Consider the following 65611-nt stretch of genomic DNA (forward strand, 5'->3'; position numbering starts at 1 on the left):
AGCATGTCACGCCCAATGCAGTCGCTGCCCACAGCCTTTGACGATATCGACATAATAGTTTTCCTTACATCACTGACTGACAGTTGACTAAAAGTGAACGGTGGAAAACTAGGCGTAGCTAAAGAAGAAAGAGTTTTAAGGGTTTGAGCTTTCCTCTGGGTATCAAATTTATGGGGGGAGCTAGCAAAGTGATGATTTAAATTTTCTAAGTGTACATCAGAGGAAATATTTTTTGGCTCCTTCCCAATACCCAACGACTTCAGAAATTTCCACACTTTAGCCGAGTCTTTGACTTCCACTGATGATTTGATGTATTGCATTTGTGCATCCCTACAGAGCGTGTTGCAGTGGTTCCGGAGTTTATTATATGTATCTTTGTTAGAATCAGAGTAGATCTTCTTTAATTTTGTTTTGGCACGATTCTTTTTGTTTATGAGTGATTTAATTTCAGCAGTTAACCAGGGAGCAGGAAGATGTTTAATTTTAACGGGATGAAGAGGGGCATGTTTATTTTATAGATCCAATATTGTTTTGTTAAAGATATTTATCTTTTCGTCAACTGTCGTGACTTCCCTAATTGCTGTCCAGTCTATATTATTTGCATCATCACGAAGAAGATCAATATCCATATTTTTAAAACTACGTTGAAATATTATTTTTGGTTTAGTTTTGGTTGTACGCATTTTGTACGAAAGGAATACGCAGTCATGGTACGAGAAACCATCTGCAGGATGCTGGCCATATGATTGCACATAGTTAGGAGATGATACAATCATAAGGTCAAGAAGAGAAGGTGAAGAATTAGGATAGAAATGCGTAGCGTTAAGAGCAAGAATGCTTAGGTTGTAGGAGTCGACAATAGAATTTAATTTCTTGGACCTGTTATCATTTTTTATACGGCAGGTATTGAAGTCACCCATAAAGATAATATGCTCATATATGGGAGAAAGTTCATCGACAAGTTTTTCAAATGAATTAAAATAATTAACGGAGAGATTTGGACTATAAAAAACGCCTAGAAGAAGTTTTGTAGTGCAATTTGTTATTTCAAGAATTAGATGCTCGGCTTCATCCGCCGGGGGGGCTGCGTTTATGATTTTAAGATTTTGTAACTAATGTTTGATCTGAGATATATTGCCACGCCACCGCCAGGCCTACCAGTGCGATCATTCCTTATGAGTTTGTAACCAGGCAAGGAGTAGGAGGTTGAGGAAAGACAAGGTTTGAGCCAGGATTCGGAAACTAGGATAGCGTGAATGAAAGATTGTGAGTCGAAATAATTAAGGAGATCAGGATAATGCGCCGGAATACTCTGGGTATTGATGTGAATGACATTGAGGTTTTTAGGTTTATTACTGAAGTGGGAAGAGAACGTAGAAAGTAATGGAGCAGAGGTAGAGCTATGTAAGCTATCATCACTGTTACTTAAATCAGAGCTTGTTATAGAAAAAAACTGTCGTTGAAACTCAAGTTTGGAGTAGACATATTAAGTTATATAAGTATAAAATACTTTTAAATACAATAATATAATATAAATATTTTGATAAACAGATAAAATGAGTATAAATATACTATGCTAAGTAAATAATAAATATATAATAAGTATAAGAGTATAAAAGGTATATAAAAAGTTATATAAGTATAAAATAGTTTTAAATACAATAATATAATATAAATATTTTGATAAACAGATAAAATGAGTATAAATATACTATGCTAAGTAAATAATAAATATATAATAAGTATAAGAGTATAAAAGGTATATAAAAAGTTTTAAAAAAGAAAAAAACAATAAAAATAAAATAAAAACATATCATACCAACCGACTTCTAAATTATAAAATTTTATGTAACAATTAACAACTTAGACAAAAACAAAATCAATTCTAATTTTTAAACAATCAACACATGACGGTCTCATTGACATAAGAAACTATCTTTGGACGGTCTAGTGCAAGTTGCCATGACAATAAACAAAGAAGGAGAAGAAGTATAATGTCAGTTTTCGGTTTTCCTAGTTCGTAGAAGACGAAGAAGAAGAGTATAAAAGTGACATACATGACCATTGACATTTGACGTTTTTGCCATTGACCAAGAGTCCTTTATGCCACTCTGACATTGGCAACTCACCGAGGCGGCCATTTTTAAAAGAAGAAGAAGACTTATACAAAACAAATAAAAATCAAAGAGAATGTCATATACTACGTAACAAAAGGTCGGACTTATAAGAAAAAAAATTAACATTTATTATTTTTTTAAATTGAAACTAAAGTTAAAATTTTTAAGTGCAAAACCTTCCACTCTAAACATACCAAAAATTAAAAAAAAAAGAAATGAGCTCAAGTAAATGTTTTATTTCAATAAAAAATATTGTACATAGCTAAATAAACACAAAACAATAAAACAGATTTAATCCACAAGGTTTAGGCAACAAATCCGTCCGCTGCTTACGCTCCGATTCCGATCCAATGGACGCGCATCTTTATACATACACACATAAGTATTATTACTTTGTTTTGTTACAACCTGTACATACGACAGCTGAAATATATCGCGTGGGCTCAGGCCAGCTGTATACCACCTCACTTGATCAGAGGATTTTCCCTTAATGGCCGCACCTCTCATAATCCCATACCTTCCTTCTCCTCCTCCTTAAATCTTCTTAACAACCATTGCCTGCAGACTAAAATGTTGCAAACTAGTACAGGGACCTAAAAATCTGAAATTAATGAAAAGTTTTTCATTTACTACATTTCCATACATAAATTATTATAGTTCATAACCTTAACGTGCAATTAATTACTACAATAAATCAATAGACACATTTCAACATTTTCGAAATTAACTGCATACATACTGATACATTATAATATTTTCTTTTCTTTTTCATATTTTCATATCATTCATATTATTATAGTTTAAGTTGTAAATTATTATACAAATATGCAAATAATCACTATGACATAAATACTTTGTATTAGAACACAGTATGACATAGTTATGTTTTGCTTCAATTTATCAATTTACGGTTATATTTACATTTTACAATGGCTTACCTTTTGTTTTTCAATAATTAATCCACTAATTTACAATTTTTGAAAGAGTTGCTACAAAATAATTTTCACTAACTGAAAATCGAACTTTGAGTTTTAAACTTCTTCTTCGTCTTTTTTATCAACCAATCACAGTCGATCTTGCTTAAAAATTGCGCAGATTATCCAACTTAATTTAGTTGCTAGTTGCTACGTTTAAATTTGGAACCCAATTTTTTTTTGTTCGAAAGTTTCACCCACCTGATAAAAATATTCAAGCAATGCATGCAATGGTAGAAAAACAGTTTACGATTTAGAATTATAAATCATTATGTGATATTAGAAACTAGTAGCAACAATTGCTTAAAAAGTATCACAAAAACGTTGACCGCTCAAACGAAAATAAATGTACTAACTTATAAACTAACCTCAAACATAAAACAATATCTTTACAACTTATAATTTTGCAATGTGCTTTTATTTTAAATGATAGGAACACAATAATTACATGTATTTTTGCAGGATCACTAAGTAATAATATTATATACAGCATTACAAAACGTGTTACATAGCAGAGAGCGTCCGTGGCCTAATGGGCAGACCTTCAGTTCGCACTCCTAGAGGGTGCAGGTTCGAACCCGGGTGGAGGCGTGTACCTATGAGATAATTTCTGATCTCAAGTACATAATACGGACGCTCGTACGGTGAAGGAAAACATCGTGAGGAAACCCGCACATAGTTGGTCCCAGACGTATTGACTAGTTCCTTTCCTCTGGACTAGGCCGACTATGATGCGAGAATGCCGTATGCGCTTGGGCAACCATACGGACATTTAAAAATCTTGTCCCCGGCACTACATTATTTGAGGAGTGGTTACTTCGCTCTGAAAAATACTGTATAAATCATCCACAACGGATGTAAAGGCCTAGTTTTTACATAGCAGACAAGAACTTAGTTACATAGTATTTAAATGATTATTTTAAAGTATTTTTGAATGAAAACACTAAGACTGTGCCTAACATAATATTTTTAAGTTAAAACACAATGAAATAGTTGCACTTAATAGCAATAATATGTTGTATAAAAATATTTGCTTTTTAAACTTATAAGAATCTATAGTTTACAGTTAATCACATTGCTTTTGTTTTATAATTATTTTAGGTCTCTTATTGTCTTGGGCTGGAGCAGGTGGAGGAACATTGGAGGCGCTGTCAGGTTGTTGCTGGTAATTTTTTCCTTTTGGAATAGCTTGCAGTTCCTCTAGGGTTGTGATTTTATGACGTGTGCCATCTGGAGCAGATATGAAGATGATACCATTTCTGGTCCAGCAGTTAGAAACGCCAAATAAATTCCTTGCAGTAATAAAGGCTTCGTGCCTGCCTTTGTTAAGGAACTCGGACATAATTATTCCCGAGCCTTTTAATTGTGTTTTTGCAAACCAGATGGACTCTCTTGTTTGGATATCATGGAGTTTAAAGAGAATTGGTCTGGGCACACCATCCTTAATTTTTCCAATCCTGTGACTACGTTTGATGCATGAGGAGTCCAGAGCTCTGATGTTCAACTTTGAGGAGATATTTGCCAATACAACTGATGAAGAATCCTCCTTGCTGTCCTCTGGAATCCCATGAAGCAGGAGCATTTTCCTTCTACTTCGCATTTGCTCCTTTATGAAGTCTACTCAATAGTGCCACTTGGGATGGTAGCTTTTGCAGTGCACTCATAATAAAAGACCTGAAGCACTGGAATTCTATGGCTATGCGAGGTGCAGACTGCAGAGCTGGTGTCAGGTACTGTGGTCGTTACCTGGGCCAAATCTCTCTGGAAACCGTCCATGCTTGTTTTAAATGCTGTAGCCAAGTTGTCGATAGTATTTTGGAGATTTTCCATCTTGAAAATAGTAGGGGTTGAGTTTATTGTTGAAATTGTGGAAAAATTGTTAGGAGTTTAAAGTCGGCGGTATCAGGTATTTATGCAATCATTGTTAATATTTATATATGTCTTGATATTTTTATCACTATAATAATCACTTTTTATAGTAGTCAGTTTTATAGTAATTAGCACTTATTCAAAATGGCGCGTTGCGCGTTGTTTACAGTAGGCACTAGGCGTCCTTTTCACTTTCACTATAAGACACTGAAATTAATTCAGTGAATTTGTGCACTGTAATTTAGTAAAAAATTAAATAATTACTAATTGTAACACGATACTATGGTTCATAAGCTATTGTTTATATGTAAAATTATTTTAATTTCGGGAGCGCACGAAATGCGTGTTGCGCGTCCGTGGTAAGAATGTCCGTGGTAGTAGTTTACGTAGTTAATATTTTATTAGCAGTTGTGAAATTACAGATTAATATTTTGTTGCTTTTTTGCATGCTTTTAAGAATAGGTACTTGTGCATAGATCATTATTGTCATAATATTTATGATATTTACCGATTAGCTAAAAATCGAATCTTTATACTTTTTGTTATCTGTGCACGATGACATCATGCATTCCACTGTCAATTTAGGGCAACACTAAAAAAAAAGTTAAGGCCTGCCCCTCCATTATAGCGTAGCCAATTTTTGTTTTGAATTGAAATTAAATACAATTTAATTCTATTTATCGTTATTAAATAGTTTTATTTCAAAATAAAATAATAAATTTCATTTAAAATGACATGGGGTTTTGTTACTTGCGGGCCAAATGAGGCGCTTGTTGTATCAGGTAAGTTGCTCTTATTTATTTATTTAAAAACGCTGTTTTTGTAATAATATAGGTTTTCCCGTGATGTAATCTATTATTTTATTCTTGCTAAGCATTTTATTGTCTTTGCTTGATTTTGTTCTAAAAGATTTTTCACACAAGGCCTTGCGAATCTATATTTTTTGCACATTTAATGTTAGCAAGCCAAGCTGCTCATAAAATTGTTTTATCTTGATGATGTTTCAGTGATTGTAGAGGTTTTGCAGTTTTAAAAATAATGTTTTAATGTATCTAATGAGTATATTATAAAGACTTTGGTATTATTATTTTACAAACATACCTACTATAGTACTTACTTACCTACTACTGTAGAAGGCAATTATTTGGATCTTATAGTTTTCAATGAATTTAAAATCAACCTTGTGCTTATATGTAATGATGTGGTGACAATAGCTTATTAACTGTGATTTTTAGTTTTTAGTCATATTTAAATATCTTATACTTTTCCTGTGACTTATATGTGCTAGAAAAGTCTTGCAGGAGCAAAGACATGACACAATTCATATAGAGCAGCCTATGCCCTACATGCTTCTTTATAATGTAATCTGTGCCAAATTTCATCAAACTTGGTCAGCAGTCTCATCAGTATGGTCCAAATGTAAAAAAACATGTAACAAACAATGCTTTGTAAACAAAAGAAAACAAAAGAAAAGTTTAAGATTAATGCTTAGCGAAGTAGGACATGTAATACATAATATGTCTTACATAAAAAAAACAACTATTGCGTGTTTGTCTTTCTGCGTATTATTGTAAGTGTTTACTTACTCTCTTGTAATTTTTGAAATTGAGGGTTTTTCATTGCTCCATTCTGGTCTAGCGAAATTTTATTACAAAAACAAATAAATATAATACTCAAAATTTTAGTGCAATATCATATTGAAACTTGTACAAAATTAATATTTGTAAGAAATGGTGTATTATAAAGCAATTGTTAAAAATTTTCAGTATGTCAGGTACAGTACCTACTTTATTATTATTATTATTATTATGAGTCTAAACTGTCCCATTGCTGGGCAAAGGCCTACCTACTACCTATATGCCCGTATATTCTTTGTTCCATTTATAACAAACTAGCTGACCCGGCAAACATTGTTTTGCCATATATAAATGATTTCTAGTATCAAACTATTTTATTATGCCTGACCTAACAAATGTACATACGAAATCTCATTATAATCGGATGAGCCATTTTGGAGGAGTTCTCACATAAACATTGTGACAAGAATTTTATATTAGAAAATAAAATTTAAATGTCAAATTGCAATTTTGCTACACCATTGTTTTTAATGTTAATAACATGACAAAATACATTTGAAGACAAGCGTGGATGAATTGGGTAATTAACAATTTGAAAACTGACGATTTTTGTGTACCTGGAGGCTTTACAACTCAGAAAATTATTTGAAATCAAGAAGATCCAGATTCTATGTATAGCTTGATATATAAGCTAGATCAGGGATTCCCAATATGTGCGCTGCTTCGCCCTGGTGCGCCATGAGTCGATCTTTCCATGAGTTCCATCATTATCCAAAACCCGCAATATTGTAAAATAAAATTATAATACCTATTGCTTATGCAAAGCAGGCAGATGATATTTGTTTATTATCATTTACCTGCTTAACCCATCGATGTAAATCAGGTAGAGCGGGGCACCGTGACAGAATTTTGTGAGTTGTGACGTGTAACTGTGCCGCATGCAGACAAAGTTTGGGAACCCCTAAGCTAGACGAAGTAGATTACAAAGTTTGTTCAAATTATATGGGAAAAAATGACTGATTGCTATTATGTTGCAAAATATTAGTTGCCCACTTATTCCACTCATGTCTTCATTTGTAAATTAATTGCCAACTCATACATAATAAGTTTGATGTCTCATGGATACAATAATACTTCCAGGATGCTGCTACTCAAAGCCACTACTCGTGCCAGGAGGACGGGCATTTGTGTGGCCGGCAGTGCAGCGGGTTCAGAGAATATCGCTAAACACCATGACCTTGCAAGTGGAGTCACCCACTGTGTACACAAGTCAGGGTGTACCAATCTCTGTCACTGGAATAGCGCAGGTGATTTTTAAACATTATTCTTTTTTTACCACTTTGCATAGGGCCAGCCACATTTGCCAAAAAGGCTTTTAAAGTATTCACTTAACATACCAGCCACAGTGTAAGCACTGCATTCCACTAAGTAAAACATAGAAAGGCCCTTATTAATAAATTAGTATTTTAAAAGATAAAACCGACTTCAAAATTGTATGTGATTGAGAATTAAAATTCCCTATCTCTAAAACTACTAAACTGATTTTGATGTAATTAGCAGCATTCAATAAGTTGAACACATTTGTTCTGACGCTGATATAGACTAACATAATACAAGAAAACTGGGCAGTTCTGGAAATATTACATACATACACGTCGAATTGATAACCTCCTTTTTTTAAGTCGGTTAAAAATATTCACTCCACGCTTATGAATAATACATATTTTTGTCTGTCTAGTAAATTTCCCAACATAACAGTAAAAGATTGTCTTTGGATGAGCATATTATAGCCAGGTGTAAATATTTTTGGGTGTGTAATGTGTATGTAAGGTGTGTCCATTGGATTAACATAAAATATTGTAATTTGCCTTACTATATTTACTAGCATTATCTTTGCTTAACTGTCTATCTTATTGTAAATGTGCATTAAAAATTTTAGGTCAAAATACAAGGTCAGAATGCAGAAATGTTGTTGTCGGCCTGTGAACAGTTTCTGGGCAAGTCGGAGCAGGAGATACAGCACATAGCCCTTGTTACCCTTGAAGGTCATCAACGAGCAATAATGGGCTCTATGACTGTAGAAGAGATTTACAAAGACAGAAAAATCTTCTCCAAAAAGGTACAGCATTTTTCACTTTACCTGTTTTTGTTTTTATTATTGTGCCAATGTTTTATAACTATATTTACTAAGAATAAGTGATCTATTTTCAGGTATTTGAAGTTGCTTCAAGTGACTTGATCAATATGGGCATTACAGTTGTGTCATACACACTGAAAGACATAAGAGATGATGAGGTACGTAATCTTAAAGCTATATTTACATACTAGGTGCACAATAGACTACCAGTACTTCGACTGCTAAGATACAGAGGAAGAGAAGAAATGGCAGGTATTATTACACAATAATACCTGCCATTTCTTTCGGGTTTCGCCAGGATAAGTTAAGGGCTGGAGCGCTGGCTGATATAATTTATTTTTAAAATGAACATTTTGAAATTGAAATCTGACAGTTTTCTTTGCATGTGCCAAAATATAAACAACAACTAAATTTGTAGGTTACGACCCTAGCGACGACTTTTGTCATGATACGTCAAACTTAAAAATTTCAACCTCAGTTCTAATGGCCGTTCCCAATATTTGATCTATCTCTGGTTTTGCCCTACTAGAGATAGGAATAGCTCAGATTAGACATTAGAGACATATTTTATGTCAATTGTGAGCTATTCCTATCTCTAGTAGGGCAAAACCAGAGATAGAACAAAATATATTGGGAACGGCCGTAAGTCGGTATACTCTATAATTCTGTCTACTGTGCTAGGTGACTACGCCCGCAGCTCCGTTGCGCAAAAATTCTTTTATCTCGCGATCGCCGAACATATTTCCGGGATGAAAAGTAAATTTCAGCGAAATCGGTTTAGTGGTTTAGGCGTGAAGAGGCAATAGATAGACAGACACACATTCGCATTTATAATACTAGTATGGGTTCTGTTAAATGGTGCAAGTAGTCCTTAAGAATGCACCTGACCCTAACTTGACTACATACTTAAACATAGATCTCAAAATCTGTAAGGTCTAGAAAACAGATTTTTTTACACAAGTAACTTCAGTTCATGAAGATTAAATGCTCAAGACGAAAACACGATTACTGAAAACATTTTTTTTTTTTACAAAAAACCTTGTTTTAGATACATTTTTGCTTGGATCTTGGAAGTTTGCTGTCTTTTCTTTAATATTTTTTAATATCTAAAAAGGCATTGATAAAACCTAAATTTGCTCAAAATACTTTTTTCATAATCATTATAGCTCGTACGTAATACGTTTTTATTTCAATAGTTTCTTATCTCTATGCAGTGTACTTCATTGAAGAGCTCTCAAACAAGATCTCTGTGAGCTGCGTTATCATTTTCTTTTTAAAGTTTTCTTACATAATACTAACGTAAATTGAAAGTAGTAAAACAGAGTCAGAACATCTTGCAAATAATCGGCCAAGTGCGAGTCGGACTCGCAAACCAAGGGTTCCGTACCGTTATAGGGGAAAATTAGGCGAAAAATTGTGTCTTTGTATGGGAGCACCCCTTAATTTTTTATTTTAATATTATTCTTAAATATTGAAGTAGACATAATATAATTAAGGCCTTTGTGAAAACATCAAGTGCCCACCTGTTGCCATTATTGATATCGAGCAAAAAAGGCCAAAAAAATCCCGTTTGTTGTATTTTATTTTGATTTTAGTATTTGTTGTTATAGCGGCAACAGATATACACAATCTGTGAAAATTTCAGAACTCTAGCTATAGCCGTTCTTGAGATACAGCCTGGAGACAGACAAACAGGCAGACAGACGGACAGACAGACATCGAAGTCTCATGAACAGGGTCCCGTTTTCACCCTTTGGGTACGGCACCCTAAAAAACTTATTTTGTAAAACCCTTAGAAAATATAAACAAAGTATTAGCAAGTACTTACCTATGTTTATTGTTATAATGAACTTAAACTAGGTGCTAGCCGGGACTTCGCCGGCGTATAACACTGTATAGTAAAAGAAATGAACAATTTCCCCGTTTTTTCCGCATTTTCGAATGATTCTTCGCTTGGTCTTGGGCTTCGCATTAGTCGCAGCGTGATGTTATACCTAAGCCTAGCCTTCCTCGATACATTTATCGAGAAAGACTATGAATAATTTTATTTTATTTTAACCAGTATTTGCTGAAATTAGCACCAAACTCTTCAGCTTCATAATATAAGTGTACAATATATATAAGCACGTCTAAGAGTATATTTCATTTCAGGGTTACCTCAAAGCCCTCGGTATGGCTCGAACGGCAGAAGTGAAACGAGACGCGAGAATTGGAGAGGCTGAGGCACAAGCGGAGGCGCGGATCAAGGAGGCGATGGCAGAGGAACAGAGAATGGCAGCCAAGTTCCTCAACGACACCGAAATATCCAAAGCCCAACGGGACTTCGAATTGAAAAAGGCCGCTTACGATGTCGAGGTGCAAACGAAAAAGGTAAGTTTTTGTTTTAAAGGTCTTGATCACACCGACCGAGTCGAGCGAGACAGTGCTCTCTACTTGGTAGGTGTAATCAGGCCCCTAGTCAATTGAAAACATATTATATTATGGTTTCCATCCAGGGGTAAACGAATATTTCACAACACAATGTTGCAGGCAACATTCACAAATAATTATATCGTATACATTAACCAAAACAAAATATACTTCCATGTATTTAATAAACAGAAAGACAAAATATGAAGATGTATATGTAGATAAAGATAACTAACAATTTGAAAATTTTCGTTGGTAAATGGAGGTTTTAAGACCGGGAAAATTAATTTAAAATAAAAATAAAAGGATTTTATGTATAGCCAGATGATTAATTACAAGGTTTGTTCAAATTAAAGAGAAATAATCGGCCAAGTGCGAGTCAGACTCGCGCACGAAGGGTTCCGTACCATTATATATACCGTACAATATACCAGCCAAAATTGTGTTTTTTGTATAGGGCTCCTATACCAAAAACACAATTTTGGCCTAATTTTTTATTTTATTTTAATATTATAGTACACATATAACTAAGTACTTTGAGAAAATTCAAGTACCTACCTACCAAAAAAATCACGTTTGTTGTAAGGGAGCCCCCTTAAATATTAATTTTATTTTGTTTTTAGTATTTGTTGTTATAGCGGCAACAGATATATCTGTTGCCGCTATAACAACAAATACTAAAAACAAAATAAAATTATTATGTATACATAATCTATGAAAATTTCCACTCTCTAGCTATTACCGTTACAGCCTGGAGACAGACAGACAGACGGACAGACAACGAAGTCTTAGTAATAGGGTCCTGTTTTTACCCTTTGGGTACGGAACCCTAAAAATGAGTAAAAACCTTTATGTTATAAAATGATAGTTATCCAGTTCATTCAACTTCGTTCACTTACGTCTACAAATTAGGTCGTCCAAAACAATAAAAGTTAAATGGTATTACATCATCACTTGGGGCTCGTAGTCTCTGACCTTTTGTTTGAGTGGATTGCAGTCGCTCTAAAGTGTATTTAGAGCTAACTGCCAAAATACGTTTATATAAACTGGTTTCATCTCTAAATATTCTACATTTTAATAGTGTTACAGACACAAAACTCAAGTTTTTCCTTCGGTCACTGAAGACGTGAATGAAGTGAATAACTAATATTTTATAACATAAAAAAATTAAGAACTCCTTTTTTAGGGTTCCGTAGCCAAATGGCAAAAAATGGAACCCTTATAGATTCGTCATGTCTGTCTGTCTGTCCGTCCGTATGTCACAGCCACTTTTCTCCGAAACTATAAGAGCTATACTATTGAAACTTGGTGAGTAGATGTAGTCTGTGAACCGCATTAACATTTTGATACAAAAATGGAAAAATTATTAAAAATTTTACGGGTCCCCATCTAACGGCCGTTCCCAATATTCAATCTATCATTGGTTTGACATACGACCGATCGCAGCTAACATTGAATTGTCATAAAATATATATCTCTAATGTCTGATGAGAGCTATTCCTATCTATAGTAGGGCAAAACCAGAGATAGATCAAATATTGGGAACGGCCGTAAGTATAGTATATATATGTTACAACTTACAACTGAAACAAAAAAAAATCATCTGACCTATGCGTGTGGGGTGTCTATGGATAGGTCTTCAAAAATCATATTAAGGTTGCTAACATCATATGCTAATATCATTTTTTCTAATCTGAATAGTTTTCGAGAGAGGGAGACTCTTCCAAAGTGGTAAAATGTGTCCCCCCCCCCTCTAACTTCTACAGTAGGGGCTGCCGTGTCCGTTGGTAGAATGTAATATTATGTCATATTTGTTTATGAAATTATGCTTTCTCGTTTTTTAATTCGAAGAACGAGAGTTAAACAAGTAATTTTTACAAGATAACGCCGCCGTAACTCCGTTGCGTCAAAATTCATTTTTAACATTTAATATTATGTAGTATCGACTTACGTGGTTTCCCTCATAGGCATATATCCTTATTAATATAATAAATGCGGAAGTGTATGTCTGTCAGTTACTGCGTGAAGAATAACAGACAGACAAACACTAAACCACTGAACCGACTTAGATTAAATAGTATGATTACACTTTTGAAGACGGGAAAAGACGTAGGATACTGGAAAGGACACGATAAATGAATTTCGGGTCATCTAGCTACAAATATATTATCATTATAATAATTTCCAGGCCGAAGCCGAGATGGCGTACGAGTTGCAAGCGGCCAAAACGAAGCAGCGCATCAAGGAGGAACAGATGCAAATAGCCGTAGTGGAGCGGACACAGGAGATCAACGTACAGAAGTGGGAGGTGCAACGCAAAGAGAAGGAACTTGAAGCTACAGTACGCAGGTAAATACTCTGCTTAAATGTTACCAGGGATGAAAAACCTTTTCGTATCAACGTGCCCTTTTCTGAAGAAATATTTTTGAAGAAAGTCATAAACATGCTATAAATTTTTTTTTTGTAATTAAGTGCGTATTTAAAAATTTCACTAATTTGGTGCTCACTATGCAGAGGTGAATCTATAACCTTTATTGTCGAAAAATAATTTTGATACTAGTCTGTGCTCTGTAGCGTGCTTTATAACACGTGCCACTGGTGGCACGCGTGCCATTTTTTTTTAAATTCAGAATAAGTTTTTTTCAAACACTTTCCGAACGTTGATGCTATTGTTCGCTATGCATTGGTTCGCCATCCCTGTACTACTGTATTTTATTACTTACAAAACAATGCCACTCTATTTTTAGTGCAAAATCCGTGATAAATTACTTAATTAATGTTTGAGAACCACTGCATCATTGTACTGTAAAGTTCTTGACTATATTCATACCTTATGGATGGTCTGAGAACGTTATTATTGTCTTTTGAGACGAATATTATTTGAAATTTTGAAATTCTTGTATATATATATATATATATATATATATATATATATATATATATATATATATATATATATATATATATTTCCACCCCGGAGTTGATATTGCGTCCTACATGGCGGTTTTTACCGATGATATTGCGTCCGACTGACTTGTTGCATCCTGTATACGGACGCAAGATTGACCATCTCTCAAATTCAGCCAGAAGTAGTGTTAAGGTTAGTACAATGGCTGGGTGAAATATTGGCATGGACGTTGTTTTGTCACCGGAGTGCTTTTCGGCGTATTTCTTAGTTCCGCTATTTGGCGCGCGAATTTTGGAGGTCGCTACTGTGCGCCGTATATCGGTGGCGTATATTCGATACTTTGTTTACGTATAACACGCCGATAATGTGGATTCCTGTATATAATAAAGTTTTTATCAATTCTAATGTGTGATTTAATTACGTCCCACAAACCGACATCGTCCCAGAGGAGACGCGGGGGTGACAGAGGCGAGGGGGCGGAGTTCGCACGCGACATGCAAGGGCATGTTTTTGTTTATATTTTTTGCCGGCCAGCGCGGACGTAATGACGCTTGTGGTATAAATATTGTGTAGTGGGGCGAATATTTGAGAGAGACTAAATTCATGTCTTCAAAGTTGGGTTCACAACGCCTTCGTAAATTCGATGTAACATTACACATTTCAATGTCTAATTAACTTACAAAAATGCTGCTAAAACTATTTGAAAGTAGAGTTAATATTTCAAAAGTTATTATAAAAAAAAGTACCAAATTATGAAATTTTTGCGTGTCGTTTCGATACTGCCGCTTACAATTTATTATTTATAAAAAAAATGAGCTAGAAAGGATTAAAAATTTAATGTTAATTTGAAGATAAAGAAGAGAAGAATCCGATACCAACAAATAACACATCAACTTACATTAAATAACTAAAAATTATATTTTTAAAATGTTCATAAAATTCGCGTCATTGTCCTGCGCATTGTTTGTTTTGAATGCCTTGCCGATATACTCAACGTGACGGGTTGAAACCTATTTTGCGATAAAATCTGCTGGCTCACTTTATTTGATCGCAGTGCTTTGGTGTGGATAGATGTCTTCGTTTTATGCTCGCTCTCTCTCTTTGAAATACGTTCTACAAAAATTTCCAAATAAGACGTCATTTACATTTCTCGACTGTGCCAACATTTGTCTGTTTTTCACTACTTTTTTTATACCAAGTTATAAAGGCCCGCAACATTTATAAGTTCTTAATAATTTTCTTTATATCAATACTTAATTATAAACGAATTTAGTGAATTCCTCATTTTCCTGAACGTCTTTTTCCTGAATAGCCCTAAAAACATAATGACGATCATTCAGAATAATGATCAAATCTGTAACTGTATTTCAGGAAAACAGGAACAAATATATCGAATCGATGCAATGTCGATATTACAATTAGGTAGTTATTTGACACATTTTCGAAAAATAGTAGTAGAATAGTAAGAAAAGTAGTAAAAATGTTATCTACACTTCAATATTATAAAGCAGGAGAGGTTGTTTGTTTGTTTGAACGCGTTAATCTCAGGAACTACTAGTCCGATTTGAAAAATTCTTTCAGTGTTAGATAGCCCATTTATCGAGGAAGGCTATAAGCAAGATTTTATCACGCTAAGAATAATAGAAGCGAAGAAATAGAGGAAAATGTGGAAAAAACGGAGGGAAATTATTTGAAAGGGCTTATTTGAACGCGCTTATCTCAGGAACTACTGGTCCGATTTGAAAAATTCTTTCAGTGTTAGATTGTCGTGTCAATGGTTGTCGTGATTGATGTAGATCGTTTTTTTTAAAAGAAGTGATTTTAAAAACTATTTTAAAGACAAAATAAAATGGCCTTGGCCGTCGACCCATTTTGTAATACAAAAAAAATGTTTTAATTGTGGTGCAACGACCAAGAATAATATCAATATTATTACAAATAATTTGGTTCTACCTATGAAACGAAAGAACATAAAATCGCTTTATAAATCTTCATTTTTCTGGTGCAGCATATTTATTTACAAATAAATATGCAATTTACGATCATTATCCTGACGTCCAGTGTCCTGTTTGTTGTTGAACTGTTTATATACTTACCTGTCTAAAAGTATTTTGGATCGATTGTATTAATTACTATGTCCCTACCTACATACCTACGTATATGATTTTCTTTGATAAGTACTTACCTATTGTATATTTTAAACAAAAGCCCATCAGTGACTGAGTTTAGACTGCGAATTGGGTTGGGACTAATGTATTATTAAATATCTTTACTTACTAATATTGTAGAGACGAAATATTTAATCGTTTGCTTATTGCTATTTAACTTACGAGTTACGAAACTACTGAACCAATTTAAATAATTCTTTCGCTATTAGAAAGCCACGGTAATGAGAAAATAGCCCAAACAAGTGCATCGAAACTCAACGTCAAGTGGTTACCGGGTCATGGGCTAGGCTGTACACTGTACAGTGTTCTGAGATTTTTTTTAAATCTTGACTTTCTTCATTCATAAATCGACACCCTTGACAAGATTTATAGTAACTGTGATGGCATACTTATAATAATAATAATAATAATGTACTTTTATTCAGCTCGATAACATAAAAACCTTAATCTAGACAATTACAACATGCAAATTATTTTATTTTCAATGGTTTTTTATATTAGAATGTTAAGATCGCAACCGGCAGCTTAGCTAGGTTACAGTATAACCTGTGTTAAAGCCACCGGACCCTTTCCCAACTACTGATCGCATATCGCTGATTTTACATTTCAGGCAATTAAAATTAGATTACAAATCAAATCAATGTTTAAAATTAATCAAACTTGATACAATAAACGGGGGCGGTGGTTACTCGCGTCCGTAGGAATTACCTTTTACTACCCTACACGTGTCCCCCGGGTGGTGCTAAACGAGTAACAACGCCGAGTCTCAGGCGGCGGATATGATAACCTGACTCGTAGGCAGTAGTGGCCTTGAGGACTAAATACCCTCAAAAAGTCTAGCGCGGAAAGCAACGGGAAACTACCGCGACTATAATCCCAAGAAAACCACCATGATTAAGAACGCCACCAGAGATAATATGATGTCATGCGACCCGACTAACGCTCGGCGCCAGCTTGGTTCCGGGCCGACTGGTGTGAAATTGGCTACCGGCTGCAGTTGGAAACATAACATCTTACTCTAGCAAACTAACACCCAAGGGAAGGGCAATAACAATAGGAACCTGGAATGTCCGTGGACTTTTAAGGCCAGGAAAAATCGAAGTTGTTGAAGCGGAGATGGAGCGCTATAATCTGGCTATACTAGGATTGAGTGAGACCCATGTCAAAGATAACGGATACCACATCACACCTGAAGGAAATATGGTAATCTACTCTGACAGGCAAGACAATAGTTTTAGTGGTGTGGGCTTCATAGTTGCTAGCTGGCTACGAGACAAGGTATTGGGGTATAATAGCATCAACAATAGAATTATATCCTTAAAAATTTCAGCCCATCCACACCCAATTAACTTTGTACAGGTCTATGCGCCGACCACTGCAGCCACCGAAGAAGAGATGGAGGAATTTTACCACGAGCTAGAATTAACCTGCAAAGCGTTACCAAAGAAGGAATGTACTATCATCCTGGGAGACTTTAATGCTAAGATAGGGCACACTGATAATGATCAACACCTAAAGAAAATTATTGGGGAATACGGCTTAGGAGCCCGCCACAGTCGAGGTGAGATGTTGTTAGAGTTTTGCATTGAAAAAGGACTATTCGTAACTAACACGGCATATAAACAACATCCAAGACGCTTATGGACATGGCGATCGCCAACAGGTCATAAAAATCAGATTGACTTCATATTAATCAGCAGCAGATGGAAGTTGTGCGTAACTCTCTCAAAGACTTTTCCGGGTGCAGATTGTGGCAGCGACCATCAGCTGTTAATAGCTCAATACAGAGTCCGCCTCAAAGTAGTTTCAAAGCCTCCACCATCCAAAAATATTCTTCTAACACAAGAAGCGAAAGCTTTTGAGGACACACTACAAACTCGACTGGACAGTGAAACGTATTGCCCATTTGACTCAGCCAATACATCATGGAATCAGCTTAAGGCCGCATTAGAAGAGACAACTAGAACAATCACAAATGGACGGAAAGTAAAACACCCTAGATCTGAGTGGATGACCACTTGGGAGGCAATCGCACAAAGAAAGGCTCTAAAGACTGGAGGAATTCGTTCAAAGGAAGAACAACAGCGATACTCTGAACTTGACTCACTAGTACAGCGTCTCTGTAGACATGACAAGAATGCATATATCAATTCTATATGTAGAGATATACAAACACACTCTGATACCCTACATCCAAGAGACATGTTCCAAAAGGTAAAAATTCTCACACTTGAACGAAAATCAAAATCTTGGAACATAGAAGATGAAAAGGGTAACCTGATTTTAGACAAGAACCAAGTGATGACAAGATGGAGGAACTACTGCCAAGACCTGTACAAATATGACGCTGATGAACCTGACACTAGATTAGATTTTACAGATAAAGAACCCGACATCGTTCTCCATGAAGTAGAAGCAGCTATAAATAAGCTCAAAACAAAAGCTTGCGGTGGAGATGGTATACAGGCACAAGTGCTTAAGAGCTTGGGTAAGTGTGGAATCAGAGTAATGCATTCAATATGTCTTAAAGTATGGAGAACAGGACAGTGGCCAGACGATTGGACAGAATCTCTCGTGATACCACTACATAAGAAAGGGTCGACTAAAAAGTGTGGAAATTATCGGACCATCTCACTAATTTCACACGCCAGTAAGATTCTTCTCCATGTTATAAACAACAGATTGGCACACTATATAACTAGACAGATATCCATAGAGCAGGCGGGATTCGTAAAGGGCAGGGGTACCCGAGAACAAATCCTAAACATCCGTCAGCTGATAGAAAAGAGCAGAGAATTCAATGTCCCAATAGTACTCTGTTTTGTAAATTACGCTAAGGCCTTTGACTGCATCGTCTGGTCCAAAATGCTGGAGGTGATGAGAGAGTTGGGCGTCCCCGATCATCTCATATTTTTGGTACAAAACATCTATCTGTTATTAGACAATGATCTGTCAGAGCCGTTTGCTACAGAGCGTGGTGTCAGACAGGGTTGCATCCTCTCTCCACAGCTGTTCAACCTCGTAGGCGAATATATAATGCGTCGAGTGTTGGAAGATTGGGAGGATGGTATTAAAATTAACGGATACCTTCTCAACAACCTAAGGTTCGCTGACGACACCACGCTTATAAGTACTTGCGAAGTGAAACTTGCTGAACTTCTAGCGCGGCTCGAAAAGATTAGTCGAGACTTTGGCCTCCAAATCAATCGCAATAAAACCAAACTGATGTACGTCGATAAGCTGAACCAAATACAAAAGACATCCTTACTACAAGATCTCCAACCCGTAGAGGAGTTTGTCTACCTGGGATCGTTGATTAGCAACAATGGTAACTGCGAGAGGGAGGTTGTCCGACGGGCTCAGATGGCTAAATCTGCGGTTGGGCGCTTAGAAAAGATATGGAAGAATAAGAACATCTATCGTAGCACAAAAATAACACTAATGCGTTCCCTAATCTTTTCAATATTTTTATATGCCTCCGAGACATGGACACTAAAAGCACGTACTCGAGCTAAGATTGACGCTTTTGAAATGTGGTACTGGCGTAAAATGCTCGGCATCCCTTGGACCGCACACCGGACCAACACGTCTATACTTCAGCAACTCAAAATTACCACCCACCTGTCCACGCTTTGTCTACAACGATCACTTGCCTTTTTTGGCCACATAGCCCGCCGGGAGCCTAATAATCTTGAGAGTCTCATACTAGCTGGGCAATTAGAGGGGAAAAGAGGCAGAGGCAGAGTGGCTACACGATGGACAGACGCGATTGTCAAGGCTGCTGACTGCACGTTCCAGGAGGCATTTCATCAGGCCAAAAATAGAGACAAGTGGAGAGCCCTATCCCAAAAAGCAAATTTTGGTGGTCACGTCCCTCAGCCATGAGGATACGACTAGGAAGAAGAAGATACAATAAACAATACAAAAAACGATCGAAACGATCTACATCAATCACGACAACCATGATTGACTATGACTATCACAGCACAGAACGCAACGTCGCGTCGTGTTTGCTTACGCGCGCGCGTTAACCAACTACTTACGAAAAAAATTATTATTATTGTGAACTTGTATTATAATCAAATACCGTCCTCTTTTTGTACAAAACAAATAAACAGAAATAATAGGTACTATTATAGATAATAACCATAATTTAAATTTACAAACAAAGTATATATATTGTTGTGTAATTTTTGTGTAGTTGTGTAATTTTTTGAGATTTTGGACTGTTTTATCTTATTTTTGATAGGTACGTTAATAATTTTTTAAACGTTTTTATTTTTCTTTTCGACGCCTAAAGGGCCTTTTTTTTAAACTTTGTACTGATAGGTATGTCTGATATGTGATTCTTCAGGTTAATATTTTTCTAAGCATTTTTGTTTTATTTTTTTAACGCCTAAACGGCTAATAACGAATTTCAATTTGTTAAATTTTATCAACTTGTCACGTGGGCAGAGCCACGATTGAAAACTAGTATTGCTTACACACACAAGTTAACTATAGTCAATGTCACAGTAAATTACTCTCTCAACTGGTCGTTCTTAAAATTGTTAATTTCTTAAATTACTTTTATGTTCCTATTTCGGTGTATTTGATCTGTCCGACACTTTGATTATTATGACTATGGGTTTATTATTGTACCTACTTGATTTTAAACAATAAAACTTAAAAATACCTACTACCGAAACAATTGTTTTATTTTGTGTTCATACTTAAGTTCAGAAGAAACACGCTCACAGAAATAAAATGATCATATCTATCATAATTATTCTTAATATTTTTTAGTTAGCCTAGCGGACTTACCTAATTATAATTTAAAATTTAATTAATCTATGTAATATAGGGATAACTTGTTTTTAATGTCTGTTATGTACTCCAAGTTATAGAAATAAGTATTTCATTTTAATCGACTTCATAAAGAGGGATGATTCTCTATTTATACATACATATCGTCACTCCTGTCCCTCATTGGGGTAGACAGAGACCACATCACGCAATGAATTTATTGGGATCTTATTATATAGGTACCTATGTATGTATCGATATAACATATAAGGTTAGGAGGAAGCAACAAACTCAACAGTTTATGGCGTACATAAAAAAATAATATACGGTACCGATATAATCTCAAATATAGTAAGGAGTCATTTAATTAGTAGAATGCATGGAATTAATATAGTACAATATACGGTATCAATATAACCATACATTTAAATGGATGTAGGAAAAACGATTAAATGCATGGAACGAATACAAAAATATACAATGTGTCACATGATTTCCATCGAGAACGGAAGCAAAAAACCAGCGAGAATTATTTCAAATTGAATATCTAATTTTCGTACGTAAACAAAATTTCTCGTCGACAATAGAATTCACATGACAGCAATGTAACTATATTCGCACGAATAACAATTAAAAAGTCATTGGGAATGGTAGACGCCATAGGGTTCGACTTTGAAAAGACGCAACAAGTCTTCGGCGATTTAAATATATATATATATATATATATATATATATATATATATATATATATATATATACTAGCTGTATGCTCGATATTCAATAAAACACGAATAAAATGACATTTTATAAAAATGATTCCTAGCTAGATCGATTTATCGCCCCCGAAACTCCCTATATACTAAATTTCATAAAAATCGTTGGAGCCAATTCCGAATCTCGGATATTTGGAATCTCGGAATCGGCTCCAACGATTTTCATGAAATTTAGTATATAGGGGGTTTCGGGGGCGATAAATCGATCTAGCTAGGAATCATTTTCAGAAAATGTCATTTTATTCGTGTTTTATTGAATACTGTTTTAATGACTCTTCCTGGCATCTATTGGCGAATAATAATACTATTTTGTGAGCAACTAATTGTTTTAACGACCAGCAGTTATTAAGTAACACGAAGTCAATGAGTGTTTGCTATACCGAGCAAAGCTCGGTCATCCAGGTACTTATATTAATCAGTGTATAAAGTATTTTTTATCATGTTTTATCTGAATTTGTTTTTTTTTCTACACAGAAAGCACCTGTGATGTTAGTTTTGTCTCTGTTACCCTATGGTTGACTGGTAGAAAATGCCATATGGCATTAAGTCCGCCATTGTACATACATTGTGCAAGAAGTGTATTAGTTCATGAAGCCCTAAGCGGCCGCATACGGCCGCGATAACAATAGATAAGCTATTGTGTCTCGTTATTCCACGATCGATGGGTTAAAAAAAAAAGAAAAAATCGATGGCTTTGTCTATGTCTATGTAAAAATCGATGGCTGCAGATGAAATGTAGTCAATTTGTTAATTACTGATTGCGTGATTTGTTGCTATAAAAAGTGGAATGTAGCTTCTAGGTCGGTTTATCGTTTTCACATAAAGGTGTGTTACTGGAAGTCTCATAGATTTTTGTGGAAAGCAATATTTACTAAGTTCTATCTTCAGATATTATCGTTATAATTTATCTAATAACTTCAAATGTCACAGCACTCACAGCATTATTTTTATCATCTACAATCATTTACTATCTGCCATCATACAATAGTTTAAATTTCTTGTTAACTCAATTGAGAATTTGATTAATTAATGATTGAAAATCTATTGTGTCTGCGATACCCACGATGGAGATGTTAAATGAAATCAAACATAGAACATAAAATCAATGTGTATACTCAGACCAAATAAAAAGTTTTAAATACTTTATTTGGTCCGAGTATGCATATTTATTTCAAATTGAAAAACTAGGCCTTTACATCCGTTATGGATGATTTATACAGTATTTTTCAGAGCGAAGTCACCACTCCTCAAATACTGTAGTGCCTGGGACAAGATTTTTAAATGTCCGTATGGTTGCCCAAGCGCATACGGCATTCTCGCATCATAGTCGGCCTAGTCCAGGGGAAAGAACTAGTCAATACGTCTGGGACAAACTATGTTTACTCACGATGTTTTCCTTCACCGTACGAGCGTCCGTATTATGTACTTGAGATCAGAAAATGTCCCATAGGTACACGCCTCCACCCGGGTTCGAACCTGCACCCTCTAGGAGTGCGAACCATTAGGCCACGGACGCTCTTTCAAATCATAAATATCATAAATTAAGTACTTAATTGAGTAAATAATCATATTTACTTGATTATACAGGGTGTAACTAAAATAAGTGATAATACTTTAGGGTGTGTACGTGTTCCTTGTAGAGAGTACATTGTAAAAGTAGCAGCGCTGAAAGATAAAAAAAAATTTTTACTTTTGTATGGGGAACCTCGTGACGCTCGGGCCCTTGCCCATACAAAAGTGAAAAAAAAATTTCGTCTTTCAGCGCTGCTACTTTCACAGTGAACTCTCTACAAGGAACACGTACACACCCTAAAGTATTATCACTTATTTTTGTTACACCCTGTATACGAAACTACACGTGACGCCCGCAACTCCACTAAAATTCGTTTGTCGCGCGGGGACCGTACATTTTTCGGGGAATCAAGTATCCTTTTAAATGTCCTTTCCCGGTACTGAAAGTGTGGATACACGTTCAGTACCGGGAAAGGAAATTCCATACCAAAATTTCGTAAAATCGATTTAGCGGTTTTAACGTGAAAAGGTAACAGACAAGCTAACACTTTTACATTTATAATATCAGTAAGGATTCGTAAGTATAATATTTTATCAAACATCCGCTTGTGCAACGATAAATGATTGAATCTCTTTTTAGGGTTCCGTAGTCAACAAGGAACCCTTTAGTTTCGGTCTGTCCGTCCGTCTGTCTGTCTATCCGCGGTTTTGCTCAGAGACTATAAGGCCTACAAAGGTATCGGCATGAATGCACATATTAATGATGCGGACACAGTGGTAAATAAAATCTTTTACATTTTTTTTTCTTACGGTACACACTACACATCAATGCTGGGGTGATTTTTTTTTTGCTTCCTCCCCACTGCGTGGGGTGTCGTTGGATAGGTTTTTAAAAAATATAATGAGTCTCAAAGATCATTTTCAGATTTAGGGACCCATTTGTGAAATATGAAGTTTTAAAGTAGAAAAAATCGTTAGTCCAGTTTTAGTCCCCCCTTCTACCAGCTAAACGGCTGCTTCTGGAAATGTGGAAAAATTCACGGCTAAGAAGACTTCATAAGTTATTGAGTAATAGTCGATCAACTAAAAAAAATGTATGCGTAGAAGTACAAAGGAACTTTTCGTTCAAAATCCTTCGATCGTAACTGAGATGATGTTGTTGATTGTGTAAAACACGTTATAAATGTGAATTAATTGATCATACAAAAATTATCAGAAACAGAACCCTATATTGCTCGTGGCACGACTCGCACTTGGCCGGTTTTTTTATCTCAAACGAATGGCAGATGTTGAAGGTCGTCCAGCGTCATAGCACGTATCTTATTTCTACATTATGTTAATTCTTCACATTATTATAGTTCTGATGTGAATTTTTGCCGTCTCTTGACATTCGAGAAACATCTAGACTTTAGATTCTAGAGTGACGTCGAATGTTGTAAAGAAGTCTTAGCGACTGAAGCAAAATGTAATAATACTCAAACAAAAGTTGTAAATGATATTTTGAAGGATTTGCAATAATAAAACTAATACTTCTCATGTTCGTAACAAAATCAAGGTGTTTGAATTTTCAGATTATCTATGACTAGCTGTTGCCCGCGACTTCGTCCGCGTTAGCATAGTAGATCACATCCCAAGTATTATTTATTGTACAAAAATATTCAATATACAGAATTGACTTTCCTACGATTTTATTATATACAGATTTTTCGCGCGGCTTTGCTTGCGTAATTTAGGAATTTCACGCAACCGTACATTTTTCCGCAAAAAATAGCCTTTGTTCCTTAACGTGGTCTGTTCTTCATGTTTGCCAAATAACATAAAAATTGCTCCAGTAACAATTTTCCTCCGTTTTTTCCACATTTTCCTCTATTTCTTTGCTACTATTAGTCTTAGGGTAACAAAATATAGCTTATAGCCTTCCTCAATCAATGGGCTATCTAACACTGAAAGAATTTTTCAAATCGACCAGTAGTTCCTGAGATTAGCGCGTTCAAATAAGCTATTTCAAATAATTTATCCCGTTTATTCGACATTTTCCTCTATTTCTTCGCTCCTATTAGTCTTAGATTGATAAAATGTAGCCTATAGCCTTCCTCAATCAATGGACTATCCAACAGTAGTTCCTGAGATTAGCGCGTTCAAATAAACCCTTTCATATAATTTCCCACGTTTTTTCCACTTTGTCCTCTATTTCTTAGCTCCTATTAGTCTTAGCGTGATAAAATGTAGCCTATAGCCTTCCTCAATCAATGGGCTATCCAACAGTAAAAGAATTTTTCAAATCGGACCAGTAGTTCCTAAGATTAGCGCGTTCAAATAAACCCTTTCATAAATTTCCCCCGTTTTTTCGACATTTTCGTCTATTTCTTCGCTCCTATTAGTCTTAGCGTGAAAAAATGTAGCCTATAGCCTTCCTCAATCAATAGGCTATCCAACAGTAAAATAATTTTTCAAATCGGACCAGTAGTTCCAGCGATTAGCGCGTTCAAACAAACAAACAAACAAACTCTGCAGAATTATAATATTAGTATAGATAATCTATGATAATCGTAGATTTGTTGTGAAGTATGCACAAATAAAATTACCACAACTCTGTTAAAGTTTGTTTAACGTTATGCGAGACTGCTGTTCGATTTACACACGAAGACAGGGGCACAATTTCCCAATAAGCTATTGGTTACATATATAAGTTAGAAGTGATTATGGAACCGCCCCCTACAAAACTGTAATTTTGAGAGTGGTACGTCTGTTTGTTGAAACTGCATCTATTATATTTTTATATTTCTTATATTCACAGTCCACACTTAATATTATGAATTCGAAAGTGTGTTTTCACGCCTCAACCGCTAAACCGATTATGTGTGGGATTTAAAGTATGTAGATATGTACATTAAATCCCTGAAAGGTCATTTGAAATATATATCCCGCAAAAATGTACGGTTCCCGCGCGTACGTGAATTTTGGCGCAACGGAGTTGCGGGTTTTATTTTTAATTTAATTTATAATTTAATTTAGTATTTTATAGCTTACTAGCTGTCCCGGTGAACTTCGTGTCACTTTAAAACCTTCCCTAAAAATTTAGTATTTTATATAATAACCATGTTATTTCCCCGCAGGCCTGCGGAAGCGGAGAAATTCAGATTGGAGAAGATAGCCGAAGCCAACCGGCTGAAGACCGTCCTCGAAGCCGAGGCCGAAGCCGAGGCGGTCAAAGTTCGCGCTGAGGTGAGAACAATGCCAGTGGCGGTCTTACCCATTGTGAGGCCCCGGATGGAAGGCCTTTGCGAGGCGCCTTGCCTACCACAATAACACCTTGCGAGGCACCAATCTATACTATAATATTATAAAACGGAAGAGTTTGTTTGTTTGTTCGCGCTAATCTCAGGAACTACTGGTCTGATTTGAAAAAATCTTTCAGTGTTAGATAGCCCATATATCGAGGAAGGCTATAGCTTATATTTTATCACACTAAGACTAATAGGAGCGAAGAAATAGAAGAAGATGTTTTAACGTTGTTCGTGACGGCCGAAAAGGAAGATCTTCCGACCGAGCGAGATAGCATGCTCGGTCAGGCCGAAGCCCACTGACGTCATTTCAGACGTTGTATATATCTTGCCGTTCTCCGAAACTTCGATAGTGCGATGCAGGAATGTTAGGCGAATTGTGGGTACCGCCACATCACTCCCCCCCCCGAAGACCTGTGGTATTCTTCGATGCGCTTGTGTTGTCAGGTGTGGGCCGAAGCTACGCGTGCAATGACCAGGAGAGGGACCCCCGTGCTCTGCTTGTTGACCGGTCGTTGTAGCCTATGGCTGCCCCGTTCAAGCCAGACGCGGGTTCGACCGGCGCGGACCTCCAACGCGGCTTATGGTCGAGGCGACCCGGTTATGCTTGATGTCTGCTGACGTGGTGCGGAGGGGCGGGGAGTGTGTTCTTGTCGGGGTCACCAATTTAACGTTGTTCGTGACGGCCGAAAAGGATGATCTTCCGACCGAGCGAGATAGCATGCTCGGTCAGGCCGAAGCCCACTGACGTCATTTCAGACGTTGTATATATCTTGCCGTTCTCCGAAACTTCGATAGCGCGATGCAGGAATGTTAGGCGAATTGTGGGTACCGCCACAATGTGGAAAAAACGGAGGAAATTATTTGAAATTGCTTAGTATCTTAAGAACTACTGGAAATTTTTTTATGTTATTTGGCGCACATGAAGAATTGACCACGTGAAGGGACATAGGCTATTTTTTTGCGGAAAATTGTACAGTTTTCGTGAATTTCCTAAATAACGCGGGCAAAGCCGCGCGTAACCTCTATTGCTTTTATGTCTGTGTTCGCATATTTCTGGAAGTACCATTCCGATTTCAATAATTCTTTTTTTGTTGTACTAGGTATTGTTCAACTTAGGGAATAGTGCAAGTTTCATCAAAATCGGTTCAGTAGTTTTAGATATAGGGAGTTTTAATTCTTACGTACAATTTTGAAGTCGGTTTTATCTTTTTAAAATACAGTTATTTTAATTCTTTCTTCATAAGCTTGTCTGAGGTACGCGGCTATTGATGTTTCATTGGCAGAAGCACAGACATCGATTGAGATAGATACCGCATGTGTATGTACTTCGCGTGCCATATCGCGTTCTCAAATGACGAGCAATGCTCGTCTTTGGAAAGATTGCTATCGGAATCGGACGTCAATCGGAATTTTAAAAATGCCTAAATGCCTAAAAGTGCCGTAATTAGCTGTATAAATTCAAATAGAAACGTTGGCTAGATAATGGACACGTTTCTAATCCTCGGTACGTCACGGGTAGGTAAAAGTGGCACGCTCGTTTTCATACAAATAGAGCTACATGCGGTTATCTATCTTGATCTATATCTGTGGGCAGAAGTTAATAAAATGTCGCAACATGATACTTATGCGTGAATATTTTTGAGACGATGCAATATAAATCGCAGTTATATTACATATAATATAACTGCGATTATTGAATACATAGATATTAATAGTAGGTTGTGAGGATGTCAGAATTTTACAATGTTTATGTAAATGTTAGATGTTTTAGGTGTGACCTATTTGCATGTTACAATCGTATTACAAATATGTGCATCTTATGGCTAAATCCTTACAACGCGTTACGTCAATAAAATTTTTTTGACTAACATCAAAAGCAACATAGATTTTCACGTAATATTATAGTCTCACATACATATTTGCTTTTAGTGATAATATGCGTATCTAGTACAGTATATTACTGCAATGCTAGATGCAGCACCAGCCGGGCTAGCACGGCCACCAGTAGAAATACGAAAGTATGGACAAACTGTGGACATAAACTTAAGGTCCGTTCCGACTTCCGATCCTTACCGCGGGTAATCGCGACCGACAAAAATTCAATTAAAATGCCACTTTATGACAGACTATAATATTAAATATGTCATAAAGTAGGATATTATTTGAATTTTTAGGACTAAAGTCTGTCATCAAGTGGCATTTTAATTGAATGTTTCGGAAAGAAAAAGGATCGGCACTTCACCTTAAATTTATCTCCACAGTTTGTCTATACTTTCGCAATTCTACTGGGGGCCGTGCTAGCCGGGCAGCACAAACAGTAAAAAACATTTGTTCCACCTTTGACAACGTTTTGATCAATATTCTGATATGAATGTCATGTCGGATTTTGGCCAAATTATTTAGTGTATTTCCTAGTAGCACCCTCTGCTCCGACTTTTGCGTAACATACCCTATTGAATTTTTTTTCTGTTTAGGCCGAGGCCTTCGCGATCAAGGCACGCGCCGCCGCTGACGCCGAACAAATGGCGAAGAAAGCCGACGCATGGAAGGAGTATGGTTCCGCCGCTATGGTTGACATGATGCTCGACGTCCTGCCCAGGGTAAGTTACAACCGCACCGCGAAAAACTATACTACATCTGATTGACTCGGGAATCAATTAGGTATAACAGTTGCGTAAGTATAGGGTGGCAGGGCTGGTAAAATGCCATGGGCCCCCGGGCCGCGATCCAAGAGGCCGTAAGGTCAGAATTTTTTATACATTGTTTTATTATTAACGTGACGATTTTTACTGATAGGGTCCCATCAATTTGCCACGGGCCCCGTATGTTATAGTTACGCCACTGAGATATAATATACGTATATAAGATAGCCGAGCATTGAATAAAGTATTATTATCACTTAACGCCTCCGTGGTCTAGTGGTGCAGAGCGCGGCTCTTGACTCGGAGGTCGTGGGTTCGAATCCCGCGTTGGAAACATGTTATTTCCAAGTTTGGTTAGGACAATGCAGGCTGATCACCTGATTGTCTGACAAGTAAAATGATCCATGCGTCGGATGGGCATGTAAAAAGTCGGTCCTGCGCCTGATCTCTCGCCGGTCGTGTCGGTCTTCCGTCCCACTGGCTTATGAGAGTAAAGGAATAGAGAGTGCTCTTGTGTACTGCGCACACACTTGGGCACTATAAAATTACTCCTGCGTAGCTGGCCTAGTATCAATGAAACCGGCCACCGTCACCGAAATCGGTGTGGGAGCTATTATTATTATTATCACTTAGTTTTGTTACGTACCCTGTATATACAAGGACAGCAGGGCATTGAATTATACACTGGGTGTAAATATCTTATTTACTAAGTGAAATTATATATATTGCAGTAATTTCATAAAATGTGGCCCCATTTATGAATTTCTTAAGCCCCCCTCGACTCTATTTTCTGTAACGGGTTTTATCCCCCACCACACAATCCCACCGCTGTATCTCCTGTGTCGCCAGGATCGACAACGGTACCAACCACGAAAACCCTTTGATATGATCTCAGGGATCCCTCCGATTACTCTTATAACTTCCCCTATCCATTTAGGCCCAAAAGATTCAATAATATTATGTTATTAACCATTAAATGAAAGTGTAAACGCAATTTGTATTTAATTATATAGAACACGTTTAGAATTAGTCTTGCACTACAATATTTAATACTTAGGTACTAGCCAAGGAATGTTTATTGCAAAAGCGTGTAAGCCTTATCAACTGACATGCCCTACAAAATGAGTTTCACTATTAAATAATACAAAATTTAATAGTGAAAGTCATCGTCCATAGATATTATTATTTATTATTTATTCGTTACTATAAGACTATATGCCTGCAATTTCGTTGCACAAAAATTCATTAAAACGGGAGAATCGTTGATTTTTGCCCGATAAAATCCATTTTTTCTCAAGACTTACAAATTTAATCAGAATAGGTTCAGCGTGGATAAGTGACACACTATTGCATTATTAATGCTAGTATGCAATGCAGTATTTATTGCAAAAATAGGAAAAAATGTATTTTCGCATCAAGCATACGGGTAAAAACCATAAAAAACCCAATAATAAATAATAATTTATGCACAACTAGCATCTAGCTAAGTTACTCAAGGCATTGATATTTTGTTTCTTCAAGATAAAGATAAGGAAACTTACCATGATTTCACACTTATAGACATAGAAAAGATGGGTACCATAATTAATATATATGCATTTTGGATCCGATCGAATGAAATACACATATTTTAAATTATTCTATTAACTATTTTTGTGCCGTGGTTTATTTTTATATCTTCAGCAAAGGAATGAGAATACATTAGTTTTATCAAATGAAATTATTTTAAACTAAGATGCAAACAAAGTAACCACAATGTGAGATATAGTCGTATTTATTTACATTTTCCTTTCATAGACAAAAATACAAATAATATAATAACAATTTCGTATGCTTATTTTTTTAAATATGCCTACACTTACAACAACACATAAAGTCAATGTGTCGAAGTCCGGCATACTTTTCTAAAATTAAAGTTTAACATAATTTATTGACTTGAGATTTGCTTTTTAAAGTAACTTGTGCCATCGGAAATTATAGGCTATATATTAATTAGACTTATAAATATGATCTAAAAACAATCTTAGTTGCCGTATTTTTTTACTTACGTGGTATTTTTTAAAAACTCGGCGTGTAGACGGACTTCCCTTACAGTTTGAGGTAAGTCCGTCTAGCAGCAGTATAGCCATAACTTGTGAAGTAAAATGCATGGCAACGGTTTCTAGCAAAGCCGCAAAACGGCCATTCAAATATGTTTTAAAGGTGTCGGTAATAAGGTTCGCATTCCAGAGAAAATTAATTTTATATCATTTTAAGGCAAGTCCGATATCGTAAGTGTAAGTGGTTGCAAACATTTTCATTTAAATTATTATGATTTTTTTGAAAAATTAAACACTAAGTAGAAACATAAATGTTTATTACAACAAAATTATATTAATTAGTGCCGGTAAAATCTACAACTTTGCTTCATCATCATTTATGGGATAAGACATTTTTCAATATACTCCCCTACTTAATTTTGATTTGATTATTGTTATTGATATGTCTACTTAGTACCTATTTTTTTAAATTCCGTAATATTAATATTTAGTTAGTTAAAATAACTTTTTAATTTTAGGTTAGACACATGTTGCAGGTGACAATAACGAAATTAGAGCGATATTAACGAATCGGACACCAGTAATAAGTAAAAGGATCACTAAATTACTTATGTAATCCAAGAAACTCCAAAAAAAAGTGGAAATACCCACTTTTTTTAATTTTTTTGGCAGAGACTTACACTCCGACTGCGAGTACAAAACGGAAAAAAATTTGAGATCGGTTTTTTTCGTAATAGGTAGTTAGTAGCGACACTTCTGTTTCTTAGGTCAAACTAACTCTGCAATATTGTTTTACCCACTGAGCCATATGAAACTAGTCGTTCAAATATGGAAGTTATTGCTGCTAGACGGACTTACCTCCCAGACGGACTTCGACACATTGACCTTACAGCAAAAGATTAAATAGATACCCTCCAGAGGTTACCTGTGTTGTCATATTTTATCACGATGCACCTCAACCCTAACTCCTGGCTAGGCGTAATAAATTCTTACCAAAGAATAAAACACATAGAAATATAAAAAACGTTCAAAGCCGTGGCACGTGGCATGGTAATGCTTTTCTTCGGAATGGAGTCCAAAACTTCCATGCGCGTTGGACCCTTGCATCCCACGTTTGAACCCGCTGTACACATTGGGCTAACGCATTCGACCCATTGGGCCAACGCGTAGAGGCCTATTTGGACACTAGTTGAGAGCGACATTCCATACGTTGACCAATGTTGCGTTCCGCTGTACACTATTAAAATAGCCAAGCACAACAAATAAAAAAAAAAAACTTTAAAAATACGCTAATAAAAGAAGTACTGAAATCGGTTCAGCCGTTTTCAAGATTAACGCTTACCAACACATTAAGCGATTCATATTTATATTACAGATATTCGTAGCATAACTCCCACACGGATTCGGATTGAAACCAGGCCAGTTACGCAGGAGTAATTTTATAGTGCCCAAGTGTGGGCGCAGTACACAAGATCTATTCCTTTTACTCTCATAACCCAGTGGGACGGAAGACGTAGGATCGACTTTTTACATGCCCATCCGACGCATGGATCATCTTACTTGTCAGACAATCAGGTGATCAGCCTGCATTGACCCAACTTGGAAACAACCAAACTTGGAAATAACATGTTTCGAACGCGGGAATCGAACCCACGACCTCCGATCCGAGTCAAGAGCCACGCTCTTAACCACTGGACCACGGAGGCATAACTATACCGTTTGTTCCTAGGTGGCGGCTGAAGTAGCTGCTCCGCTGTCACAAGCCCGCAAGGTGACGATGGTGTCTTGCGGCGGTGGTGAAGTGGGTGCGGCCAAGCTGACCGGGGAGGTGCTGAGCATCGTGCAGTGCATACCGGAGCTGGTGAAGACCGTCACCGGAGTTGACATCTCCAAGGTCAAGGTAAGGCGTTTCTAACCGTGCTAAAGGGACCATGAATAGGATAGGACTGCTATGTTATCATGCTACAGCAGAGTAGACAGAACTAAGGGCCCTCCACACGAGGTTTTTTACGCTCGTTTGTGTCGATACAAACGCAAGTTGGACGCTCAGAAAACGCAAGAAAACCTACAGTTTTAAACTTTCTATCTGCCAAAACTCGATGAAAACGCGCGTCGTCAGAGCGCAAAAAATACGTCGTGTGGAAAGGCCCTAAGGAGTACCTTGATTTCAAACAAACGGGCGAATATACACGAGTTGGGTGCTAATGTCACTTTCAAAATGTTTCACAATGCTGAGTAACGCATTAGCCGCGCACATACAAGCCGCGCGTGGTGCCTTTGTATGAAGATAACTTACTTCCCCTCCTTTTACTATGGCATTAGTACGGCGCGCGCCGGCTGATATGACATACTACGTCAAACGTCTAAATTCCGAGATCTCTTCTGAGTCGGCCCACTCGTTAGTTCTGTTTATTCTGGCTACAGGCAACACCAGCATAGACAGTAAACAAAGAGTTTTGGTCGACTTTGACGTTTCTGTCTATATTCTGATATGACGTGTGCAACACATAAAGTTAATATACCTAGCGGAATAGAGCAACAATCTCGAGCTGTCAAACGAAACCGAAATTGGTTTTCATCTGTCTGAAAAATATGTGTACGTATACACTTACACAAGCATGATTGAACATGAATTCTATGAGATTAAATTGTCAGCGTGCGGCAAGTGCCGACTGGACGTCAAAAAAAGAGTGCTGCTGTCATGTATCACATACGTCTCTTTTTACCACTCAGTGTTACTGATAGTGACATCTCTCTTGCTCAGGCCTTTGTTTATCTATTCCGCTAGGTATATTAACTTTATGGTGCAACATGTCGGATTTTGTTCGGATTATTTAAGTGTATGTGCTAGTAGTGCCCTCTGCTCCGACCTTTGCGTCATATAGTGCTAACCATATCTGTGAGTGCTAAAAATGATCTCATTTAGGAGAGTTCTTTTAGTACTTTTTTTAGGAGATTTCTTTTATCTTTCATGTTTTTGTAGTTAACTTTATTTGTGTACATATTTAGCTAACTTTTAATTTATTAAGCCCACTTGCTTCGCTAACATTATTCATTTAATTGATTTTACAAAATCCACCCTCCCTTTTTTCCGATGAAGAATTGTATTATTTTTTTCTAGAAAGAGTAAAAACAATAATGTTTGCTATAAAATCTAATATTAATCTTGAGGTCTCGACCTGACCAGACTGCTTATAAGTTATCACTAGGGTATGTTATTCGAATATTCGAATACTCGTTTTATTCGAATATTCGACGATTTTATTATTCGAATATTCGCCAAATTATTTTTCGAATAATTCGAATACTAAAAATATTTTTTATTTTTGTTTAAAATGCTATCAATCATAAAATTAACATGGAATAAGAACATAATTAAGTTTATTTCAGAAAAATAATATTATTTATGAATATTCTACATATTTAATAATATATATAAATCTGTTTTAAGTCTAACTAATGAGTATACGACCATTCATCGTCGCCGTTGACCATGTTTTTAGTTCATTGTTGTTCATGTTCATTACGTATACTCGTATAAAACAAACTCGTTTTTTAAGAAGGTAATAAATGTAAGTGCAATATTGAGATTTTTAAAATACGTAGTTAAAATACAAAAGATATTTTTTCTATACGCATTTCTGGCTTGAATCTCGCGATGTGATCTATGATTCGACAAGTTGATAAAAATTTGCTATACAATAGCTTTACCACGGCAGTCCTCGACTGATAATTGAAACAGTTAGTACAGTATCAAAAAATGTCGATGACTCCTTAATATCATGTTATTGGAGTTATCAAACTTCAAGTTACTAAATTCACCAGCTCTAGGATTGTTTCACCCTCCCCCAGGGCTTCGTTGCAATTTTGTTTTTGTTGTGAGGTTGGTTTTCTAGTAGCCCTTTTTTATAATTTCGAGCCACATACAGCCGAAGCCTTCACACACAGGTGAAGCCGACTAGGTGAACTAGGTGAACGTGAATCGAAAATATCAAAAAGACGGGTAAGCTGGCTTAGTATTAATGAACAGATATCATAATGTCTAATATCATATTATTATTGAATCTCAACTGCTGCCTAGCAAGACTTAAGCTTAAACACATAAGAAAAGTAAAAAGTGCTACGATCGAAAACGGTTTACACTTTACAGCCTTTCTTTTATTGCCCAGCTGTAACCTTAAAATATACATTTTTAAAGTGTTTCATAATAAAAATTAACTTTGTCATTTATAAAGATTTATGTTGATAAAAGTAAAAATAAGAATTGCTTACTTTATAGTATTAACAAAATAGGTTGTACATGGTTGTACGAAGCTTTTTGTTACTTTTATTCAGAGTTTTCAGCATTTTTCAATATTTTTTAATTATTCGAATAATATTCGAATTATTCGAAAAGTTTTGTAAAATATTCGAATTATTCGAATAGTAAATTTGTCGAATAATAACATTCCCTAGTTATCACATACACAAATTGATAATGTTTTATGAAATTGCAATTCAATGAAGCTTGGTTATTTATTTGTTTTGTAATTACAAGTATTAAATGTTAATTATCTGACAGGTTAAGACTAAAACAATAGTCAATAAGGGTCAATTAACATGGCGACGTTGCAAGGCGTTGCAAATTTCAGATTCAGATTTGGAACAGACAGCTCGACACCGCGGCAAATCTCTCAATTCAAATATCTACTTTTTAATAAAGTTCAGTTTTGAATAAGTATGCCATTCAAAGATAAATTGCATCGACGCCTTAGTTGCATGTGAACTGACTCTAAGTAGTTTTCAGTTTTGCTATCCTAAAAATACCCGCTGGTTAAAACTGATCCTAATAAAGTAAATATTATAATTTACGCCACAGTACAACCGATTTGTCACGTGTATCGGTATCATAATGGGTGTGAAATACAATTTTACACTACATTATCTCTAATTACCGTGCTTTGTTTGAGCTCATTATTTTACACAGAGTGATCAAATTGATCTGTAGTATACGTACCAACAAATATATAAGCAATAATTATTATAATATAGTGTACCGTTAACGCATAGAAAATAAATTTGATCCGTCACAGCATAATCGATTATTTCCAAGAAACAATTTGCTTTGATTAAAAACGAAATCTGTAGGCTGATTCTGCTACCTAATTTAAGAACAATACTGTTTCGATGCAGTCCCGGTATGATGAAACTACAAAATTGTATTAACATAAATTGCAAGAATCTATCTCATTTTGACCTCGAAACTCCAAAAATGACTTTCTTTGTGACTTCGTTACGCACATGAGTATAATATTTTGTTGCTGTTTTGAAGCTGTATTATATAACATTAAATTAGCAGAGTCAGTATTAACTTGCAAATGGTGTTTTCCTAATCCCAAGGTTTATGTGTGACCCCTTAAATAATTATGATGACTTCTAAGTTATTGAACATATTTTATATTTTAGACCGGGAGATGGTGACACAAAATTCTTGGTCATTTGTACTAGGATGGCGGTTTTTCAGGGGTCTAATTATGGAAAGGCAAAAAGGAAAATGTTGGCATACCGCTCTCACCCGCGGCCCAAACGCGTGGGCGTTTATCGAACACGTCGGATAAATAAAAGTATTCAAAAGAAAATGAAATAGCTTTTAAACTAATGTTTTTATGAAGTAAAGATAATTATAACGTGGATATTTATTTCTGATAGTTCTTTGTTAATATGTATATTGTTGTACGACTTTCTACAGTTTCCTTATTTTCAACAGTTAAAAAAATATATTTATTTAAAGATGTTGACATTAAGTATATTATTTTGTTAAGTGATCCAGTATTGTAATATTATGACGACCAAACTGTACAATATTTGGCAAATAATAATATTATAATTGTTTCATATTATTCAATGTAATGTTAAGGTTTTTAAATTATTGAGCTAAGAACGTTTGTTAAAAATTTTAGGAATAGTGCACTTGAATCTCAATAGTATGTGGACAACAAAGAATAGTTTACTTTGAGTTTAAATATTTCTAGGTGGAAAGGCAATAGCGTGTAAATAGCTAAATTGCCTGCGGGATAATACAAAGTTCTCAAAAAAAAACACTCCGGAATCCGTATCATGCCCGACTAACCTGTTCCATAGTCAGCAGGGGTGCTCCTCAGGCAATTGCAGTAGCAGCAAGCCCGTTGGATCTTGTAGGAGCAAGATGATTGTCTTCTGTAGCGCGTGGTCCGCTCCGGAGCGTAGCTGAAGTACTCTTGAATTTTGATGCACTTTGGTCGGCCGACCACACAAAAAGTTCACAGCGATTATATTGAAAAACCAAAAGGGAAAGAAACTTGAAATTCCAGCTGGATTAAGCCTTTTCAAGGAAAAATTATCAGAACAAAATTTTCTCGTATGCCATCAAGCCCGGTCCGCGGCAAAAATAGGGCCCAGGAAACACTTGTCATCGGTCAAGTGTCAAATATATGTCTTCTTCGTCTTCTTCCGACAGTGGTGAATTGCCATATTATGTTAAAGGTTCATCCAACGGTTGATGAACAGAAACTCCCAAACTGAGCTACATCCCAACAGTGGAAATCAAACACAACACAAATCCAGAGTGTAATTTGAGAACTTATTATTTAATTATCAAGGAAATTAAGGAAATATAATATATTAAATTATAATAAAATTAAGTGCACAACCACTAGGTTTTAAAAAATATAAATGTTTGACGACCTCTGTGGCTCAGTTGGTGGGCTGTTGGTAGCTCAAGCCGGGGGTTCGAATCCCCCCGACGGAACCAAAAGTTTTCAAAGTTCCTGGGTCATGGATGTGTACTAAATATGTGTATCATATAATAAAAATCTTAAATATATCTATACTAATATTATAAATGCGAAAGTATCTCTGTCTGTCTGTCTGTCTGTCTGTCTGTCTGTCTGTCTGTCTCGCTTTCACGCCAAAACTACTGAACCGATTGCAATGAAATTTTGTACACAGTTATTCTAGAGTCTGAGAAAGGACATAGGCTACATTTTGATGTGGGAAAATATCTTATTTCCATGAAAATATCGATGAAAATTTATTCGCATTGCGCAGGCCAGCGCTCATCCCGGGGGTCCTGGGTTCGAGTCCCGCAGGCGGAACAAGTTTTCAATGTTCCTGGGTCTTGGATGTGTATTAAAATAATATTTCAAAAATCTTAAATATATTTTATGTATAATATTATAAAAAATCCAGAAATATATCGATGCAATTTAGTTCTAATACGATTCAACAGATGGCGTTTTATTTTATTTTAGTTCTAATACGATTCAACAGATGGCGTTTTATTTTTTACTTAAATATATTTTATGTATCTATACTTCTATACTAATCCATACTAATATTATAAATGCGAAAGTATCTCTGTCTGTCTGTCTGTCTCACTTTCACGCCAAAAACTAATATTATAAATGCGAAAGTATCTCTGTCTGTCTGTCTGTCTCACTTTCACGCCAAAAACTAATATTATAAATGCGAAAGTATCTCTGTCTGTCTGTCTGTCTGTCTGTCTGTCTGTCTGTCTGTCTGTCTCGCTTTCACGCCAAAACTACTGAACCGATTGCAATGAAATTTTGTACACAGTTATTCTAGAGTCTGAGAAAGGACATAGGCTACATTTTGATGTGGGAAAATATCTTATTTCCATGAAAATATCGATGAAAATGAATTCGCATTGCGCGTGGCCAGCGCTCATCCCGGGGGTCCTGGGTTCGAGTCCCGCAGGCGGAACAAAAAGTTTTCAATGTTCCTGGGTCTTGGATGTGTATTAAAATAATATTTCAAAAATCTTAAATATATTTAATGTATAATATTATAAAAAATCCAGAAATATATCGACGCGATGCAATGAACATTTTAGTTCTAATACGATTCAACAGATGGCGCTTTTTTTTACTTCGTTGGAACATAAAACTAATCATACTTATTAGTTATTATGTTTTTGTTTATAGTTTTTCATACGTTAGAATATTATGTTTAATAATATTATCACTTGCTATAATAATAATCAATCTATCTTATCTTATAGAACTCCTACTGCATTTCTAAGGAGTTCGAGTGTGTTGTGTTGGCCTATATTCCATCCAGAAAATATATCAATGCAATCAACATTTTAATTCTAATATATGAAAACAGATGGCGCTTTATTTTTTACTTCATTATTATAACAGAACTAATCATACGGTACCTACTTTATTATATATTATTGTTTTTATTCATAACTAGCTGTTGCCCGCGACTTCGTCCGCGTGGACTTTAGTTTATAGCGCGCGGTGTCAACAAAATTTGTGTCAAATTTAAAAACTTTTTAAAACCCTGGTAAGTGGTACCCCTCTTAGGGCCGCGCTACACCGGAATGGCAGCGCTGAAAGTGCTCGCCTCGCCGCTGCCATTCCGGTGTAGCGCGGCCCTTAATTAATCAAAATACCCAAAAACAGCTGTGCAGTGTGCACATAATCTGTACTAATATTATGAATGCGAAAGTATCTCTGTCTGTCTGTCTGTCTGTCAGTCTCGCTTTCACGCCAAACGCCAAAACTACCGAACCGATTGTAATGAAATTTTGTATACTGATAGTCTAAAGCCTGAGAAAGGACATAGGCTACTTTTTTACTGGAAAAAAGGGTTGTAAGGGTCGTAAATTTGTTCAAAAAATTCATAATAGATGGCGCCGTGCGTCTTCTACATCGCGCTAGCAAAAGTCTTTCTATAAGAGGTGGTATCATCCTACATTTAAGTCTCGATTTTTTTCGATTGTTATATCTATTCTACGGTATTAAATAACTCAGTACTTTATCTGTGCAGGCAGTGACGTAACCTTAAGACCAAATTTCACCAACGACTGTTAAAGTTAATGCTCGAATTAGTATCACGTTAGCTGTTTTGTTTTTCATATGAATGAAAGAGAAGACAGGATATTTTAACAAGCTGTTAACACTAACAGACGTTGGTGAAATTGGGGCTAAACCTATCAATGATAAATAGTTTATGGGTAAAGTTGTGTAATTGGGGGGCTAAATAAGCTTTAAAATTTGGCATAATATATAAAGTTTAACATACAAAAATGAAGTACTTATTGTTTGCACACTGCACAGCTGTATTGATTTAAGGGGTACCAGGGTTTTTTTTATAAAAGCTTTTGACACCAATTTTGTTGACATCGCGCGCTATAAACTGAAGTCCACGCGGACGAAGTCGCGGGCAACAGCTAGTGTATATTATAAAAGTATTAACCCTTAGCTGGTTTCGCTAAAAAAGGCAACGTATCTAGTATCGGGGGTAAAAAGAGACCCCACTCCAATGAAAAATAAAAAATATATCAAAACAGCTTTTTTTAAAATAATTAGTTTTGTATACTAAAATAAATCTCTCAACCTAAATAAATTTCAGCTTTCAAGGCCAATAACACTAATGAATAATATTTTTTTCCTTATATAAAAAAGATCAAAGTTTTCGATCATACTTAGACGACTGTTATTTTAGGAGCCCTTAAATATATTAAAACATAAACATATCTTTTATTTCTTTTTATCTGGTTTTCTTATATAATGTAAATAATAAAATACATTCATTTCTTTTAATATCGACTAAAAATAAAAAAAATGACAGAGCAAAGCCAGCAACCAAAAAATACTCGTAAAATTTTACTATTTTGTTTGTGATTTTGCCAAAATTTTCTTTACATTGATTTCCTTCCTCTTCTTACGATCGTAAACTGTTTCACGTTGCAGACTGTTATAATAGTTTTCTGGGTGGTTTCTGAATTAGATTTCAAGTATTTATTTCATACTCGTAAAACCTAATTTTGGTTTCAAATTCTCGATGTATCGAAAAAAAATATTAAAAACCATTACAAGGTACCGTTGAAAATAACATACACTTCTGGTATCGGGGGTAATTTTTGACCCCAGCACTGTATGTAACTCCGCTTTCAGCAACAGTAGAGCCACGTACGTTCGTCATCCGCCGCACTACCCGACGTAACGAGATTAAACAGAATCAGAAGAGGGTACATGTTTAAATAGTAAAGATATCATAGAAAATTCGAACGCCTGGGGTAACTTTTGACCCCCGTTACCAGTTAAGGGTTAAATATATTTCCGTTGTCTGGTACCTGTAACACAAGTCCTTCAGGCACTTAGCACAGGGCCAGACTGACGTGGTGTGAAGCGTCCATAGATATTAATTGTGTGTTTGTTTGTCAGTTATGTGATTCGGCATAATATATTTTGTTATCACATACACAGGAAAAGTTTGATAAATATGTACAAGTTCTACCTAATTCTCAACACACAAAGTACATTATGAAAGTAATGATAAAACGATAATATCAATATGATAATAATTATTGCCAATAATGCAAACAAATACACAGACTATGTCAGAAATTAGAAAGACCAAACCTAGGTATATTAATGTTTTTAGACGCCAAAGCCCTCGCCGACGTATACTGGAGTTGCGCAGCGGTCCGCGCGGGGGGCAGTAACCCCTTACCGGACGCCGAACGTCGGTGGAGGGACAATGCACGGGAACGTGCCATAGACTTATGGGAGGAACGGCTGCAGGAGCCGCAAGTGAGTGTCAACCTAATACTGGCCATCCGCCCAGTGCTAAGGGACTGGATCAGCAGAGAGACCGGCGCCCTCTCCTTCCGACTGACACAGGTACTGACCGGGCATGGATGCTTCGGTCGGTACCTTTGCGAGATCGTTGGAAGAGAGGAAACACCAAGCTGCCATCACTGCGACGCGGATATGGACACGGCTGAGCATACCCTGACGGCCTGTCCCTCCTGGAGTGGACAACGGACGGCCCTCAGGGCTGTCATTGGCAATGACATCTCACTGCCAGTGCCAGCACTGATCCGCTCGATGCTGTGCGGTGAGGAGGAGTGGAGGGCGGTCGAACACTTCGCAGAGGAGGTGATGACTGCCAAGGAAGAGGCCGAGCGCACGAGAGAAAGGGAGGCACTCGACTCTAGAAGACGGCCCAGGCGGAGACGTCGCGCCCACAACGGCGACAATCTCCCGCCATAGATGGGGAGCTCAGGGTGACGGCAAGGGGAAGCCGTCACCCATTGCACCGAGCCCCCGCGAGAGTCGTAATGCGCAACGTGCTCCCGCGCATCGCGACAAAAGGAGAGGAATGGCCTAGACAAGCCCGCACTGGGGCCTCTGTTCGGCCTGGGGGGCGAGTAATCGCCCCTCCGAAGAGGGGTCTGCCGACCACTAGGCAGACGACCGCTGATGGACCGTGGACTTGCGGTCGCGGTGTCGTACACGTGGCTCCGTCGTCGGAGAGAGGGCGCACCGCCAAGTTTTAGTGGGTAGGGCTTTTTTCGAGCGAGTCCCACATATCCGCGTCAGAATCTCCCTCATCCCCCGCGGAATGCGTAAATGCATAAAAAAAAAGTATATTAATGTTTGTACTAAGTACTTGGATTTGGTTGCGTTCGCGAAATCGAAATCCTTAGTGAAGAATAATTCAGTTAATTTAAGTTTACATAACTATTAATTTTATCTAAAAAGTAAAAATTGGTAAATTACATATTATAATAATTCTTCAAAATTTTAATGCAGTACATATTAATGTCTATCTGTGGTAATGTTAGGAGTAAGAACACTAAAGTTCTTGACCCTTATAAATTATAATATAATATGTCAGACTCACGATGATTTAATATAATGTGATCACACAATGGTTATAAGAATAAAATGTTACATTCGAGACGGCAATTCTTTCTTAAGAGTTCTAACACGATGAGCCAAGACCTCTTGAGAAATCTTTGGAGCAGTGAGAGCTGCAGAATATTATACAACATACATCTGCTTATAAGACAAGATTGCCGCCACCTCAAACTTGCAGGAAAAATTAGTGTCATACTGGTACAAATTGTTCGAATTACGAATAAAATCTTAGGATTCTGAAAAAATATTGTTCACATTCGCCACCTCCCATAGGTATGGCATTATCAGACTCCTATTTATGATCATACGTCAGGGACCTGTTAAAAAAAGTTTCAGGGTGGTACAAATTGTTTGGCGACAAAAAATTACTCCTTTGCAGATGTTCTAATTCTATGCTTTGCAGTGGTATGGCGGCCATTGGGAACTGTCGGATAAGTATGGCAAGGTGATTTTCGTAAATGGCTACTCAACGATGATTAGCTATGCAAAAATTTGCCTGGTACAATAATTAATGGTTGAATTTTTTTATTTAAATTAATGAATGTATTCGCGTCGGTATGGCGGGCGGTAAGTTATACCCGAGAAGTATGTTACGCTACCGCCAACTTCCTTTTTTTTCGACTATCTGAAAATACAAGCATTTTTGTGGAACAAATCGTTCGACACTCGTTATTTATCCGACGCGTTTGATCGCCCACGCGATTGGGCCGCCGGTGCGAGCGCTATGACCATCATATTTGCCTTTACGTAATTAGACCCCTAAAGAATAGCCACACTGGTACAAATGACCTAGTATTTTAGGTCAACATCTCCCGGTCTATTTTTCTCAGGCTTTCCTTTACAATCTTCATCATAACTTACTCATAACTTAGAACAGCAAAGATTGCCTTCTCATCATCTTCTGTAGGCTCATTGTACAAAGCATACATCATAATCAACTAATCTTCTTGTAAATCATGTAGCTAACCGTGCTAAGCTGATAGTAAAGGGACAATCTTTTAACATATTTATAAGGATGGCTTATCAGTTATCACTTATCAGTTATCTTAATAAACAATTTGCTTTTAACTTGGGTAAATTTTGCTTCCAACTTCCATCCGATTGACTGCAACAAATGCCTCATGATTTAAGGCTAACGTAGCTCAAACCGTTTATTAGTTTGAGCTGTAAAATTGTCCGTTTGCTATCAACACTTCGCTAACTCACTAACGCTTGCTAGAACTTGACGGAGCCTTCTCTCATCCCTACACCGACGGCGCGGGGGGACTCCGCTAGAAAAATACGATAACTGCTGATACATCATTCTCGAGGCAAGTATACAGGAATGATCCTGTCAAAAAATGATTAGGCAGGTTCGTAAGTTGGTCGGATTCAAATGTTATTAATTATGTTGGCTGTTGTTAACATAAATAACATTTGCTTGACCGTAGCCCGACCTAAATATGTAGATCTGCTATTTGGTATGTTTTTTTTTTAGATTTAAGAAACATCATTGACATGACGTTTCTTGGCCAAACAACGTTGATCCGCTATATGCCTATGAATAAATTTCTCAGATGGTACACTTTCGACAAAGCTGGCGCTCTTATGCGGGGTTTACACGGGTGACTATAGCCGCACGGCGAGAATCGACTGTCTAAATAGCTTTGTCCACATTGTGCCTTTTTCTGTTCGTCAAGGGCATGCTTTATGAAGAAGATGACGAAAATTAAGGACGAAAGCGCATAGTGTGGACATAGCTAATGGCAATACGCCGCTTGCCGAATTGCCATTAGATCGTCGATTTTCGTCGTGCGGCCAACGCGACGATGTGAATGGTTATAATTCTATGCGTGCGGCGTAAATCGTGCGGCTATAGTCACCCGTGTGAAGGAGCCCTTACTAGCTGGATATAAGTTGCAAATGGCTAAGCAGCGTCTTTGAATCGGGCGCATGCACCATCTCTCGTATACATATATTTCAAGGTCTTCCGCCGTCGTTGCGGTAACTTTGTGTTTCAATTTGATCTATGTCTGTGGTTTCAATGTTTTGAAGAGACTCATCAAACTTTTGATATTAGTCGGGCGCCAACTCTGTCAATGTTTGAACTTACCAATGATGTTTAAGCGTCATTTAATAATGGAGTGATGTCATCAGAAAAATATAAAAATACCAAAGAATTCTGTTTAATTTAAATAGAAGTCTTTGAAAAATACATAATATTATGTAGATTTAAATTTTAATGGCATTTTTGTTAATAATAAACACCGTCTTTGCGCAACGACCTAGATAACTACAGTTTTTTTTTTTTAATCAAATGCTTGGCAATCTTAGGCTTTAAAATTTAATACACTAACACAAACTAACCTATTCAATAAAATATATTATAAATTATAAAAATGAAACCATATGGTATAATTCTTTGAATAATTTATTTACCGATTGTCATATTATAATTATATTATATATTATATTATATATTATATTATAATATAATATTATTATGTATATCATTGCGCTTTCACTGCATTGTTGTTGTGTAACATCATTTTATTTATTGTTGTTTGTAGTAAGTGTAGAAGACTATTAGTAGTTTATTTCACCAATAGTTAATATTTCTAAGCAATACTTAGGCTATAAATACATAATAACTAAAATAATACACTATTTAATTCAAGACATGAGTGGAAGAGTAAGGTAAGTAACATGAAAAACTTCCCGTTTTTTTGCTTAAATTGAGGCTGTAGGGCCGGAAATTTTTTTTGATATAGAAAAGCTATGGATTATATAATGTGTAGCCAGATATATAACTATTAGCTAGGTTATGAAGTAGACAAGTTACAAGTTTTATGAAAATAATTAGGGAAAAAATGAGTTATTGTCCGTATGTTACGAAATGTTACTTGTTCGATTCTTCCACTCACTTCTTCTATACATAATATTTTAAAATGACTACAAAATTTTTGAGTTGCGACTACGCAACTACTACTAATACGTACTAAGGACTACCTTAGTACATTTTTCATAGTTTTGATACGAAATCTATCTCAGATTGTATTGAGTTTAATCGTTTTGAAGTGGGTTGAACAATATCAAATGCCACAGTATTAATAGCACATGAAAAGTAATATGAAGACATGAGTGGATGAAGTGGGCAAGTAAAATTTTACAACATAATAGCAATTACTCATGTTTTCCCTTATAATTTGAACAAACCTTGCAACTTACCTACTTCATCATCTAGATTCTAGCTAATAAATCTAGCTATTCATAGAATTTATATGTTTTTTTATTTCAAATTATTTCCCGGTCCTATTTATGCCTCCATTTATGCAAAAAAACGTCAGTTTCAAAGAAACAAGTTACCCACTTCATCCACTCATGTCTTCGTTTATTTTCGAGGCGGCTACGTCAAAGGCTACTTATCATTTTGACGTCATAAAATGTGGCATTTTCTCTTACCTCATATTTTTAATACCGGACAAAAAAGTATGTCTGTTTGTCTGTCTGTCTGTCGTGTATTAATATTTTGCATTCTAGTTCGTGACATTTATGAATATATAATATATACACATTAATCGAAAGTTGACCTGGTGCTGCAGCTCACCTGGTAATCAATAGGATACCCAACTCCTCACCAACTTAGAGCAGAGGTTTCGTGTTTGGGCTCATTTTAATTGCGACAACTAGTAAAACGTAGATAAACAGTAAATATTTCCTATTCCTATATTCCTATCACCTGGATTCTATAGAAGCCGATCTCCATATGAGCCCAAAGTGGAGGATTCATATTTGCACTCATATTGACGGCCTCGTCCAAAAGGACATTCATTGGGATATGATCCTGTTGATAGGAATTATTCTGCACTATAAGCAACATATTAAGTTTAAAAAGCATGAAATAACTAATATTTACTGACTTTAACTTTAAATAATTCCTAAGTGTAAAGTGATATTTTAGTCCATAATTATTGTTGTAGTAGATGTTTGATTTAACATAACATAGTTTAGGGGTCAGTTCACAGCGAACCGAATCGAGACAATCAGTGACTTGGCGAATGGCGATACAAAAAAAAATTAAAAAAATATCCACGCAAATATATAACCTCCTCCTTTTAGGAAGTCGGTTAAAAATGCAAGTCGCTGTTGGCGGTCCCCCGACACACCGTGACAACAATTATGGACTAAAATGTCACTTTACACTTAGGAATTATTTAAAAACTTAAAGTCAATACCTAAATATTAGTTATTTCATTACTTTTTTTTTTCATTAGGTACGTTGTTTGGCGGGTTTTTTTTAAATTTCTTAATCATTGATTCAGTCGATACATATGAGGTAAGAGACATAATCATAGTGAAAGTACCATCTGAGATATTGATAGGCAGAGGTCAGACTTACGTAATTTGGTCGAGTTACGTCAACGTCGGTTGACATTAAACCAGACTAAAATTTACGGTCCACTGTCCTGTGAATCAATTATGTTATATTTAATCTAATAGAACAATTTATTCTCTCAATCATAAAACTTTAAAAAGTAATAACACTTTTACTGTAGTCCAAAACGAGGCAAGTTGAAAAATGTCATGTCTGAGTTCTGAATATCTGCTTGGAAATGTAATCCTAGAATTCCTCGCTTCTATTTCCTATACAAATAATGTTGACGTCCAACCCCTATATTGCTCGGCCAGACGGGATATAACTCGTTTTGCAATTTAACTAATGTAGCCAATATAAGCAGGCATAATGCGGGTATCAAACAAGATGGCTACATAAGTTAGGTAAATATATCAATAGAACACGTCGATACTACTATCTATTGTCTAAGGCCCCTGCCCTCTCCACACGTTGGACTTTGAATTATGATGGACCCAATAAAATCGTTAACATTAACGTCTAGTGTGCATATTCGACTTTGATTACCCATGATTGATACTTCGCAATCCTGGTGGCGATCATATTATAATACTTTCAAAAAATCTTAATGTTTTTTCCGTATTTCTAATATTTTTTTCTGTTCAACAGGGTCTTCGCACCGTGTAAAAGCTACAAAATAGAGGTAAAGAGTGTTTAGAATTGAGTTGCATAAATATAATAAAAGTATTTCAACTATCCTAGAATCGATCCGTCTTACACAGAGGTTAACTTTCCTGTTAGTTTGGTTGCTGTTTAAAGTTAATGTAATTTACAATGATGTAGTTGAAAACTATTTTCGTATGTGATGCTGTAACATGGTGGATGGATTTTGTGATATGCGATTATAGACTCAACGGGTAGCGTCAGATTTTGATAAAGATTTAATATACGACCAAATCGTCTTAATCGTTTTCAAAGTAGATTGAAAAATGACTGTTATACTTATAAAATACCTATATTTTTTTATTTAGCTAAACTGTCATTAGGGTATAAAAGATTTGGTGTTCAAAAATACAGTTTAGATAATTCGTATAGTCGTTGTACTGTATTGTAGACGAAAGTTATTATTGCAGTCTTTTCGAACGGAAATTGTCTACCATGCTAGTGTAAAATTCGTCACCTGTAATTGTCGTTCGTTCCCTAAATTGGTGTTGTTCAAATCTATATTTTTACCTCAGCTAGTCAATCGATAAACTTTGTTCAGTAATTATAAATATGTATGTATTAAAACTTTAATTCTACTTTTTACCTCAGTATGGAGTATGTTTTTAATTAGTGTTTGTTATTTTATTAACAAAAAGGCATTTATATACTAACTTATTTGCGTAATTTTTGTTACCAGAGCGAGTATTATAGCACATAATATGATGTAATCATATTGGTAATACTTAATTTGGATTATCCTTCTATTTTGTATGACTTTCCATTTTTACCCAACGAGTTAATTTTCATATTGTTTATAGTGCCATAATACGCAGAAGAAAAATTGATAATATTTTAGGATTTATCATAAGACTTAATGGGGTTTCAAATGTCGATAACATATTTTTACAATATTAAACGAAGAAAATAGTTTAAAAATTTAAATTACTATTGGCCTACACACGGCCTTACATAATATTAGAACATGTTTAAGGACTACTTTGTGCTAGGAAAATCCATTCCTCCATAAGGACTACTTTCATACTTTGTGCTAGGAAAATCCAATCCATCCTCCTCTTATCCTCTTTAACACAAGTCGAAATTGTAAAAAAACGAAGTTCTTATAAAACATAAGACCATAAGTCGTGCAAAACTTGATGACCACTAATTCTCAAAAATGGTATCGAAATACTCAAACGAAAGTAAGGGGTCGCTTTGGTGGGCTTAGGGTTGCCAGGCGTCCGGATAAAGCCGGACACATTCAGGCTTTTTGATTGCGTGTCCGGCCATAATTAAGTGGAGTCCGGCTTTTGTAGAGTTCTGAATCAATAATTTTATATGAAAATCTACTAATTTTAGAAGGTTTTACACCTAATAAAGTGTAAAATTGTATGAAAAATTACTGTTTTAATAAAACAGAAACTTACGAAAGTATTCCTAAACTAAGAGTTCATTCTTAGTACTCGATAGCAGGACTTTTTTGTACAAACGTCAGCCAAGCTGGCTGCTTTGTCCGGCTTTTCGGTTAAGCGACCTGGCAACCCTAGCCGTGGGCTGAGGAGTGAGCGGGGTAGTACGTACACCAGACCTCTCCCTCCAGTTTCGGCGAGCGATATAGTTTTGCGCGGCCTATACCTACTTACCTGTAGGCATTCTGTAGGTTTCTAGTGATGATAATGTTAAACATAATGTGACGACAATAATGAAACCCCACAAAAATATATTATTTTTATTTGATTTTTTATTGTTGCTATATTTAAGTTAATTTCATCGCACAAATTATTTACGTTTTATTCATATTAATTTACCTATTCTTTTTTTATTAGTGTATTGTAAGACGTGTAGTTTATACCTATGTGCTAGTTGTTCTTCACTGCGCTATTTTATTTAGAATTAAATAAAAAGATTCTAGATACTAGGCAATGTTTGTGTGCAATTTTTCGATCTGAATGTTATTAAACTCTATGGGAGTTATAATATTGTATATATTTATCTTATACTTTCAATTTTGTAATACTGTAGTGAGTAGAGAATCTCAATTAAGTCTTTTTGTAAAAATATATGTATTAAAATAATATTTATTCTAATTTATTGAATACTTTGAGGCTTTTTCAAAATTTTCCTAGTTTAATTTATTCTTATATTTTGATATTAATCGAGACTATCTAGTTATTTACATAAGTATTACTGCTTATTTGAACAAAGAGTCTCATGGAAAAGATTTTATCAAATGTTTTTATGTTTCAAATATTTTATTTTGTTGTTTATTTATAATGTTTAGGTTTGCATAATATTTTTCCTTACTTGCTTATTGACTTAAACTAGTATTTAAAACATAATAATCATTTTAAAGTATGTTTTGTAAATTTCATGTTAAGAGGAAACGCCAACACAATGTATTTCCATACAAACGTACCTATTCCTTAATTTACTCCCTGGACAATGCGTCTAGACAAATGATTTTTTATACAAAAGATAATGTTTTTAAATGTATGGAGTCTGGTCCAAATTTCCACCACTAACGAGACCTATACTTATAGTAAAAATGTCCACTGAATACTGAGTCATTATAACCAGACCGCAATCGAAAATACCCAGTCAGTGAAAAGTTATGGCTGAATGAAAAGTCGTGTTTTTTACCATTTTGTATGAAAAATATTGTAGATGTAAGTAATAAAAATGTATTGAGTTTGGAGCAAATGTCCACAACCAATAACACTTACGTAATGGTCTGCTAAATACGGAATCATTATTACTGAACCTCAACCAAAAATATCTTGTTAGAAAAATGTTATGACGGAATGAAAAAGTTTTCTACCATTTTATTACATAAAATAGTAAAATAGTATTTATATGATCCTATTGCACTTTTTAACTACTCAATCTATGTTATGTGATGTCGCTTGGCATTTCCTATTAGGTTTTTACTGAAATAGATGAATATCAATATCAATATTTTCACCCCAACAAATATTTTTCATAATATGGTCATAACTTTTAACTGACACCTTATTTTAAATTTGTCTCATAATGAAAGTTACTCTATATTTAATGGACAATAAGCAATATGGGTCTCGTTGGTGGTGGAAATTTGGACCACTTTAATCATTCTCTTTCGGGATCTGTTAAATCTATGCCTCTACGTTCCATTTTTTCTAAATTCACTAATACTTAAATAAAAAAATATGACCCTGCAAAAATCGCAAAAAAAATATCTCGTACCCCGCCAATCCACCAACCATAAAACAAATTGACAGATCTTTCAGATAAAATAAAAACGTAGAGGCATATATATACCCGCCACTCTTCCTGAAGATATTAAAAATAATAATTAGTTGATTGAGATTAGAGAGGTTCTATTTTGAAGGAGGAATCAGAGGACTAGGTTACCTCAATTTAAGTACTGTACTTATCAGCTGTCTTTTTTATTTTTTATGAAATAAGGGGGCAAACGAGCAAACGGGTCACCTGATGGAAAGCAACTTCCGTCGCCCATGGACACTCGCAGCATCAGAAGAGCTGCAGGTGCGTTGCCGGCCTTTTAAGAGGGAATAGGGTATTAGGGAAGGGTAGGGATGGAAAGGGAAGGGAATAGGGGAGGATAGGGAAGGGAATTGGGCCTCCGGTAAACTCACTCACTCGGCGAAACACAGCGCAAGCGCTGTTTGAAGAACGTGGTATTTCTCCGGTCGAGCCGGCCCATTCGTGCCGAAGCATGGCTCTCCCACTTATAAAACTGTCTCTATCACAATACACGTGCCGGCGCAGGGTGAAGCGTGATGGCAATAGTTTCTTCGATTAAATTCTACTGCAACCGCGTTCCCTCTTAACAACTCCCCTTAGATGACAAACATTAAAAAAAAATAGAATTATAATGATTTGTCTTGCAAAGTACGACTTTTTTCTTTTTTTTTTAGTTAGAACATATAAAGGTTGTAGAAATGAAATAGCTTTATCTATAGTCTAGTTACCTAAAATAACATTCCTGAGTCGGTTTTCTTTTCAAAAGTATTTTCATAAACACTAAATAGTTTCATGCAATTTTTTTCATTGTAACTTTTGAGACACAATTTACATTTTAAACTTGGTTACAGACGAAGGTTATTTTAAGGTTAATTCATAGTCTGTCTTGTCTAAGAGAGCAGCAAAAGCCTCTTTAGTCTTTTCATTAAGGCACATCAGTCATCACAAAATTAGTTAAAACTTAAAATGTTTGTCATTCTTAATTCTAATGAGCGACGGATTGCGTTTCCTGATTTAAAAAAAAATTGCAAACTATGTTAGTGTTCGTAAATTTTGCTACCTAACCTCATTATTAGGTTTAATTATGACCTAGGTGATAAGTAGTACTTACTTAAACTAGCTACGTTAGAAAACCTTTGTACCTTCTGATAATAGATGAAATAGGTGTAATCAACAAGGTTTGCGACGGTTCATAAACATTTTAATTAAATTATGAGTGATCTTAGTTCTGTAGAAAAGCGGAAATTTTTACCTATGTCACAGAATACATACATACCTATTAGTTTAACAACCTATGTTACGAGCAAGAAAAAATCATGCCGACAATATAAGAAGGAAATTTTAAAGTGAGAGCAAGTTCAAAAAATATGAGTCAAGTTAAGAAATTAAGTACCTATATCCTAATTCCTATAGGGAACGTTCTAGTAGTGAAGAAAACACCACCGACCGACGGGTGAAGCTCTAAAAGTTAATAATTTTTTTATTTATTTATTTTAGTAGCTTACTTGGCATTTTTCGGAAATTTGAGTAGGTAGCAATTGCTGGCAAAAAAAAATTCTGTGAATCTAAATTTTACGATTGGGTTTTAGAAAAGGTGAACCATGCACTTATATCGCGTATACATTGTTGATAGTAGATACCTATTTAAAAGTACAAAAGTTATTACTTAAGCTCGAAAATGTTTTCCATTGTCCATATAATACCTATAGAATAAGTCTAAATAAAATGGTCGCAGTGAATACCGTTATTAGAACATTTTTGAGGTGTGAATATTGCTTTATAAGGTTGCAATTTTGCGAAGTCGTATATTTTTATTATTAATGTCGGTCAATATATTGTAAACGGTGCACTGGGAAATGCACATTTTCTGTGTGAACACAATTTTTCATGTATGTGTATTGACGTGGTTTTTATTCATGTATACTCAGTAAATATTTGAGAAATTTAACATGAGTTTTATTGTTCGTTGACCTTTTGTACGTTTTATCAACTTAACTGATATCATGTCTGGTAGTTTTATAATTTACTCTAAAATTGATAAGAAGTATAATATTACTAAATTATATATAATATTATTCTTTACTTTAATTGAAACAAAATCTTGGTAAGTATAGAGGATACTGAGATTAAAAAAGACAATTTCTCTTATAAATATTTTATTTCATTCATAAATAATAATATGGAAAGAAAAATTATTAGACTGATTGTGATGGAAGTTCACTGTTTTCGAAGATATAAATTACATTACATAACATCTTTTGAGACAATATTCATATATTTGATAACATGACTGTATACAGTATCCTTAAACTACAGATAATATAGGAAGTGTTGTTTACAGCTAGTTTGGTAATTTCTTATGTAGTACTGGTATACTTAGATACAAAAATACGCTTTTGTTACTTTCTTGTCATATTGGTGTTATCGTTTTATTTGTTCTATTCACGCAAATCGCAACACTTAATCATAATCCGAGTTTTACCTGAAAGAAAAAATAATTTTATTATGTACAATTTAGTTTTTTATTACCATTTTACATATTATAATATAATCAGCCATAATGGGGGTAATCTGAAATATTAGTAACATGATGTATTGGTACTATCAGAGAAGTTGATTCCTATGCAAATCGGGGACCTAAGTAATTTGGTTGCGTTACGTCAAACCCAGCTGACAGATCACAATTAACATTGAATTGACATATTCGACCAAAAACGTTGGTCTGTCAATTGCATAGGAATCAACTTCCTCGATGGTACATGATGGTTAGTTAATTTAAGCAATAAAGCGCTAGTCGAGTAATAATTTGTTAATCAAAAAATATGTTTGCAGATTAGCAATAAAAATAATGAATATTTTCTTAACGAATATTTTAAAATAACTTGGAAATATTATATTACTTTATTATTATTTATTAGCTTCTGAACTATTCTAAAATTAATCCCGTTTAGTATGGATTGTGACCTAGGCATCGTTTTAGTATCGCAGCTAAATCCGAATAGAAAAGAAGACTGCTTTTTCAAGCGAATTCTTTTAATACCCTTCACCATAAAAATTATTTTAACTGACCTTAGCCTAGTACAAGTCGGTTTCACTTCTGGCGGTTTGTCGCGATCTTAATAGGGGAAAGTTTTATTAGTCTTAATTCAAATATGACAGTTACAAGAAACATTTTAATATTTAATACGTATTTACTGAAAACTTATACCAGAAGGTAATGTTCAAGGTATACCGTTTAAAACTGATTATACATATATGTAATCTGTAAATCAATCCTATTTAGTGGTTAGTTATATCATACTGAAAATTGACCATTCATGATAGTTACAAATTACAATTTGTTATTTTGTAAATTTTGTATTTACATACATTAAAATCAATATTGTATTCAGGTAATATAATTACAGTAGGTTATAACGCTTAGGCTACACTAGGTCCACTTGAGACAGCCAACATTATAAAAACTATTTTAGGTACTTTGTAAATTACGTATTATGTAAAAAATACAATGTTAATAGCGAAATATTACGGTTCAGGTAGTGTAAGTAGTAGGTAGTATAAGCACCTTTAGCTAAAAGGGTTCTAAACCCTTTAAATTTGTACGTACCTACTTTAAAGTCTAATAAATAATTGATAGTGAAAGAGCTTGTATAGACGATGGAAATATTATGATTGGTGTTATAATGATAATATTATGTAAGCACAGCAGAGTCATACAAAATGTGACTAGAACTGGCGGTATGAACAGTTTACAAACAATTCAACAAAATACAACGGTAAAAATATTATAATTAAGTTGAAGCACTACGCCCTAGGTAAGTCGAAAAAGGAATAGCACAAAATTACGTATATTGTACTTTTAAGCTAAGATACGAGTTTAAATAATAGCGAGTAAAATTTCTGTGTTCATTCCTAACGAATAGAATTCTGTATTTCAGAAATCGATTAGCACAAGACAATTGTACGCGATGTTACAAAGTAACAACACATTGCGATATTCCTAACTACCAAAGACAGTTTTTAACTGCCGAACTTAGAGAAATATTAATCATTTAATTAAAGTAATTTTAAGTTATTAATACTGTGTAATCGTGTTTGAGAGCGGCAGTTAGACACCTAAATGGACAGTTGTTTTTAGAATTCAACGCAACCGAGTTCTATCATGTCGTTCGGATCATCAAGATTGGTCACTGGGTTTATGTGGAACAAGATAAGTCGAAAGCAACTCGCAATTTATACTAAATAGTCTATTAAGTATGCTAAAAATCTTTAGAACATACACGACACGAGAATTAAACATCAAGAACTTCGAATGATAAAAGGCCTTTTCACACCACAGTTATAACGTAAGTATATTAAAGCTGAGGTGTTTTCAAGGGAAAGACATAACAAGATGTATCATACTTGTACACCTTTACCATTAACTGCCATGTGTAAGTAGCGCTTAAGGCATTGCAACATATTATTGTATCACAGACATTAGCTTAGTTTTTTTTAATACAGATTGTGTCACATACTACGTTTTAGTATAATATTTTCTAAGCAATAACAATAATTCAAATGTACCCAAGTTGCGCACAAAATTCTGCATAAGATAAACATTCGTTATTTGTTGGAACTTTTTCATCAACATAGAGTTAAGATTAATAAATAATCGAATTATAAAATTATCAAAAACTTCCTAAATCCAATTTCAAAAACTGTACTTTTAAAGTAAGTAATTCTTAGTTTGGCACATTGGTACTTGATTAGCATAAATGAGTTACTAGCAAAATTTCTAGAATTCGAAATAATTTAAAAATGCAATATCATTAATTGGAAAAGAAATTATGAACATTAAAGCCAGTTTGTTTAATAAATTCCTGTTACATGAGGAAAAATTGTCCATGCATTATCAGTAAATTTTCTTGTTTTGCAGGAACTCATCATTTTATTGTATTGATATTGTAAATAAAAGTGAAGCGGCACAGGATAAATGCTTTTAGTTTGAAGTTTCAGTCTCATTTGAAACTTTTATGGAAATTAAGAAAAGCTGAACCCCTAATTATAGTTCTTGCAATCTACGAGTGCGCGGCGCCCTTAGTTGTGTGAGTGACCATATCTATACACGCGTACATGGCTCGCTCGCTACTGACTGCTCCGTTAGGTACGCACACTAACGAAAATGTCTATTCGTATTTCCAACTACAAATAAAGGCTACGCGAGGTCGTAGATTGCAAGAACTATACCAGTAGAACTGCGTTAATAGTATCACTAATAATTTATAGTCTTCAATGTAAGTTAATACACACAAAACATTTATATGTAATGGACATTTAAATTACATGTACTTAAAATGCTAAAATGATCTAAAAAACTTTTGCACAATAAGATGCAGATTTTATACTGTATGTTGTGTATGGATCCACCTATATTCATAAGATATAATACATGTAGGGTTGCCAGGTCACTAAACCGAAAAGCCGGACAAAGCAGCCAGCTTGTCCTGCAATCGAATACTTAGAATTTGAACTCTTAGTGTAGGAATACGTTCGTAATTTTCTGTTTTATTAAAACCATATTTTAACATACCATTTTTGCATTTTATTAGGTGTAAAACTTTGTAAAATTTGTAGATTTTCATATAAAATTATTGATTCAAAGTTCTGCAAAAGCCGGACTCCTCTTAATTTTGGCCGGACGCGCAATCAAAAAGCCTGACTGTGTCCGGCTTTATCCGGACGCCTGGCAACCCTAAATACAAGTAGACCTGCAACAACCTGTCTCTAGCCTTAGTCAGTCTTTGTTCTTTTAAACATGAATATAATTTGCATGAAATATTAGTTTAATATAGTGCAAAATGAAATATCAAATGTATTATTAACGCCCAAAAAAAAAAAAAACAATAGGAGCCAGTAATTTTCAGATACCTGCAGGCCTACTTTTATGTAATGGCATGAAATGTTTTTCATTTAGTTGTTTTTCGTTGGATTCCTAATAAAACTGATAACAAAATTTGATGTTACAATTATTGATAAAACGAATTTCTATATAAAATATACAAAAATGTAACTTTTAGGCGCAGCGCAGACGACAGACTATTAGTGACGCACTTTTTAGTCCGTGGAAATAGTATGTATGCAATTATATGCAGTAACACACACGTCTGCGCTGCGCGTCGTGTGCGTAACTGCATATAATTGCATACATACTATTTCCACGGACTAAAAATTGCGTCACGGATAGCCTGTCGTCTGCGATGCGCCGAATTGATAATAATTTAACTTAACTAGATACAAATATAATTCAACATTTTGCTATCAGTTAAAATTATAAATCATGCCTGTACTTTCGCCCATACATGTTTGTAACGTCGTTTCCGGAAAAAGTGTTTTGCAATGAAATATTTTATGGCAAGAATAAGCATAATAAAAGATAATATGTACAGGAGGCTTAACATCCCAATATCCAGATTTGAGAATGGGCTGTTTGTTGTGTCGGCCGATCGTGCTGTTCTCCCCATCTGTATGTAACTTCCATCGTACATCCTCGTCAAGTATTGGAATACTGCTTTCAAATTCCAAGCACCTCTTGCAAGTCTACACTCAGGACAATTCTTTGCACTAGGAAATTGTATCTTTGGGTGTTGAGGATCCTCTGTTACATCCCCGGCGAGCCGAAGGTTTACTTCATTATGTGCAATCCATAGCCAAAGAATGGCTTTATCATTTCCTTGAACATCTAACAATCTATTTTTCTCAGCCATTGCTTGAAAATGTTCTGAGCATTCGGTGCAGCCAAAGAAGTGTTTGACATAGCCTAGCATAGTCTTTAGTACTTTAGGGCCTAGGTTTTCTTCTTTTTGGTATGAATTTACAGTCAATGTATGGAACAGTGTCCAGAGACCACAAGTGTAACCTCTGTATTGTGGCTGACTGCCCTTGCACCCAACATAGTCTAGATCAGAACTGTAGACAGCCATACTATTTTCTAGTGCCTTAACTAAGTCATAAATTTCGGCTCCAGTCCACTGATTTTTAGACTTTAAACTAGCATTTAGTTGGGTAAGGAAAACTTTCAGATTATTGTGCTTAAATGGGAAAGCAGTTATTAAAACATCTATGTAATCTTCTAGCACACCTAGAGGTTCCCCTGTTAAGATCTTGTGCCGTGTTATTTCTGTGTGCAAACTGGTTTTAATTGTTTTCTCTAAATCACTGTAGTACACAGCATCTAAGTCTTGTTTCGAGTGTGTGTTATCATTGTTGTTGTGATTACTGAAATCATTAAAGTCAGTATTTCTTATAGGAAATACATATCTATTATTAAGTAAATATGCATTCAAGGACTTCAATAAGTTTTGTACAGTGGGATTTGTGTCTGAAATACCAAACTTCAAGGTTTCATGGTTTCTTTTCACGGCAACAAGTCCAACGTTGTTTATACCAAATTGTTTCGCTAATTCACTGTCATTGTAAACCCTAACCACACTGACATTTTTGTAATCATTTACATCCAAAGTCAACTCAGAGCCAAGTGTAGAATTCTCACTTTCAAACATTAAAAATGTGTACATTGTGTTCACTGGTACATTGCTCAATACTGCATCTATAGTCGCGTAAGCAGCAATATTAAGAGGTTGACTCATTCTGAGCCTACCGATTCTTTGTTCATGTTGAATTTTTTTAATGATTTCTATTTTAAGATTTTCAGCAGTGTCAATAGCAGAAATTTTTTCACCAACATTACCATTTCCTTTGACATACCTTTCGTGTAAATATCTTAATGAGGGGTATGCCATTACTTCATAATCTCTACATATTGCATTGTTTTCTTCAACTGAACAATCAATTACTGCTAATTTAACAATGTTCTTCCAAGATTCTATTTCTAATGCCAAGGATTTAAATTTTGGTGCAAAAGCTCTGCAATGACCACAGTAACTGTTATAAAACTGAACTATTATTGCCTGTGGTTGTCCATAAACCTTTTTCTCAAAATTCTTTACAGTAAGTATAGTAACATGATCAGTGTCGGTATACAGGCCTTGATCCTTAACATCTTCTGAGTCTGGAATTACTGCACTATTTACAACGGCAATAAAATATCCGATTTTAAGCACAAATAGATGCCAGTTCATTTTAAATGAAAAATTAAATCACTTTTTTAAACGAAACACACACCAAAACGACAACTATTTGGAGTTTCCTAGTAAAAACTGAACATAAATGTAACGATTGTTCCTTTTATAAACGCGTAACGTAATGCAACGAATAACGATTATCGTAATAAAATTAATTTAGCTAACCGTAGCCAACGACATTATTATTTTGTCGTCACTCGTCACTCGTCAGCAGCAGCCAGTAGTGTATTTTGACAGTGATATTTTTTTTTAATTCGTCCCGGTCGGGACAGGCAAAGGGAGCGTTGCCCATACAGCCATTTCTATGTTTTCTCTATTTACGGCCGTTCCCAATATTTGATCTATCTCTGGTTTTTCCCTACTAGAGATAGGAATAGCTCACAATTGACATAAAATATATGTCTCTAATGTCTAATGTGAGCTATTCCTATCTCTAGTAGGGCAAAACCAGAGATAGATCAAATATTGGGAACGGCCGTTAATGAATGATGATAGTGAAGGCCGACCTCCGAAGCCAATTATTCTTTTATAATATAACTATCACTTTTTTGACAGTGACAAGGTGTTTGATAAGTTTTAAGGAAGCCATTTTGAAAAAATGTCTTATGCCGCGGCCGCATATGCGTAGTGCTTCGCGCTAAGGCCGGCCGCAAATTGTCCGAAATTTCTGATCAGAAACATATGAACGGATGGCAGTTCCAATTATTCTTTTATAATATAACTATCACTTTTTTGACAGTGACAAGGTGTTTGATAAGTTTTAAGGAAGCCATTTTGAAAAAATGTCTTATGCCGCGGCCGCATATACGTAGTGCTTCGCGCTAAGGCCGGCCGCAAATTGTCCGAAATTTCTGATCAGAAACATATGAACTGCCATCCGATTGAGTACTCTGGTGTTTCGTCCCAACCAAGGTTTTTGGGCCCAGTGGGCCCAATCACCAGATATGAATTTTTAACATTTTTTTTCATCTGGCGATTGGTCCCAAGTAATTATTTTTTATGACTTTTGGGCTTATGTCCGTAGGGCTAGCAAAAAAGTTGTAGATTTGAATAAAAAACAAAATAATTGCTTTGTATGAAAGCATTTATCATACACTGAATGAATATAATATGATATTTAAAAAAAATAATACAATGGACATGTATATTGTATATATTAAAATATCTTATGACATAAATAACAACAAAAGTACTTATAAGTACTTTTGTTTGAAAGTAAATTTTCTAAACAATCTAATCATATGTATTTCAGTTTAAAGTTAATTTATAATTATTATTTTTATATAAAGCTTATATATTTCTTTAATTAGTAAATTATAGGTATATATATTTTTTTTGTAAGAGAACGACTAATTAATTAATTAATTTTATATAAGTTAGTTTAATTCAATTACGCGCCATTGTTGTGGCAGAATGTTAAAACTATAAGTATTTAATAAAACCTTTATATCAACAACATTCTGGCAATAAAGACATTTGAATTTGAAAATGAAAAATATTTTGTATCACGTAGGTGCTATGGCAACTTTATGCCGATAGGCGCGAGCGGCTATAGCCCGGCTGTATTTTATTTATGATTTGAATACAAAAAAAAAACTTCTCAAGTCTATCGTACAACTAAGATAGAATCATTTTACTATGGGAAAACAACCATTAAAATTTCACGCAGTACCTATTAGAGCAGGTATTTTTTAAAAACTTGATTCAACGCAGTATGTTTAGGTATTAATAATAATAATATAAGTTTTAAGGTGTTAGATATTTTTTTGTGTTAGATATGTTTCGGATCAGAAATTTCGGACAATGTGCGGCTGGGCTTAATCGGCATAGTCTCTTTTAACAAGTATTATATCTGACTTAAATAAATATTAAATAAGTTATTATTTATGTAATTAATTATTATTATTTTGAATATTAAATATTTCCTGTTAATGCGGTGTTGCAATAATTATTAAAATGAAAACTCGTATATCCAATACGTGACCTATAATATTATGTTAGAAATTTTTTAAATTTACAAAACAATATTATGGTTTTTGTTTGTGTTTTTGTGCCTACTTCAAAATTTCTTACCAGAAAATAATGAATCATAAAAGTGGGACCAATCGCCAGATGATAAAATGTTAAAAATTCATATCTGGTCATTAGGCCGGCCGACGTTCAAATGTTTCGTATCAGAAATTTCGGACAATGTGCGGCCGGGCAAACCGATACTAAATTAGACCTGGAGCCAGTGACAGACTCATCAGACAGTTGGGAGGGACTTGGACATTCATGACCAAGTCCCTCCCAACCGAAACTTCGTAAAATTAATAAGGGACTTATACTATGAATACTCGCGACCGTCAGCTGTACGTTAGTAACATAGAATATCATTGGTCAGCTGCGACTCTATTGGTGGGGTGGGCACTTGGGCAGTGACAGCCTCCCAAAGATGAAAAAAAAAGTCAGTAATTTCCTGTCACTTGAAAATTTATCAGTATTGTTAAAAATACTTTATAAACAATTAAAAAAATCAGCTAGCTGTAAGTCAGTGGAAAAGTTGTCAGCTGATAAGTTTTAGTAGGTTTAGATGCTGTTGCGTTACACCGTCCAAGGTACCAGCTGACAAACTTTCCACTGAGATACAGCACGCTGACATTAATTTTCATTCATAGTAGCGATCACCAGGTAAATTTTTAGCTGAGAGGAAATCATTGAAAATATATATTTTTTTCATGTTCAAGGAGCCAGCTGACGTAAAATCCACCGTCTTATGGTCAACTGACTGTGTTTTTCTTTTAAAATACTACATAAATTACTATACTCTGATAAAATATTTTTAAATGAGACGAAATGACTGAATTTTTTTTTCTTCATGGGTGGGAGGCTGCCACTGCCCAGTGCCTACCCCACCCACGGAGTCGCAGCTGACGGTCGTTAGTATTCATAGTATAAGTCTCTTATGCATTTTACAAATTTTCGCCCGGGAAGAGATACTTGACCTGGCTCCTGGGCCATATTGGACGATCTGCGTGTATCGTCCAATAGTATCGTCTCATAGCACGAAGCTTTGGACGATAGACGCAGGTCTGGCCGGGCCGTTATAGTATCTAGTATCTACACACGATCAAAAGGCAAACCACGATGCGCGACCGCGTCGCAAGTCTCGCTAGTTGCAAGTTGCAACCGAGTACCGACTGAAATGACGTAGAGTTCTACCACATACAGTTTGTCAGAAATCTTAAAAGGAGCTTGAATCCTAACAATAATAATGCCTATTATAATAATGGGGATTGTCCATTTTTTTTTAATTTTGCTCATTATAAAAACATTTCGAGGAATAAGGTCAGTGATCGTTTTTCTGTATATAAACGAAAAAAATACCCATTAGTTACTTATATTTTTGAACAAAGATGTTTAACCTTTGTTTGACCTTCAATGGCGTTAAATTAGCAATAAATTCGACCAACATTACGTTTCGAACTTTTGGTAAGCTTCTCGTATCAGCTTTCACATAATGAGAACTTGCAGTTGACGAACCAGCCATTATAAATAAGATTGAAAGGAAATTTAAAACATACTGCAGAGGTCAATTATTGGCCGTCGATGATGACGTCAGAGCAAAACTTTAAAAATTTATTGAGATAAAACTAGCCAATGGATTTCAAAATTATTTAATTTATATTCTTAAAATACCCTATTTTAACGAAAAAAATATAAAAAGTACATGTGATTTTTTTTGGACAATGCCCATTAATAACTATTAAGTATGTTGTCAGGATTCCGGCTCATATTCGGAAACCTTTTTTTGCATGTGAGTTGCTATATGGCTGCTGTTTAGCATTAGTGTTCTATTCCACATAAAATCGGATTTTGAGTTAATAATGCAGTTTTATTCTTTAGAACATAAGCTTTACGACAGTAAATCCATTTTTTTGAAAACCCACTGTAGCACATTCTACAGTACAAAAATGGTTAATGCTTATTCCTCTAAGTGAGGTTTGTATATAGCATTTATTTACTATGTTTCTAAAATGATTTGCACTTAAACTGCTGAACCGATTTTGATAAAAATTTTGTATGCAGATAATTTCAATCAATTTAAACGACATTAGATACTTTTTGTCCCGGAAAATGTACGGTTCCCGTGCAGTCAACAAAAATGAATTTGGCTTATGATATATAAGCCAAATTCATTTTCATTGTTTGTCAAACAAAAATGAATTTGGCTTATGATAATAATTAATAAAGTTTATTGCGTGAAAACCGAACCTTTTCCATGATAAAAATTATCCTATTGTTTACATGTAAATATTACGTTAAATTTTGGAGAAGGACATAGGATAATTTTTATCATGGAAAATGTTCGGTTTTCACGCAATAAACTTTATTAATTTGCGTATAAGCTGCTGAACCGATTAATAATAAATTTAGTTAATGTAGAAATAATTAGTTTATCACGTGCAGAGTTGGGTAAAAAGTAATTAGTAATTTTAATCAGATTACAAATTAATCAGATTGATGAAGTAATTGTGCATCTGAAATTACCCGTAAGTTTGATTAAAAATAATATTATGTATAAAATGTATTCTAATTTTAGTTTGCAATAATTAGATTAATATAATATAATTAATTAGACTAACGAGTATTCAAATGATTGCCTAATGTCCAATGCTGGTAATTATAATAAATAAAAAACTCCCACACCGGTTTCGGTGGCGGTGGCCGGTTTCAATAAAACCAGGCGAGTTAAGCAGGAGTATTTTTATAGTGCCCAAGTGTGTGCGCAATACACAAGAACACTCTTTGTTCAATGAAACCAGACCAGTTACACAGGAGTAATTTTATAGTGCCCTAGTGTGTGCGCACTACATAAGAGCACTCTGGTTTCAATGAAACCAGGCCAGTTACGCAGGAGTAATTTTATATTGCCCAAGTGTGTGCGCAATAGACAAGAGCACTCTGGTTTCAATGAAGACAGGCCAATTAAATAGGAGTAATTTCAAAGTGCCCAAATGTGTGCACAATACATAAGAGCACTCTGCGGAAAGCACGGGAAGGGAAGAAGAAGCGGGAACTCTCTGTCCTTTCTGTTTTTTATTATTATTATTTTATTTAACGCCTGGAAACCGTAGATTTTTCCGAGTCAAAAAGGGTTCAATGGCCTTTTCTGGGACTCAAAGTATCTCCATACCAAGTTTCATCAAAATCTGTTCAGTGGTTAAGGCGCAAAATAGGAAATTTTATAACGCGGTAACCGTAAATTTTTCAAGACAATAATTATCTTATGTCCTTTCACGAGAGTCAAAGTATGTGCACACCAGGAGAGCCATGCTTCGGCACGAATGGGCCGGCTCGACCGGAGAAATACCACGTCCCCACAGAAAACCGGCGTGAAACAGCGCTTTCGCTGTGTTTCGCCGAGTGAGTGAGTTTACCGGAGGCCCAATCCTCTACCTTTTCCCTTCCCTAACCTCCCCTATTCCCTTCCGTACCCTCCCCTATTCCCTTCCCTACCCTCCCCTATTCCCTTTTCTACCCTCCCCTATTACCCCTTAAAAGGCCGGCAACGCACTTGCAGCTCTTCTTATGCTGCGAGTGTCCATGGTGACGGAAGTTGCTTTCCATCAGGTGACCCGTTTGCTCGTTTGCCCCCTTATTTCATAAAAAAAAACCACAAATTTTCATCAAAATCGGTTCAGTGGTTTAGGCGCAAATCATTTTTGTTTATCATATGGTTGCCGTACCGTCCTTTCCTGAGACAAAGTATCTGTATACCAAATATCATCGAAATCCACGTAGCGGTTGTTATGAAATTAAAGACAAAACCAAGGAATATTTGGTTTTATTCCACATAAATAATTGTCGTACATATTTGTCAGTACATATAATATATAGACAATTCGAGAGATGCTGAAGAAGGTCTTAATGTACACTACATTCATCCGGCCTTTAGAATTAACGAGGAACATAGTGCTTGAGATAATCTGGAGTTTTTCTTTGTCTTCCAGATCTTCTGGTCCGATCTCTCTCCTCATTGCTGGTTATAGTTTCCTCTGAGCTAATTCCCAGGTGTGAAGAAGGTGCTTCTCGAAATACTTCTTCATCTTGGTGTGGAGAGTCAGAATCAAAATCCTCCGTATTCTGGTGTGATGAATCTGCTTCCATCCGTACTTCGTCGACTTCGGCATTACCATTTGAACTCAATGGTCCCGCCTCCGTTTCTAGTGGTTCCGGGACGGTTATTGGAGTTTGAGGAAGTGGTGCTAAATGTTTGTTACATAGAAAATTTCATTACAATCGGTTCGGTAGTTTTGGCGTGAAAGCGAGACAGA

General features: G+C 35.4%; 2 protein-coding genes across 3 annotated transcripts; one reads left to right on the forward strand and one right to left on the reverse strand.

Annotated features, from left to right (window-relative positions):
• Positions 1–5563: 5563 nt before the first annotated feature.
• Positions 5564–48062, forward strand: LOC121739320 (flotillin-1). 2 transcript variants are annotated; one of them, XM_042131711.1, is made up of 11 exons: positions 5564–5742; positions 7678–7844; positions 8477–8656; positions 8749–8832; positions 10826–11044; positions 13272–13432; positions 26346–26454; positions 28991–29116; positions 32927–33097; positions 44113–44203; positions 47896–48062. In XM_042131711.1, the coding sequence occupies exons 1-10, from the start codon at positions 5691–5693 to the stop codon at positions 44179–44181; spliced, it is 1338 nt and encodes a 445-aa protein (XP_041987645.1). In that variant the 5' UTR covers positions 5564–5690; the 3' UTR covers positions 44182–44203; positions 47896–48062. The 2 variants fall into 2 exon arrangements, with proteins under 2 accessions (XP_041987645.1, XP_041987646.1); XM_042131712.1 differs by lacking the exon at positions 44113–44203.
• Positions 48063–53312: 5250 nt separating this feature from the next.
• LOC121739319 (sulfhydryl oxidase 1-like) lies at positions 53313–59490 on the reverse strand. Its single transcript, XM_042131710.1, has 2 exons — positions 57598–59490; positions 53313–53653 (listed from the first exon to the last, which is right to left on the reverse strand). Exons 1-2 carry the CDS (start codon positions 59289–59291, stop codon positions 53650–53652), a joined length of 1698 nt encoding a protein of 565 aa, XP_041987644.1. The 5' UTR covers positions 59292–59490; the 3' UTR covers positions 53313–53649.
• Between the last annotated feature and the right edge of the window lie 6121 nt (positions 59491–65611).

The sequence above is a fragment of the Aricia agestis genome, chromosome Z (assembly GCF_905147365.1).
Source record: "Aricia agestis chromosome Z, ilAriAges1.1, whole genome shotgun sequence".
Taxonomy (NCBI): Eukaryota; Metazoa; Arthropoda; class Insecta; order Lepidoptera; family Lycaenidae; genus Aricia; species Aricia agestis.

Bases quoted from the DNA above. Each gene is read 5' to 3' on its own strand.
- LOC121739320 (XM_042131711.1), top strand. From the start codon at position 5,691: ATGACATGGGGTTTTGTTACTTGCGGGCCAAATGAGGCGCTTGTTGTA. The intron at 11,045-13,271 runs GTAAGTTTTTGT...AATAATTTCCAG, and splicing joins TCGAGGTGCAAACGAAAAAG to GCCGAAGCCGAGATGGCGTA. The intron at 29,117-32,926 runs GTAAGTTACAAC...GTTTGTTCCTAG, and splicing joins TGCTCGACGTCCTGCCCAGG to GTGGCGGCTGAAGTAGCTGC.
- LOC121739319 (XM_042131710.1), bottom strand. From the start codon at position 59,291: ATGAACTGGCATCTATTTGTGCTTAAAATCGGATATTTTATTGCCGTT.